The following is a 72,089-nucleotide window of genomic DNA, read 5'->3' as shown; positions in this document are numbered from 1 at the left end:
CCATACTGCGGGATCTGTTGTGCCGTCGTATGATTCAATATTTACAGGTTTGAAACCTTCTGAGAATTGATGTTCCATTACTTCGTCTGTGAAGCATAAGGGGTGTGCGGCGCCTCTGTATTGGGCTATATCGCGATGCAGCTCGAATGGGTCTTCCCCGTTGTGTTCGGCCCGGCCGGATTTGCTTGTACTGTATCCAGCGTGACGTTTGTCGTCTCGCGGAGTGGTGCGCCCTCGTGATCCGTAGATCAATCTTGAATGCTTTGCCTTGTCCTCCAATATGTCTCGCAGGTCTGGCGTATCTCCCCATGCCTTTTTATTTGAATGGCGTTGGGGTGGAGGCTGAGCTTTTGGCTGGAATGCCTCTCTATCGCAGCCACGAGGTGGCCGATCAGCCGTATCATACGCTTCTTCCTCCAGTCGGGGTAGTAACCTGCGCCTTGGGTAACTCTTGGAGGGGCGCTCGAGTTTATATTCCTCGACCGCGAGGACTTCAGTCCATTTGTCAGCTAGCAGATCTTGATCAGCTTGAAGCTGTTGCTGCTTTTTCTTCAGGCTATTTGTCGTGTCCATAAGCTGGCGCTTGAAGCGCTCTTGTTCGACGGGATCCTCTGGTACGACAAATTCATCGTCGCCGAGGCTTGCCTCGTCTTCGGAGGGGGGATGTAATTGTCATCCTCCTCCTCTCCGTCTGCCGCTCTCTCAGGGGAGCTGGCTCCTTCATCCTCCCGCTCTAAATTTTGCTGGAGGGGATTGTTGTTGTCTTCGGCACTATCCGGAGTGTTATTATCTCCTGTGCCGGTATCACCACTTTTGCTTTGGCGGGACTTAGAGCGGTGCCGCTGACGTCGGCGCTTGGGTTGCTTCTTGGAGGGGTCATCCTCTGCTATCTCGTCGCCATTGCCTTCGTTGGGTGTATCCACCATGTATATGTCATATGACGAGGTGGCTTTCCAGTGCCCTATAGGCGCTGGTTCATGTTCGTCTCCTACATCGTCATCCATACCGTCGATGTCTTCGGAGTCGAAGTCGAGCATGTTGGTTAAATCATCGACAGTGGCTACAAAGTGGGTGGTGGGTGGGCGTCGAATTTCTTCGTCATCCGCATCCCACTCATGTTGGCCATAACCCGGCGAAGGCTCTCCTGACAAAGAGAGAGACCTTAGTGAATTCAGAATGTCGCCGAAGGGCGAGTGCTGAAAGATATCTGTGGCGGTGAATTCCATGATCAGCGCCTAATCAGATTCGATTGGCAGGGGCTCGGATGGTTCGGAGTCCGGGAAAGAGTCCGGCACCTTGGAGTCACGGGCTGCGCAGAGGGTTAGGCAGGTGTTCGGCTCGATCGTCGTTGAGACTGCAGCCCCTGAGGCGGTGTCTAACCACCCGTCCTCGATTGGCGCAGTTGGCTCCGAACTAAGGGTCGGACCTGATGCGGGCGCGGCCTCTGGGGTACTGTTCGGCGGCAGAGCTAGGTCATACCCATCGTGACAGTGCGGCGCGCCCGGCTGTGGCTCGAATCCGTCGAAGATCAAGTCTCCGCGGATGTCGGTCGTGTAGTTCACACGTCCAAATCTGACCTGATGTCTAGGGGCATAGCTTTCAATCTGCTCCAGATGGCCAAGCGAATTAGCCCGCAGTGCAAAGCCGCCGAATACGAACATCTGTCCGGGGAGAAAAGTCTCACCCTGGACCGCATCGCTATCGATGATAGTAGGAGCCATCAAGCCTAACGTCGATGACACAGAGGAACTCTCAATGAAAGCACCAATGTCGGTGTCAAAACCGGCGGATCTCGGGTAGGGGGTCCCGAACTATGCGTCTAGGCCGGATGGTAACAGGAGGCAAGGGACACGATGTTTTACCCAGGTTCGGGCCCTCTTGATGGAGGTAAAACCCTACGTCCTGCTTGATTAATATTGATGACATGGGTAGTACAAGAGTAGATCTACCACGAGATCAGAGAGGCTAAACCCTAGAAGCTAGCCTATGGTATGATTGTATGTTGTGATTGTTGTCCTACGGACTAAAACCCTTCGGTTTATATAGACAGCGAAGAGGGTTAGGGTTACACAAGGTCGGTTACAAAGGAGGAGATATCCATATCCGTATTTCCTAGCTTGCCTTCCACGGCAAGTAGAGTCCCATCCGAACACGAGACGAAGTCTTCAATCTTGTATCTTCATAGTCTAACAGTCCGGCCAATGGAGATAGTCCGGCTGTCCGAAGACCCCCTAATCCAGGACTCCCTCACCGGGGCTGCAGAGAGAATAGCGGCGTTGGTCCCGAACAAGCTATATCGGCCCTCTTCCACGTCGTCGGTGAACTGGAGACAGAAGAAACCCTCCCCCGGGATGGCGTGGCCCATGGTCTGAAGCAGGAGGGGCTTCCCGTGGGAGTGGCAATGGGCAGAGGTGTGACCTTCCGGGCTGCAGACCACGCAAAGCGGCTTGAACTTGCAAGCGCTCTAGAAGTGCCCCGCACTCCCGCACTTGAAACACTACGGGCCGTCTACCTCCTCGACCGGAATGGGCTCTGCCGCCGTGTCCTTGGAGGAGGAAGGACCTGCCGGCAGCGCTGCCAGAGGCTTGGAGGCCAACGCCCCCGCGGACTTGAACTTCTTCCTCTACATGGTGAAGGGGTCGCCGACGCGGTCGCCGCAATGCGGGTGCTCCTCCTCCTTGCGCTTGAGCTCGAGCTCCCTCTTCTTGTGCTCCTCCTTCTTGCTCTTCTTGCGCTCCTGCTCCTTGATCCACCACGGCGGCGGCGGCCCCCAGCCTCCCGCTCACTACCGAGCTTCGCACCTTGCGCCTTGGCCTTCACCCGAAGCTCCCGCTCACGGAGCCACTCCGCCGGCGAATCGAGAGGTGGCAGAGGCCGCTTGTCTGCCCGTCGATCTGCCTTGGAACCCATCGCGACCACACTACAAAAAAATACACTTCCGTGATGATATGTGTTTGTCACAGTAGGTCGCGTTTTCTGTCATGCATGTACATCCATGACGATTTTATGACAGAATCAAGATAGTCATACCTGTGCTGTCGTAGAAGTGTTCCATGACATTACCAAAATTATCATCACGCAAGTGTCCACTTCCATGCCGATAAATCGCGCGTCACAGAAATGCTTTCGTCAAGGGTGACTGACACGTGGCATCCACCGTAACGGAATGCCGTTAAGCTATCGGGTCGGGTTTTGGATCCGATAACCCGTTAACAGCCCGACCAATGGGGATTTTCCACGTGTAAAATCGGCATTGGCTGGAGGAAACACGTGTCGGCTCATCGCTGGGACAGATGTGATCCACTCATTGGACAGAAGGCGCCTATGATACGTCGACACATGGCACGGCCCAACAGAGGCCCATTCTGTGAAAAGGCCGGCCCGTTTAACTTGGTCAAAAGGTGGCGGGCTGGCCCATGGAAAGCTTGTTAATGGCCTGTTCGCATATAGCCCATTTACAGCCCGCTAACCCAAGGCCCATTACGGCCTATTCGAATTAGGCCCAATAGCGTCATCTGGGCCATCCAATATGATTCCAGCTTGTTTTCACTTCTGGCCCATGTATGGCCCATGATTTCATTCGGCCCATATGAGGCCCTATGTAACTCTTGGCCTATTAATGGCCCGTGGTGAAACTGGCCTGTAATGAACAGTGTATCACTTTACACCCGTTAACGGCCCGTGGTGAAACTGGCCCGTAAAGAACATTGTATCACTTTATACCCATTAACGGCCCGTAATTCCGTTGGGCCGTTTCCAGCCCATGTTATCTTTCGGCCTTCTCAGAGCCCAGTTATTCTTGGGCTATTTTCCAGCATTCTTTTACTTACGGCCCGTTACTGTCATTTTCTGCTTGTGGGCCAAATTCAGCCTGTGCTTACAGTCGGCCCGTTTGTGGTCCGTTAATACGTTGGGCCATTTTCATAGCGTCATCAAATACGGCCTATTAACGATGCCCCGTTATGGTCGGCCCATGAACGGACGATTCCAACTCTAGCTCGTTTATGACCAGAATTCGGTCTGTTTGGCCCATGTTTGGCAAATCGATCATACGTCCCGTATAAGGCCCATTGATGATACGACCCGTAGAAGGCCCATTGTTTCTACGGCCCGTAGAAGGCCCATTTTTTCTACGGCCTGTAGAAGGCCCACTGTTTATACGGCTCGTAGAAGGCCCACTATTTCTACGGCCCATAGGAGGCCCAGTGTCATTACAGTAAATATTAGCCCATGGTTATTGTGGCCTAGTTTTAAAAAATAGGTTATTGCAGCCACTAGCAAACCGCAGAAAAAGAACTGCACTGATTACAAGCAAACAAATAAACAAGACAACAAGGAAATAAATAAGCAAGCAACTTACACTAGGCTATCACGGCTATTACACATATTACATCCACTGGGCATCAAAGTTCGGCACTAGTGAAAATATAGGGAACACAGCAGCATATAAACGCCGCAGCAAAACAAGTCCAGAACTGAAACCACTTCAGAAGAGCTCAAGAAACAATATCCTGGGTACCCATAATGCTGGAAAGATGCTTAGCAAGCTTATTAACTTTCTCTTGTTTGGCGGTTAAGTCCTCCAGCGCTTGCTATTACACCAGAAAGTATGCATCTGAATTCTACAGGGACTTCCTCAGTCCTTTGGCCTCATGTCGCATAACATCTGATCGATGTCTTTCAACTTGAAGTTGAGACTCAAGAAGCCGAACTGATTCAGGCAACGAGTTCGAAGAGCTGGTGCCAGCAGTGGTAGCTAGTAACTCGAACACTACATCAAGACAGGACTTTGGGGTTGTCTCAGTGTCTTCAATATAGTTTTTATCAGCTTTCTTGGAGACCAACGGGGATGTCTCACTATCTTGAACCTTATCTGCATTACTTCCTTTACCATTGCATAACAGGGTACTCTTCTCCAATATTTTATCCACGTTCTAAAAGAGAAACAAACAAACACATCTCAGGTTTACAATGTACTATATGAAACTCATTTTGGTAAACCAGTTCAGTAGTAAGGTGGACAGGATAATAGCATGAAACAAACATATATCTATGTAGTATGGTTACTGTATGGTCTATTCATTCTAGTTTATGTTGCCAAATCAAGATAGATACAGTTCGAATCATATCTATTTAAGACAAAGCAGCATAGACAGAATATAAGTGTGGGAAACTACATAGCAATAACAACACTTGTAATGTGCATGGCATGAGAACATAACTGTTTATTCAATTGAAACTGAAATCAACATAGAGCAAGTTACAATAGCAAACAACCAAACACATTGAAGAAACAGTTCTAAAACATACATGTTGCGCCATTGGAGTTTCAATTGCATCCTTTAAATTTGAAATTAGTTGGTATCAGTAAATACAGTGATGCAAGAGCAAAGTAGTATGAACCATAGCTACGGAACCTAACCTGAGAACAATTCTTCTTCTGCTTTAAGTGTTGACTTCGGGTTCGGAGTGGTGGTCCTCATGATTTGGGCACTTCAGTTGCCTTACTAACTGCTCGTGTTTGGGTGCTCTATGGTGGAGACGGTGTTGTGTCAACGGGAACTGGGTGTCTATCTGCTGGGGTTGGGGTTAGAAGGGGTGTAGCTGGTTCTCTGTCCAACTGGGTAGGGGTACAATCTGCATGAGTGTGGGTTATGTGTGGTGGGGCTGGTTCTTGGGCAAGTACAACTGTGGTTCTATCTGCATCGACAGGTAGCACGATCTTTTCTGAAGACCGTGTTTTTACTCCCACAGATACTGCCATCACTCCCTCCAATTGAAATGGCTGATAAACAAGAAAAGTAATTGAATGTACATACATTGTAAGATAGACAGGTGCAATGGATAGTAGGGAAGAAAATAGGGCATGAAATAATTCACATTTATGTTGTCTAAGCAAACAGAATAGCAGGACATAATTTCACATATATGATGGCTAACTAAACAGGATAGAATGACATACTTCAAAATATGATGACTATGTAAACAGGATAACATGATATAACTATACGATGTGTCTATTAAAGTGGTTGGCATGCCATAAATCACAAACATGCCGTCGATGGAAACATGATGGCATGATATCATTCACGGATAGAATGACATAATTTAAAATATGATGACTATGTAAACATGATGAGATGATATAACTATATTATGTCTTTAGAAAATGGGTTGGCATGCATAATTCAGATACATGTTGTCTATGTAAACATCATGGCATGACATAATTCAAATATATGATTTATATACTAAGGAAGTGAGCATAGGGTAATCGCATATATGATGTGTCAACTAAGGAGATGGCATTCAATATTGTGTATATGATGTAAAAACTAAGCATTGCAATACAAAATATGCATTATATGAGTAATATAACCCTGCCAAGTTTGAGCATACACCTCAGGGGGATAATAGGACTGGTCATCTGCCTCTGAATCCTCCTCTGAAGAGCTATCTGTAACAAGCAAGATATATGCTTCAGCAGGTAGCATTGTCTGCTCTGAAGAGCTTGTTTTCACTCCAGATTTCTCCATCACCAATTCAAATGGCTGATGCACAGGAAGAACAGTTGAATATACAAACATTGTCGACAAAAGCAATGAGAAATACAAAAAAAGGACGGCATGATATAATTCACATATATGACGCTTGCCTAAACAGCATGGCATTGCATAATTCACATACATAATGCCTTACAACAAGATAACATTGCATAATTCACATATATAATGTCTTGCAACAAGATGGCATTGCATAATTCACATATATGGTAATTAGACACTAAACAGGTGGCATTCACACAAAGCATGTCTAAACTAAGCAAATGACATAGCAATGCAAGATACCATACACACGATATGAGCAACATAACCCTGCCAAGTTAGGGAATGCACCTCGGGGGGGAATATGACTGGTCATCTGTCTCTAAATCCTCCTGTGAGGAGCTATCGGTAACCAGCAAGACAAGCGCTTCGTCAGATAGCATTGTCTGCTCTGAAGACCTTGTTTCCACTCCAGATTTTTCCATGACCATGCCGAATGGCTGATGCACAGGAAGAGTAATTGAATGTACTAAAATTGTTGACAAATTTAACACGTAATAAAAAATGATGGCATGGTATAATTCACATATAAGATGTCTGGCTAACCATGGCATTGACCTCATTGACCTCATATACTAAAATTGTTGACAAATATAACTTGTTGAAAAATGATGGCATTGCATGATTCACATATACTATAAAGAAACTAAACAGATGGCATTGACACAAAGCATGTCTAAACTAAGCAGATGACATCTTTAATGTATACAGTAAGTAATGCAAGGCACCATATGCATGATATTACCAACATCAGCATGCCAAGTTAGAGCGAAGACCTCATGGGGTAAATAGGAGTGGTCTTCTCCTTCTGAATCCCCCTCAGAATAGTTATCTTCCTCTTGATTACGATCCGAAATGGGTGGAGGGGGGCTGCCTTTGCACCCACCATGGAACGACGTCTGCATGAAATTTTATTGCCATGCAAGGCTCGTCTCTTTTTCTCTACATGATCAGTTCCATTGTGTACAATAACTGGCATGCATAGGAATAAAACATAGTGAGATTATGTAAGGAGTGCATGCACAAATCCAGAGTGATGGTAGCAAACTGTGGATAGACCCAAAACCAATGATAGCAGGAAGAAAATAGCTTTAGTTAAAAAATACAGATAATGGCTCCTTTAATGTTTGTTTGCACCCAACATGAAACTCATAGTAGACACCGGAGATTAACCAGATAGTAGACAGATAGTACTGATTGCTGCCCCAATATGTACCACACAACCATTTAAAAACTCAAGTTTCAGCATTAGTTTGGACCTGACTCAGAGTCTAATAGGTGAAAACGACGATAATGTAGCATGTCATCATATTAAGCGACGCATAACGTAAGCAGACATGGAAGAGTGCGACCTCTCTTGCAGACCCGTGTAGTCCTCAAGGTCATCTGCTCAGTTGATGATGGTAATGCAGTTGCCGTGGCTGCCGGTGGCGGGGAAAAAGATCTGAGGCGGCGAAATACAGTCGGGAGAGCGGATCCCTATTGTGGTGAACCCTTCCGTCATTGGAGTAGCTGAGCTGGGGTGGAACACAGCGCCGCAGGAGCAGGACAAACCACACAAGGTTTTCTTTGACACATATCTGTAACAAAAGTAATTGAGTAAGGGTTTGTTTGAATTTGAGGATTCTAACAATGCAGGGATAGGAAATAGACAGGAATAGGATAGGAATGCACGTGCAAAATAGAGAATTTAAAAACACAGGATTTCTGCCAATCTGGGTGTTTGATTCACATCAATTGGAAGATCACAAGATGCAAAAAAGCATTGTGAGATTAAATCAAACCACAAGAAAATGTATGGTTATAATGCTATTATGCTACTATCTCTTAGTCTTGTGCTTGATGAATAGGAATATGAAAAGGAGGAGAAGTGGAAATTAGAATTCCTACGATTTTTCTTTCAAGTAGACACTAAAGGAACAAATCCTACAGTTTTCCTTTGCTCCATTCCTTTGCACCAAATTCATGAAAAGTAGTACCATAGGAAACTTTCCAATTCTGATGTTTTTCATTCACTTTTCCTTTCAAGCACTGGCGATTCTAGTAGGAAGGCTTGAGAAAGGAAAATCCTACACTAAAAAATGTATTTGTGCTACTTCTATTACTTTGGACCCAGGCCACTGCCATACTAGCTCAACTCCCGGGCCCATCGACAAATGCACAGCTCAAACACGCAGAGATAAATAATGATGGCGTTCAAGAGAGTCCATCACGGATAGCTAAGTTGCCTGGTACCTCACTGCTTGTCATATAGTAGGATAAAATAATCGTATTTCCCGTTACTACGAGTGCTCAGTGGATAATATATATAACATGTAGAGTAAAAAGAGATGCAACAAGTGTACAACCTCTTTGGCGAAGCCATGTTGATCTCAGCGTGATTGGGTTGGCCGGTGAGGATGCTCCGGCTGACTTGGCTGTCGGAGGAGGGGAAGAAGATCTTAGGCTTTTGGAGATGGAGCCCGAGGTACTGCTCCACTGTGATGGAGGGTTTCGTCGTTGGAGCAACTCCGGTGAGTTGTACGACGCCGAGGCTGACGCAGGACAAGAGAGACAACGAACAACATTAACCTGCGTGGAATTCAAATAGCATCTCCAATACATGACGTAAAATACATAACCACAAAGTGCTAGATGTAAAATACATCAGCCGCTCATCTCTGAACTTAACCGTCGAAAGTGAACTTAACTGTCGAAACTGAACTTAACTGTCAAAACTGAATTTTGCTGTCGAAACTGAATTTTGCTGTCGAAACTGAACGCACTAGCAAGGTGAGGCTACACGTCGGTCGACTGACTTTTTCATCTCTGGTCAGTCGATTTTGCAGCCGTTGGATATGAAATCAAGGCCTGTGGTTCATCTTCAACCTCCACCCCCTGAGCCGCCAGCCACCACCGGCCAAACAGCAGCCCCCCGCTGCCCGAAAAGTTCAAGGAATTTCAGAGTGAGGTTGAGAATCAACGTGACAGGAAAATCAAGTTCTTGCGATCAGATCGTGGGGGAGAATACTTGAGTCACGAATTTGGCACACACTTAAGAAAATGTGGAATAGTTTCACAACTGACGCCGCCTGGAACACCTCAGCGTAATGGTGTGTCCGAATGTCGTAACCGCACTCTATTAGATATGGTGCTGAGGGAGTCCTGGATTAGGGGGTGTTCGGGTAGCCGGACTATACCTTCAGCCGGACTCCTGGACTATGAAGATACAAGATTGAAGACTTCGTCCCGTGTCCGGATGGGACTTTCCTTGGCGTGGAAGGCAAGCTTGGCGATGCGGATATTCAAGATCTCCTACCATTGTAACCGACTCTTGTGTAACCCTAACCCTATCCGGTGTTTATATAAACCGGAGGGTTCTAGTCCATAGGCAATCAACTCCATACACAACAATCATACCATAGGCTAGCTTCTAGGGTTTAGCCTCCTTGATCTCGTGGTAGATCTACTCTTGTACTACCCATATCATCAATATTAATCAAGCAGGACGTAGGGTTTTACCTCCATCAAGAGGGCCCGAACCTGGGTCAAACATCGTGTTCCCTGCCTCCTGTTACCATCCGGCCTAGACGCACAGTTCGGGACCCCCTACCCGAGATCCGCCGGTTTTGACACCGACATTGGTGCTTTCATTGAGAGTTCCTCTATGTCGTCGCCTTTAGGCCCGATGGCTCCTTTGATCATCAACAACGATGCAGTCCAGGGTGAGACTTTGCTCCCCGGACAGATCTTCGTCTTCGGCGGCTTCGCTCTGCGGGCCAATTCGCTCAGCCACCTGGAGCAGATCGAAAGCTACGCCCCTGGCCATCAGGTCAGGTTTGGAAGCCTAAACTACACGGCTGATATCCACGGGGACTTGATCTTCGACGGATTCGAGCCACAGCCAAGCGCGCCGCACTGTCTTGGTGGGCATGATATAGCTCTGCCGCCGAACAGCGCCTTGGAGGCCGCATACGCATCGGTCTTGACCATTGATTCGGAGCCTACTACGCCGATCAAGGATCAGCGGTTGGACGCTGCCTAAGGGGCTGCGATCTCAGAGGTGATCGAGCCGAATGCTAGCCCCGCACTCTGCACTACCCGTGACTCCGAGGATCCGGACTCCTCCCCGGACTCCGAACCCCCCACGCCCCTGCCAATCGAATCCGATTGGGCGCCGATAATGGAGTTCACCGCCGCAGACATCTTTCAGCATTCGCCTTTTGGCGACATCCTGAATTCTCTTAAGTCTCTCTCTTTATCAGGAGAGCCCTGGCCGGACTACGGTCAGCGAGGGTGGAATACGGACGATGAGGAAATTCAAAGCCCACCCACCACCCACTTTGTAGCCACTGTCGACGATCTAACCGACATGCTTGACTTCAGCTCCGAAGACATCGACGGCATGGACGACGATGTAGGAGACGAACAGGAACCAGCACCTGTAGGGTGCTGGTAGGCCACCTCATCATATGACATATATATGGTGGACACTCCAAAAGATGGAGATGGCGATGGAACAGTGGGGGATGACGCCCCCAAGAAACAGCCAAAGCGCCAGCGTCAGCGGCGCCACTCTAAATCCCGCCAAAACAAAAACGGTGATTCCGGCACGGGAGATAATACTACCCCCGATAGCGCCGAAGAACACCCACCTCAGCAAGATTCGGCACAGGAAGATGGAGAAGCCAGCCCTCATGAGAGAGCGGCAGACCGAGAAGTCGAGGATGATAACATTACGCCTCCCTCCGAAGACGAGGCAAGCCTCGATGACGACGAATTCGTCATACCATCAGACCCCGCCGAACAAGAGAGTTTTAAACACAGGCTTTTAGCCATGGCAAGCAGCCTCAAGAAAAAGCAGCAACAGCTTAGAGCTGCCCAAGATTTGCTAGCTGACAGATGGACTGAAGTCCTTGCGGCCGAAGAGTATAAACTCGAACGCCCCTCCAAGAGTTACCCGAAGCGCAGGCCGCTACCCCGATCAGAGGAGGAAGCACCTACATCACCAGTGCATGACATGGCAGACCGGCCACTTCACGGCCGCGACAGAGAGGCCTCTCGGCCCTCCACCCAAGCCATGCCCCGACGCCGCTCAACTAAGGCACGGGAAAATGCGCCCGACCTGCGAGACATACTGGAGGATAAGGCAAGACAAACAAGATCGATCTACGGATCGCGCAGGCGCCCTACGGCATGTGACAATGATCTTCACTCCGGATACAACAAATCCGGCCGGGCCGAACACAACAGACATAGCTCTTCCGAACTGCGTCGTGATATAGCCCAGTACAGAGGCGCCGCACACCCGCTATGCTTCACGAATGAAGTAATGGATCATAAAATCCCAGAGGGTTTCAAACCCATAAACATCGAATCATACGATGGCACAACAGACCCGGCGGTATGGCTCGAGGATTATCTCCTTCACATCCACATGGCACGCGGCGATGATCTACACGCCATCAAATACCTCCCGCTCAAACTTAAAGGACCGGCCCGGCATTGGCTTAACAGCTTGCCAGCAGACTCAATCGGTTCTTGGGAGGACCTAGAAGCCGCATTCCTCGACAACTTCCAGGGCACTTACGTGCGACCGCCGGATGCCGACGACTTAAGCCACATAATTCAGCAGCCAGAAGAATCGGCCAGACAATTCTGGACACGGTTCCTAACAAAGAAAAACCAGATAGTCGACTGTCCGGATGCAGAGGCCCTAGCAGCCTTCAAGCATAACATCCGCGACGAGTGGCTTGCCCGGCACCTGGGACAGGAAAAGCCGAAATCCATGGCAGCCCTCACGACACTCATGACCCGCTTTTCCGCGGGAGAAGACAGCTGGCTAGCTCGCAGTAACAACTTATCAAAGAACCCTGGTAATTCGGATACCAAGGACAAAAGTGGCAGCACACATCGGAATAAGCAAAAACGCCGCGTTAACAGTGACAGCAATGAAGACAGGGCAGTCAATGCCGGATTCAAAGGCTATAAATCCGGTCAGCGGAAAAAGACATTCAAAAAGAATACTCAGGGCCCATCCAGTTTGGACCGAATACTCGATCGCTTGCGCCAGATACATGGCACCCCCGAAAGGCCAGCCAATCACACTAACAGGGATTGTTGGGTGTTCAAGCAGGCAGGCAAGTTAAGGGCCGAAAACAGAGACAAGGGGCTGCACAGCGACGACGAGGAGCCCAAGCCGCCGAACAACAATGGACAGAAGGGCTTTCCCCCACAAGTGCGGACGGTGAACATGATATACGCAACCCACATTCCCAAGCGGGAGCGGAAGCATGCGCTACGGGACATATACGCGATGGAGCCAGTCACCCCAAAGTTCAACCCATGGTCCTCCTGCCCGATCACTTTTGATCGAAGGGACCATCCCACTAGCATCCGTCATGGCGGCTTCGCCGCATTGGTTCTCGACCCAATCATCGACGGATTTCATCTCACAAGAGTCCTCATGGACGGCGGCAGTAGCCTGAACCTGCTTTACCAGGATACAGTGCGGAAAATAGGCATAGATCCCTCAAGGATTAAGCCCACAAGAACGACCTTTAAAGGCGTTATACCAGGTGTAGAAGCCAACTGTACAGGCTCAGTAACACTTGACATGGTCTTCGGATCCCCGGACAATTTCCGAAGCAAAGAGTTAATCTTCGATATAGTCCCGTTTCGCAGTGGCTATCACGCCCTGCTCGGACGAACCGCATTCGCAAAATTCAATGCGGTGCCGCACTACGCATATCTCAAGCTCAAGATGCCAGGACCTCGAGGAGTAATTACGGTCAACGGAAACACCGAACGCTCCCTTCATACGGAGGAGCATACGGCGGCTCTCGCTGCGGAGGTACAAAGTAGCCTTCTCAGGCAATTCTCTAGTCCGGCCATTAAAAAGCCAGACACTGCCAAGCACGCCCGGAGTAACCCACAGCAGGACCGCCTGGCACACTCTGAGCAAGCGTAGCAATGCGGCCCCAACCCCAGCCTTCGCGACATAGCGAAACCAGTACCTTGCGTACATAACTACGCCCTTGAAATACCATGGGCACAGGGGAAGGGGCACAATAACGGCATGCCCAAAATACGGCTTAAAATGTACTAGGGGCTGTCGGATTCTTTTTTTAATTTTTTCTTACTTTCAGGACTCCATACTTCGGACGACCTGTTCGGCAATTCGACTGCCGCACAAACGATGCAAGATCCAGGGAGGCAGACAAGCCATGCCGCATTATGGAACTCCCAGGTGGTCTCTATTACGAGCGGTATACCTGTTTTAAATACAATTCCGCGGCCTGCCCCTGGTCAGGACATACTGAATAGTCCAATATCTTTTGCTTACCGCACTATTTGTATCGTTCGGCTTTGATAAATAGCCTCTCTATAAACAATGCATAGCTTTTGTCTATTTTCTGCATTACTCTCTTTTATATATGTTCATTAATGACATGTTGCACCCGTACACTGTGGTATGGCAAGTACGCTAGGGGCTTCAGTACCCTTTAATATGGTGTGAGAAGTCCGTACACTTTCACAAGTGCGGCACCCCGAACTTATAGCACTATATGCATCGGCTCCGAATCATGATTTGGGTCAATAGTTGGGTTTGCCCGGCTCCTATGTTTTGGTGCCTTACGTTCCGCTATATCGGCTAAGGTAGCACTAGGAGAACCACTGCGATTGTGCCCCGGTTAGGCTGGGTTAAGCACCTTAGTGGAGAAAGCTAAAACTGACTGTCATGATGAGGCGAGAGACCGGTCGCTGTTCGAGAGGTTTTTCGAGTCCCTAAAGACTTATGCCGCTTCGAGCGAGGAGCCGGATTTGTCCGTCCAAGGCGTGGATAGCGCCCTGAACACGGTCTTCCGAACTAGGGGCTTCGCCGAAATTTAAAATTATAAAGTTCTATGGCTAAGTGAGAGTGTTCAAGCATTATAGTCCGATTGCCTGGTTCGTTGTGCTGAGCGCCTCCCTCGAAGGACCCAACTATGGAAAGAGCGCTCAGGTTTATCCCAAACACCCCAGCACTAGTGGCATGGGGGCAGAAGCCGACGACTGGCCATCTCTCAATTTTTTGATAAACGGCCGCACAGAAAATAATATTTTAAATTCAATAAGCATTGCTTAAGCGCCTATGAACAAGTTTTCAGCGCACAGGATAAAAACGAGCGAGTTTATTCAAAAATTACATCCTTGGTACATTCATCCGCCACAAGGCGGGCACCCGCAAGAACATCCTTGTAATAGTTCTCGGTCTTGCGATGCTCCTTCCCCGGCGGCGGCCCGTCCTTCACAAGCTTCTCACCGTCCAGCTTACCCCAGTGCACCTTTGCACGGGCAAGGGCCCGACGGGCACCTTCGATGCAGATGGAGCGTTTGATGACCTCGAGCCTTGGACAGGCCTCCACCAGCCGCCGCACCAGCCCGAAGTAGCTCCCAGGCAGGGCCTCTCCAGGCCACAGCCGAACTATGAAGCCCTTCATGGCCTGTTTGGCCGCCTTGTGGAGCTCGACCAGCTGTTTCAGCTGGTCGCTCAAGGGCACAGGGTGTCCGGCCTCAGCATACTGAGACCAGAACACCTTCTCCGTCGAGCTGCCCTCTTCAGCTTGGTAGAATGTGGCGGCGGCGGATACGCTGCGGGGAAGATCTGCGAATGCCCCTGGAGAACTCCGGATTCGGGTAAGTAACAAGTAGTTTACTTTTATATTTCTGCTTTGCATAAAGAATGCCTTATCCGCTGCTATCTTCTTCATATCCTCCAACTCTTGGAGGGCCTTTCGGGCTTCGGCCTTGGCAGACTTGGCAGTCTCAAGGGCCGCCGCGAGCTCGGACGCTTGGGTCTTTGACTGAAGCTCCAAACTCTCATGCTTTTTCATGAGAGCCTGAAGCTCTTGCTGCACCTCGCCGACCTGAGCCCCAAGTTTCTCTCGCTCGGTGCGCTCCGCGGCCGTTTTCTTTTCGGCCTCGGACAGCGCCTGCTTGAGGGTCGCCACCTCAGTCGTGGCCCCTATAATAAGTAGTGCAATCCTGTTATTTTTTGCAATCACGCCTCTCTATAGGCACTTTTTCTGTAAGGTATTTCCTACCTTCTTTTTCCTCGAGCTGCCGCTTGGCAAGGCCGAGCTCTTGCTCGGTCCGCTTGAGGTCCTGTTTCAGGACACCCACCTCCGCAGTCAGTGCGGCGGTGGATAGCAGCGAAGCCTGCACACGCATATTGACTCTTTATTGTTAGACTCCTGCGAAATTTACTAGATCCTCTATTCGGCTTTTCTTTCCGAATGCCAAACAGAGCATCAGGGGCTACTGTCTATGCGGTACTATTTTTATATATGTTTACTTACCTCGAAGCCTGTTAGAAGGCTAGCGCAAGCTTCAGTTAGTCCGCTCTTGGCGGACTGAACTTTCTGGATCACCGTACTCATAATAGTACGGTGCTCCCCGTCGATGGAGGCGCCGTCAAGCACCTCAAGCAGATTGTCCGGCACCTCCGGTTGGACGGAGGCCGCCGGCTCAGAAGGCTTGCTCCACTTGGAAGGAGTTTGCCTACCGTGGTCCGGAACTATTGAAGATTCCGGCGCGGTGTCCGGCACAAAGCCGGACTTGGAGCCCTGGGGGGTCTTGTCCCCTTTACTCCTGGGGTCCGGGAGGTCGCCTTGCGGCTCCTCCAGGACCACCTCCTCCTGCCCCGGAGCTCGTTGCGACGCCACTTCGGCGTCGTCCGCGGTGCGGGGGGAGACAGCGGGCGGAACTGAGTTCTCGTCCGATGAATCCAGGGAGCCGCTCGATGACTCGTTGAGTTCGGCCCGGGGCGGGCTGCATAATTATGTTCGACATTAGGGAAAGTTGTGCGACAAAGGAACGTCATGAGTTACTCTGATATCCGAATACTTACGATTTCGCCGGACGCTTGGCCCTATCTGGCCACTCCTCTTGGTCCTCTTCGGCGTCGGGGGAGTAGTTCGGCGGAGGGGTCTTCCTCTTCCTGGACCCTTCGGCCTCCCCCGTTGGGGCGGCCTTCCTTTTCTTTCCTCCCCCCGCTGGAGGGGCAGAGTTTTTTTCTTCCTCCTCGTTCTCACGGGAGGAGAGCGTCTCGGACTCGTCGGATGACGAGTCCGACAACACCACATTACGGGCACTCTTTTGAGTCCATGTGGCCTTCTTCTTCTTGGCCTTCTTCTCCGGCACCACATAAGGTGCCGGAACCAGCAGCTTCACTAGGAGAGCAGGGGCTGGGTCTTCGGGCAAGGGAGCCGGACAGTTGATCGATCCGGACTGCGCCTGCCAAGCCTGTCAAAGGTGAGGAAGTTTAGATCCCGCATAGAGTCAGACTATGAAAAAACTTAACATCATGTAAAAGGTGAAAATAGCTTACCTCGCTAGCGTGACGCCGTGAGCTGTATCCGCGGTCCTCGGAAGCGGATGTGGGAGCCTTGGCGCCTTTGGTTAGCACCTTCCAGACGTCTTCATACGTCGTGTCGAAGAGCCTGTTAAGGGTTTGGTGCTGCGCCGGGTCGAACTCCCACAGATTAAAGTCCCGTTGTTGACACGGGAGGATCCGGCGGACAAGCATAACCTGGACTACATTGACGAGCTTGATCGGCTTGCTCACCAGGGACTGGATGCATGTCTGCAGTCCGGTCACCTCTTTTTCGTCACCCCATGACAGGCCCGTCTCTTTCCAGGACATAAGCCGCATGGGGGGTCTGGATCGGAACTCGGGGGCTGCGATCCATTTCGGATCGCGCGGCTCGGTGATGTAAAACCACCATGATTGACACCCCTTCAGGGTCTCCACGAAGGAGCCCTTGAGCCATAGGACGTTGGCCATCTTGCCCGCCATGGCGCCTCCGCACTCCGCCTGGCTACCGCACACCACCTTGGGCTTGACGTTGAAGGTCTTGAGCCAGAGGCCGAAATGGGGGCGGATGCAGAGGAAAGCCTCGCACACGACGATAAACGCCGAGATGTTGAGGACGAAGTTCGGGGCCAGATCGTGGAAATCCAGGCCATAGTAAAACATGAGCCCCCAGACAAATGGGTGGAGTGGAAAACCCAGTCCGCGGAGGAAGTGGGGAAGGAATACTACCCTCTCATGGGGCCTTGGGGTGGGGAGAAGCTGCCCCTCCTCGGGAAGTCGGTGCGCGATGTCTTTGGACAAGTATCCGGCCTTCCTTAGCTTTTTTACATGGCCCTCCATGACGTAGGAGACCATCCACTTGCCTCCCGCTCCAGACATTGCTGGAGAAGGTTGAGGTGGGAAGTGCGGGCTTGGGCGCTGGAGCTCGAGTGCGTAGGAGATGGATAGGCAAAGGAGGAAGAAGGCGTAGGTAAAAAGGTGGATCCTTATCCCCTTATATGGGCGGATGCGGTTGTGCGTCCCCACTTGCCTGGTAAAACTCGCTTGCCTCCCAAGTGCCGTGATAAGTGGCGCGATTGGATTACCCACGTCCGTATTGATGAGAATCCCGTAAAGGGGGTACACGATCTCTGCTTTGACAAGACGTGCCAAGGAAACCGCCTCGCAAAACATGCTGAGGTGGAAAAATAAAAACAGTAAAGGACTTGGCTGTAGTGTGATGACGCGCTGTGGAATACGTCATCAGAATTGATTTGTGTTAATATTATTCTCTCTATGGCAATATGTGGAAGCTTATTTTGCAGAGCCGGACACTACTCTTGGTGTTTACAATCTTCTATGAAGGACTTGGAGGAGGAACCCGCCTTGCAATGCCGAAGATAATTTGCGCGCCGGACTCGTCGTCATTGAAGCCTGGTTCAGGGGCTACTGAGGAGTCCTGGATTAGGGGGTGTTCGGGTAGCCGGATTATACCTTCAGCCGGACTCCTGGACTATGAAGATACAAGATTGAAGACTTCGTCCCGTGTCCGGATGGGACTTTCCTTGGCTTGGAAGGCAAGCTTGGCGATGCGGATATTCAAGATCTCCTACCATTGTAACTGACTCTGTGTAACCCTAACCCTATCCGGTGTCTATATAAACCGGAGGGTTGTAGTCCGTAGGCAATCAACTCCATACACAACAATCATACCATAGGCTAGCTTCTAGGGTTTAGCCTCCTTGATCTCGTGGTAGATCTACTCTTGTACTACCCATATCATCAATATTAATCAAGCAGGACGTAGGGTTTTACCTCCATCAAGAGGGCCCGAACCTGGGTAAAACATCGTGTTCCCTACCTCCTGTTACCATCCGGCCTAGACGCACAGTTCGGGACCCCCTACCCGAGATCCGCCGGTTTTGACACCGACAGGTGCGATCTATGATGTCTCTTACCGATTTACCGCTATCATTTTGGGGCTATGCTTTAGAGACTGCCGTATTCACTTTAAATAGGGCACCATCGAAATCCGTTGAGACGACACCGTATGAATTGTGGTTTGGGAAGAAACCTAAGTTGTCATTTCTAAAAGTTTGGGGATGTGATGCTTATGTTAAGAAACTTCAACCTGAAAAGCTTGAACCCAAGTCGGAAAAATGCGTCTTCATAGGATACCCTAAAGAAACTATTGGGTATACCTTCTACCTCAGATCCGAAGGCGAGATCTTTGTTGCCAAGAATGGATCCTTTCTAGAGAAGGAGTTTCTCTTGAAAGAAGTAAGTGGGAGGAAAGTAGAGCTTGATGAAGTACTGCCTCTTGAAGCAGAGAGTAGCGCAGCTCAGGAAAATGTTCCTGTGGTGCCTGCACCAATTAGAGAGGAAGTTAATGATGATGATCAAGACACTTCTGATCAAGCTCCTACTGAACTTCGAAGGTCCACAAGGACACGTTCCGCACCAGAGTGGTACGGCAACCCTATCTTGGAAATCATGTTGTTAGACAACGGTGAACCTTCGAACTATGAAGAAGCGATGGCGGGCCCGGATTCCGACAAATGGCTGGAAGCCATGAAATCCGAGATAGGATCCATGTATTAAAACGAAGTATGGAGTTTGACTGACTTGCCCGATGACCGGCGAGCCATAGAAAATAAATGGATCTTTAAGAAGAAGACAGACGCGGATGGTAATGTGACCATCTATAAAGCTCGGCTTGTCGCTAAGGGTTATCGACAAGTTCAAGGGGTTGACTATGATGAGACTTTCTCACCCGTAGCGAAGCTGAAGTCCGTCCGAATCATGTTAGCAATTGCCGCATTCTATGATTATGAGATATGGCAAATGGACATCAAAATGGCATTCCTTAATGGTTTCCTTAAGGAAGAATTGTATATGATGCAGCCGGAAGGTTTTGTCGATCCTAAGAATGCTGACAAGGTGTGCAAGCTCCAACGCTCGATTTATGGGCTGGTGCAAGCATCTCGGAGTTGGAACATTCGCTTTGATGAGATGATCAAAGTGTTTGGGTTTATGCAGACTTATGGAGAAGCCTGCGTTTACAAGAAAGTGAGTGGGAGCTCTGTAGCATTTCTCATATTATATGTAGATGACATACTTTTGATGGGAAATGATATAGAACTTTTGGACAGCATTAAGGCCTACTTGAATAAAAGTTTTTCAATGAAGGACCTTGGAGAAGTTGCTTATATATTAGGCATCAAGATCTATAGAGATAGATCAAGATGCCTCATAGGTCTTTCACAAAGCACATACCTTGATAAGATATTGAAGAAGTTCAATATGGATCAGTCTAAGAAGGGGTTCTTGCCTGTGTTGCAAGGTGTGAAATTGAGCTCAGCTCAATGTCCGACCATGGTAGAAGATATAGAAGAGATGAGTGTCATCCCCCATGCCTCAGCCATAGGGTCTATTATGTATGCCATGTTGTGTACCAGGCCTGATGTAAACCTTGCTGTAAGTTTGGTAGGAAGGTACCAAAGTAATCCCGGCAAGGAACACTGGACAGTGGTCAAGAATATCCTGAAGTACCTGAAAAGGACTAAGGACATGTTTCTCGTTTATGGAGGTGACAAAGAGCTCGTCGTAAAGGGTTACGTCGACGCTAGCTTCGACACAGATCTGGATGACTCTAAGTCACAAACCGGATATGTGTATATGTTGAATGGTGGAGCAGTAAGCTGGTGCAGCTGCAAGCAGAGCGTCGTGGCGGGATCTACATGTGAAGCGGAGTACATGGCAGCCTCGGAGGCAGCGCATGAAGCAATTTGGGTGAAGGAGTTCATCACCGACCTAGGAGTCATACCCAATGTGTCGGGGCCGATCAAACTCTTCTGTGACAACACTGGAGCTATTGCACTTGCCAAGGAGCCCAGGTTTCACAAGAAGACCAGGCATATCAAGCGTCGCTTCAACTCCATTCGTGAAAATGTTCAAAATAGAGACATAGAGATTTATAAAGTACATACGGACCTGAATGTAGCAGATCCGTTGACTAAACCTCTCCCTAGGGCAAAACATGATCAACACCAGAACTCTATGGGTGTTCGATTCATCACAATGTAACTAGATTATTGACTCTAGTGCAAGTGGGAGACTGTTGGAAATATGCCCTAGAGGCAATAATAAAAGGATTATTATTATATTTCCTTGTTCATGATAATTGTCTTTTATTCATGCTATAATTGTGTTATCCGGAAATCGTAATACATGTGTGAATGCATAGACACCAACATGTCCCTAGTAAGCCTCTAGTTGACTAGCTCGTTGATCAACGGATAGTCATGGTTTCCTGACTATGGACATTGGATGTCATTGATAACGAGATCACATCATTAGGAGAATGATGTGATGGACAAGACCCAATCCTAAACATAGCACAAGATCATATAGTTCGTTTGCTAGAGTTTTTCCAATGTCAAGTATCTTTTCCTTAGACCATGAGATCGTGTAACTCCCGGATACCGTAGGAGTGCTTTGGGTGTACCAAACGTCACAACGTAACTGGGTGACTATAAAGGTATACTACGGGTATCTCCGAAAGTGTCTGTTGGGTTGACACGGATCAAGACTGGGATTTGTCACTCCATATGATGGAGAGGTATCTCTGGGCCCACTCGGTAATGCATCATCATAATGAGCTCAAAGTGACCAAGTGTCTGGTCATGGGATCATGCATTACGGTACGAGTAAAGTGACTTGCCGGTAACGAGATTGAACGAGGTATTGGGATACCGACGATCGAATCTCGGGCAAGTAACGTACCGATTGACAAAGGGAATTGTATACGGGGTTGCTTGAATCCTCGACATCGTGGTTCATCCGATGAGATCATCGAGGAGCATGTGGGAGCCAACATGGGTATCCAGATCCCACTGTTGGTTATTGACCGGAGAGTCGTCTCGGTCATGTCTACATGTCTCCCGAACCCGTAGGGTCTACACACTTAAGGTTCGGTGACGCTAGGGTTGTAGAGATATGAGTATGCAGTAACCCGAAAGTTGTTCGGAGTCCCGGATGAGATCCCGGATGTCACGAGGAGTTCCGAAATGGTCCGGAGGTGAAGAATTATATATAGGAAGTGCAGTTTCGGCCATCAGGAGAGTTTCGGGGGTCAACGGTATTGTACCGGGATCACCGGAAGGGTCCCGGGGGTCCACCGGGTGGGGCCACCCATCCCGGAGGGCCCCATGGGCTGAAGTGGAGAGGGAACCAGCCCATAGTGGGCTGGTGCGCCCCCCTCCCTTTGGGCCCCCCATGCGCCTAGGGTTGGGAACCCTAGGCGAGGGGGCGCCTCCACTTGCCTTGGGGGGCACTCCACCCCCTTGGCCGCCGCCCCCCCTAGGAGATCCCATCTCCTAGGGCCGGCGCACCCCCCTAGGGGGCCTATATAAAGGGGGGCGGAGGGAGGGCAGCCGCACCCTGAAGCCTTGGCGCCTCCCTCTCCCCTGCTACACCTCTCCCTCTCGCAGAAGCTCGGTGAAGCCCTTCTGCGGTGACTGCTGCATCCACCACCACGCCGTCGTGCTGCTGGATCTTCATCAACCTCTCCTTCCCCTTGCTGGGTCAAGAAGGAGGAGACGTCATGCTGACCGTACGTGTGTTGAACGCGGAGGTGCCGTCCGTTCGGCGCTAGGATCTCCGGTGATTTGGATCACGACGAGTACGACTCCTTCATCCCCGTTCTTTGAACGCTTCCGCTCACGATCTACAAAGGTATGTAGATGCATCCGATCACTCGTTGCTAGATGAAATCATAGATGGATCTTGGTGAAAACGTAGGAAATTTTTTTGTTTTCTGCAACGTTCCCCAACAACACGTGCATTGCACGCATGAGATTTGGCAACCAAATTATGAATAAATACCACATTATAGCATGCAAGCTTTGAGTCATATATGCATGATGTAGATATTCGTTTAATTCTTATAGTTCATTTCATTCAAAATCATCTAGTTTTTATAAGACTTCCTCAAAAAAATCTAGTTTTTATAAGAAAGCTAATCTATTTTAAGATTCATGGAATTGTGCGTCGTAAGACATAAAGTAAAAACAAATAATGGCAAATCATGTAGAAAAACATTTGGGAAATTCTGATACGGAAGATTCTGGAACAAATAAGAAGTGCTTGTGTTTTGATGTTTGTGCATTATGCTTAAGTTCAACCATGGAGTCTTCTAGATTATACATGTGGCGAAATCTGGTGGAATCTAGATGATATCCAATGGCCAGTAGTGCTCAAATTTTCCATCTTTGGACCATTGGATTCGCCTCATCAAATGACCATCTTTCAAAGTTAAAGTTACCCGCACACAATATAAAAATATAATATATAATATATATAGGGGTATAGATATAGATATGTGATGCGAAAGCCGCCCATCATCTCCAATTAGAATAGTGTGTCCATGCACGGATGGGACGTGGCCAAATGATGTCTGCCATCGGTATCTCAAATTCAAATCAGTCTGACCTTGTTCAATGTGTATACATTACAACATGCTCATTTCCAAACCACACCGTGCAGATCTCCGTTATATTCATGCATGCATGGGTTTCAAACATCAAGATCTCTTATTCAAATATTTGAATTCAACTTTACATTGATTATGACCTCACCTATTCTTTTACACCCACACAGTAGTCTTCTCTTTATAATTGTACCACTAGCGTGCATGCATGCACACACACTACCAGTCCGCATTATCCATCGCACGCATGCAATCTTTTTCTTCAGGTCGGTCTCCCATGAAGGCACACACCCACACACATCCCCCTCTCCATCATATCGGGCATTCTTTATCTCTCACGCGTGCATGCGCAACGATCGATGTTCCTCTATGTATGTGTGTATATAGCTAGGACTTTCATAGTTTTCCACACAAACTGATCAATCGATATATCCAGTGAGGTCTCACCCTCTTTCCCACGTCCACATTGATCAATCTATACCTCTTTATATAGGATTAACATATATAGCTAATACACCCACATTAATTATATATCCGACATCCCCATCTCATCATCCATGCCTTCCGCTTCATCTCTTAGACAAGTGCACAATGGCGAAGACAGGGGGCAGTAAGGGCCCTGCCCCCTCCCCCGTAACATCACTATATATCAAGGCTAATATGAATGTGATCATTAGACAATTGCTGCTAAAACAGTTTAAGTTCATGAATTGACCCTCCTCGTAAAGGATTAGCAATGCTTGGCCCCCTAGCTCATTTATTTTTCATGGCTCCGCCACTGCGCGCAACAGCGCACGTGTTCGCCCCCTCTCTCTAAATATCAATCTCGCACTTGTGCATTCCTTCATAGTCTCCCTCCACTCGGCCCCTCGCACCATCTTCTAGCCCCCCACCGGATTTTGACACATGTACAATCTAGCAGACTCCATGGTTGAACTTAAGCATAATGCACAAACCTCAAAACAATAGTGGTTCTCTTTTGTTCTAGAATCTTCCGTATCATACCTGCCCAAACTTTTTTTCTAGTTGAATTGCCATTATTTGTTTTTACTTTATGCTTTACAACACACAATTCCATGAATCATAAAATAGATTAAGGGCTTCTTTGATTCAAAGGATTCTCAAAGGAATTTTGGAGGATTCTAATTATTAGGAATTTTTCCTATCTTGGTTGTTTGATTCGTAGGATTGTAAACCATAGGAATTTTTCCATATGATTCATTTGCACTAGATAGGAAACATCCCATCCACTCAAACCTCTTTGAAAGAATTCTGCGTTTTTCTATGCACAATCAAACACTCGTACAATCCTGTAGGATTCAAGACGACATTCCACTATAATCCCATGTTTTTCCTATTCCCGCGTTCTTAGCTTTTTTATAAAAAGTAATTGATTTTGAATGATATGAACTATAAGAATTAAACGAAGGGCTACATCAGGCATATATGACTCAGAGCTTACATGCTATAGTGTGGTATTTATTCATAATTTGGTTGCAAAATCTGATGCGTGCAATGCACGTGTACCTTACTAGTACTTCGAGTATGTGCAAAACACGTAAATTAGAATACCAATGGCATGCTACACAGTGTCTCTCTTACAGTTCATGAAGCCACGTGGCACATGTGGAGGCGTTGTCACAACCTCCTTGCGTGGATTGATCACAGTGACGTGCTGCTGGTTCCAGAAGAATGTACTCATCCTCCCTGAGCCATACTGGCGGTACATGCATGAAGCGAAGATGTGCACGCACGCCACGCACACACTCATTCCCTTGCACGCACACGCGGGTACACGGGCGGACACAATTTTGTACCAAGATCCACCCCATGTGATAATTTGACGCGTGTAAAGTCGTTCACTTCATTGATGGTCAATTAATATAGCGCATGCAAATTGAGTGGACGTGAGGGTGGAAGAAAGACATTATTACTCCACTGCGCGCATGTGAGTAGTTAAATCATGGGTTGCTAGTAGTACTTCCATTGGTCTCCTTCATATTTTGTGCCAATTTTTGACAGTAACATAATATTTACGCATTTGAGCAGTGTAGTACTTGAAATTTATGTTCCGCTAAACTCATCGGGAGCCGTTTCGGGCCTCGAAACCAAAACCATCAATTAATCTTTACCTTGTTCCCATCACATTCGAAAGCCTGCTCACACCTACTAGTACGTACCAAACCTGAATGTATTCCCACTATGCAGGTATTAGTACTAGTGCTAGTACTTAGGTTACAAAAAGGGGAACTACCTAACCGAAAATTACTCTACCTGTCCTCCTCATAAGTGCTTCTTCTTCGTCCGTCATTGCCATGGCTGGTGAGCAGAGCTCTAGGTCGAGAACTACTCATAACAAGGGAGCGGCAACCAAGGCTGTGGAAAAAAGAGAGGGCTCGCCGCCACGCAGAGACCTCGAAAGATCTCTCACGGGCAGGCGATGGCTCCCATGAGCGCCCTAGCCGCGGAGGCGAACATGCCGAGCCGTCGGAGCTGGAGTCGTTATCCCTCGACGGCATGCCCGATCAGCTCAATAAGCACCTCAATAAGCAGAAGGAGTTCATACAAGGCTTGATGGAGTTGCTGAAGGAGAGCCTCGACGACATGCCCGCTGAGCTCAATCAGTAGGGGGAGTTGACCGCCGGCTTGGTGATGCTGCTGAAGAAGAGCATTGCCTCGGAGAAGAAAGCGACCGGCAAAATCCTGTGACTTCAGGAGGACAAGGCGAAGCTCTGCCACGAGATCGACCTGTTGAAGGAGAAGAACGCCGGCCGGAAGAAGCTACATGAGAATAGTAGTTCCTCGATGAAGATGTTGCAGGCCCTCGTCATGGAACAGAAGGAGGAGTTGGCGAAGCTCCGCATCGAGCACCCGGCTACTGTCAAGGTACATAATGCGGCCGTGGAACAGAAGATAAAGGCTCGCGTCGAGAAATCCCGCGTCATGGACAGAATGAAGAAGATGGCGGAGGAGACGCGCAAGGAGATGGAGGTCGTGGAGGCGATGAAGAAGCAGTTACGACTCCGCGGCGAATTAGATCATTTGGGGTGATAATATTCCTTCTTCTTTTGCTCCTATGTTTCATCTTTTGCTTTGGGTGTTTCGCCACACGTGTCACGTTCTCTGCGAGGCATGAATAGAACAATGGTTTTTTTAGGGAATGAATAGAACAATGCTAACAATGAGATGACTAGAAAATTAGATTATTTTTTATCGCCATATGGCACTAGGCTGCCGTGTTTCGTGCTCCTCCGTCGCAGTACTACTCCAGTGGAAAACTTGAGTATACCGCACGGTTCTTTGCTCCTCCTCGATCAGGTCGTCGGCGCATTTATACGAGCAGTCAAATCACAAGGTCCCGCCTTCCAGCAGTAATGAGCCGTCAAATCACAAAGACCCTCGCCTCTCATGAAACCGGCCAAGCTAGACTGCCCTGCCCTCTAGCCTTTTAAAAATGTATACTTTTGTACAACAGTAGTATCGATGGATTGCGCCATGGAGCAAAACTTGAAATTAAAAAAAAGGTGGTACATATAGAGAGCGCTCGTCGCCAAATTATGTATATAGTACTATTAAAAAGGCTAGTCACAATAATGGTGTCCAGCACAACCCACCCCTCAAATAAAACTAAAAGGGTGCTTGGATACATTTTAGTCTCATGACTAAAAGTAGTGGGACTAAAACATGCTAGCCTCACCCATGCTTGGATCCAAATACTGAAAAGGCTAAAATCAAGTTAATGAGCATTTATTATCCTCCAAACCCTCCAATCCAGAACTCGCATGTGTTAAAGGAGAGGAGTTAAATGAGTAGAGAGGGGACTAATTCACATTTTAGTAGGGGTACCCTTGACTAAAAAAATTTAGTCTCAAGACTAGTTTTAGCCCCTCTTTAGTCAGGGGTGCTTGGAACTTTAGCCTCTTAAAGAGACTATTTTTAGTCAGACTAAAATAAGTCCCTTGGATCCAAGCACCCTCTAAGCATCCTGGAATTCTTTGAAAAAACTAAGCACCCTGAAATTCTTTGACAACTAGACTGCTGGCTATATGATGTTGGCCATATATATTGTACGTATATAATGCGAAGAAACAAGTGGTAGTACTATACCAACTAAAAGATGAAATGTAAGAAATACTAGTATGTACGTACTGAAGAATTAAAGTAACGAGAAGAAACATAACATAGTTCTGTTGGGGGCTTGGCACAACACACCCCTCAAATTAAATTAAGCACACTTGAAACTAAACTTTGCAACTATTCCGGTAGACACTGCATTAGAACCACCATGAGCAACGACACTGCCACCTTACTCGGAGTCCTCGTCCACGTCCTCGACTTCGTCCTTGTCCCTCTTCCTCTTGGCCGATACTTCTTTGCTTGAACCGCACACTTGGCTGTTGCTCTTCATCCAACCCTTGTAGATATTGAAGCAAAGGTAGCCATCCATTGCAGCGTAGTGGATGTGGTCTATATCTAGTACATTCCGCTGCCATGCATGACGATGAAATGTGTATGGAGGTTTCTCCAGTTTACCGTACAAAGGATGAACCATGGCTCCTGCCAGGGTCAGCATTGAAGGCTGGCGAGAGGACACCTGCCGATTCTTTTGGAGGTCGAAGGGGTTGCCTACAACGAGACCTATCCGACACAGGACATCCCTGTCGTTCTTAAAGTCTACAGTAACGAATTTCATTGTTTTGTCCTTGAGGAAGTTCTTAAAATCCTGGCACTCAACATCGGCATGGCATATGTGGTAGACCAAGCAAACGTTATGTACGCAAACCTGGATCACGGCGGGCTTCTTCCTCTCTTCGTCCTTTAGATCCTTCTCTGGTCCCAAGACTGTGGTGTACTCAACATCTAGCCCAGCAACCCACTCATCATCTGAATTTTTGAACATGCGTCTGAAGCGAGAAAGGCATCCTTTCACCGTCGCGGAAGAACGGGTGTAGATGACATCGAACTCATCGCCGGTGATGGTTCTAACCTTGTACTCACCGCCGATCGTGGAGATTTGGGACGCCATGGATTTGGGAGGAGGGTTAGGATTAGTGGAACTGCCGTAATGTGAATGGACGGGATGACTAGGAGCGAACCGTCATAGTATTGAAGGACGTGCGGGGACGAGTACGAGCGAACTGCCAGCGTGCGAACGGCAGGGTAGTGGCTTTCCATTCTCCCATGATACGGGCTTCCGAGAGCCCTTGGATCTGAGATCGAATGGTTGCATGGCGTGATGGGTGAATATCCTATCCTGGAGGGTTATTCTGCAAATTTTCAGCAACTTAGCATGCGACCGTTTGATCTCAGATCCAAGGGCTGCCAGCAGCCCGTATCATGGCCGCGCCTACCACGACCGTCGCGTCGCTCGCGCGGTCGCGCCGTTGGAGATTTAACACGGTGCGTTAGGCTATCTGATGTTGGCATGTCATACATAGTCATCACTTAGTCACTCATACTACAACAAAGTTGGCTATAATGTTGGCTATAAGTGTATTTTTTTACTCCTCTCTATCTCTTTCTTCGTAATGGAGGTGGTCAGGAATCGAGAGACTCACGCCAGTCGTAGCGCCGCAGTTAAAATGATAATGGCAAGTCAAATCACGAGGCCCCACCTGTCCAGCAGTAACTCGCTGTCAAATCACACAGCCCTACATTTGCAGCAGCCTACTCCCTCGTCTTCTCGCGTCTCTGTTGAACTGACTAGGCGGAACTGCCCCGCCGCCTACCGCGCAGGAAAAGCCCCGCCCTTGACTTTTAAATAGTATACAGTATACTAATTTTGTATCCATGGATTGCGCCCGCGCCATGGAGCAAAGCGTCTAGAAAATGGCGGTACACATGTACGGAGTATACAGCACACCCGTCGCATTCGCGTCGCACCCCAGACGGTCGGTCGGTCTGGCACGCTGCTCTCCGAATGGAACGCCCATCATATTGCATTTGTACACACATGTGGGACGGCAATTGAGAACCGACCATAGGCACACTCCCCGGCCCCACAAGTCGGGTGACTTAATAGAAGAGGGAGACGAGCGATAATACTAGAGAAGTGTTGTACTACGTTGGTGCCTGGACGATCCCTGCAAGACACAGAAGATCAGCTCGTCCATGCATGTGACTAGACTCCAGCAAACACGCCTGGATTGGCTATCGTCTACACATCATGCAGGCTGTGTTGTACATGGCTGTAGTTGTGGTGAGAAATCTAAAAAAAGGTTTCTTGTCATCTCGCAAAATTAGGTGTCATATGCTTCGGATCACTGCGAGGGTTAAATAGCGACAACTGAGTTGGGCTAGTCATTGGGGGCACATGCATGAACAGTGACTACTCGGCTACCATCTAGGTCAAGCCGGCTATGTTAATTAGGACATCTATCGACGGACCCCTTTTCTACGAGTTTATCTTTAATTTGAGCTTTGTTCCTCGTCTAGTTTGTCCATCGGGATTCATGTTGTCTTCTTTGGGCAGTGAGGTTATGATTTCTTCTCATGTGGCATTTTTCATGTTATATGTTATAATCCGGCGCTTCAGATCAAAATGACGACAATTGCGCCTCCGGGCCACATGCATGAGGAGGTGGTTTTGCAATGGAGAAGATCAGAAGAGGGAGAGGCGAGACGGTGGTTTTGGAATGGAGATGATGGAGAGGAGAGGAGGTGGTTTTGCAATGGAGAAGATTAGAAGAGGGAGAGGTGAGACGGTGGTTTTGGAATGGAGATGATGGAGAGGAGAGGAGGTGGTTTTACAATGGAGAAGAGGGAGAGGAGCGTGCGGCAGCGATTTAGGATTGGATGAGAGGGCCGGCGTGCTGTGACTGGATCAAAATCAAAATCAATTTACCTTTCAATTAAGAAAGCGACCCCACATTAACTAGTCTCCCTTTTATTCTGGGTCATAATTGACCATGATTTTTGCACATAAAATATATGTTATACGTTGCAAAAATAATATAATTTGAAAGTACATTCAGATATGAACTAAACGATACAATTTTTGGTGACATGCATTCACATTTTGCTTGTCAAATACAGTATGTGGTCAAACTTTGACCCAAAATACGCAAAACAACAAAAAAAATACTTCCAAGACCAGCGCCGCTCTTCCGCTCTTCTCCTCTTAAACCATCGCCGCTCCTCTCCTATTCCAATCTAAATGCAGTGCCGCTCCTCTCCTCTTCCATTTCAAAACCACCGCCCTCCTCTCCTGTTCCAGTCCAAAACCAGCGTCGCTCCTCTCCCGTTCTAATCCAAAACCAGCGCTGCTCCTCTCCTCTTCCATTCAAAAACCACCGCCGGCGAGTGAAGGTGTTGTGGAAAAGTAGATCGATGGAGGAGTACAACCGATACGTGAGGATCGCAGACGGCGACCCTGTGAAGCTAGCTAGGATGTTGGAGATACAGTCTTGGTTTGACAACAAGGACCAACTAGCGGCGACGGCGACATCCATGGCCAAATATCTGCAACAGAGCGAAAAGGCGGCGATACTCCCGGAGGGAGTCGCGCCAGAGTACATAGAGCTGCTCCTCTGGGCCATGGAGCAAACAGATTCACCAAATCCAATCGTGAGGGAGCGGTGGTGGGAGTATCGATCCTAGATGGAGCATCCACCAGAGATTGAAGGATCGAGCATCTACAGGGTGCCGTTTGTGAGGGTGTCCTGCCAGAGCGAGCCGGCGGAGTCTTCGTCGACCGAACCCAACTGCAAGAGGATAAAAGAAGTTGGCCCGACGATGCTTCCCCGCCATCGTCTCCCTCGCCGTTCACATCGTCTCACGGGGCGACTGTCTGCCGCCGAGGAATAGGAGGGGGCTGCCCCCCCCCCAGCCCAATAGTCGGGCAGGTTGTGAATTGTCAGGAGGAGCTTAGGGTTGTCAGTATTTGCAGGTTGTGAATTGTGTTTTGTGTTGTGTAGTTTGAGAGTACTTTCAGATGTGAATGTCTTTTGAATTTCAGATTTGTAGTATTGAGCATATGAAGTATTTTATGAATTCTAGAGATCTATTTTTAGCAGTTAAAAAATATAGTTTCATGGGAGTATAAAAGTGCAGACAATGTGATTCTCAAAGAAGAAACTGCAAGTTTCAGTTTCAGATAAGAAACTGCAAGTTCAGTTTCAGATAACAAACTGCAACTTTCAGAGGCAGAGCATTTATATTAACACGGCCTTCTCAAACAAGGTTAACATCATATTGGAAGTTTTATTCATGGTTGAAAATGGAACTATCAGCCAGTTAACATCATGTTGATCAACATTCACGCATAGCACATCTTCGTATGATTCACAATCAAAATGCCCACACAATGTCGAGTGTGCGAAACACAGAGAAAATGAGGGACGAAGTTTTGGCAAGTGTTGGACGTGGTTTTGGGCTGCCCCGTCTAAGCTTTTATTTTTAACATGCGCAGCCCACGACCTCGGATGGGAGGTCCATAGGCCTGTTTGTATTTTCTTAGGGCCGTCATGTATCGACCGGCCTATGGACCTCCCATCCGAGGTTTTATTATTGGCAGCCCAATTTATGTATTTTTTTAAGAAAACACAGAGGTCTGTTCTATTTTTATATATAAGAATAGGATCGCCAGGTCCAATTTATGTTTCCCCTCTAACTATATTATATATATTTAAATTATTTTATATGTTATTATATATTATTTTTATTGTCATCATATATTTAACAGATACTTACATATGTAAGAAAACAATATCCCACATCCTGGATTGTTTTGGCACGAAAATCCTAGTGATTGTGTACAAAAGCTTGCTAAGATTTAAGGACGAATGTAATAATATCACTTATCATTTAAATATATTTATAACAAAATGCTCAGCCCCTTTTTATTTTTTAATAACATTGCTGACCCAACCCAACATTATAATTAGAATCAGCCCAGCAAAATCGTGTATTTCGAGAAATTGCAAATGGCCAATAATTTTTTAGGAAATAAAATAAATGGGCCGCATGGACGCTATATTATTTGTTCACCCAACCCAGCTAATGGCTGTAATTTAAAGAAAAAGATTAAATTGACTGTAAATTCTACCCCGCAAAAAAAACTGTAAATTCTAGAAAAAAATGGGTTGAATACGTGCCACATTTTTTAGGCTGAAATGTGGGCCAATAGGTCGAAGCCAACGCAAGTCATTGTCAATTTAGTCAACAAATGATTCTGACATGTTAGCCGTTGGATTTACATCCAACGACCGGCATCCATCTTCAATCTCTCGTCTTCTTCCTCCAGCGCCGCTGAGACCACCTCCCGCCTCCTGCTGCTAGCAGCTCTGCTTAGCACGCTTCGCTATGAAGCGCTACTCCACCGTTGGCCAGGCCATCCCTCCACCGCTCCACACCTCCTATTCTTCTCCACCGACTGCCGAACCACACCGCACTAGAACTAGTTAACCCTCGTACACCTCTCCGTCTGTGACTCTACTCCCGCGTCTTCCCACCTCCGGCTCGTTGCTGTCCGGGGCCTCGCCGTCGTCCACCATCTTGGATGCGCTCGGCGCGGCGTGGTCAACATGGTTAACGAACGACACCATCGGAAGTAGACTGTGCATGGAGAGGCTGACAGCTGGGTCCACGGCCGCACACAAGGAAATGCCTCCTTATTACACGCAAAATAATGATTCCTCCACCTAACATCTGGGACCCACCGGAAGGGCCTCTGTATTTCGCGAAAGTAACGTGCTCCCCGCTGACATGTCGGACCCACTAGCTATCTTCGCACGCAAGGAAGTGCCTCCTTATTACGCACAAAAAAATGAATATACCCCCTGCCAGCTAGAACCCAGCATAGTGGGAGGCTGACTTGTGGGCCTACCAAGTTGACGGGGACGGAGGGCTTTGTCAACTTAGTCAATATGAACGATTCTAGCTCCTGTTATCGTACGATGTTCATCCAATGGCCGTAGTGCTTCTTCAACCTCCGGTCTTCTTGCTCCAGCCGCCCAAACCAGCGCCAGTCGTGCCGCGTGCTCCTGCCTCCTGTGGCCGGCTGTGATGCCGCGGAGGCCTCACCGCCCCCTACTACTCCCACCGCTGGCCAGGCCATCCCTCTACTCACCCACACCCCCTGTTATTCTGCGGCGACAGCAGCCTCACACCGCAGCTGAACCAGTGAACCCTCGTACTCCTATTCGCGTGGGCATCCACTGCTGCGTCTTCCCCGGCTCCGAGTCGTCCCCTTCCTAGTCCTCGCCATCGTCCACCGCCGTGGTGCTCTCGGCGCGGCGTGGTCAACGTGGTCAAGGAACGACTTCCATCGAACGTGGACTGTACGTGGAGAGGCTGACAGCTGGGTCCACGACCGCAGCAAGGAAGTGCCTCCTTATTACGCGCAAAATAATGATTCCTCCACCTGGCAGCGGGGACCCACCGGACGGGCCACCGTATTTCGTGAAAAAAATATTTCCCCCTGACTGCTAGGACCCACCAGCTAAATCTTCGCACGCAAGGAAGTGCGTCCGGGCAAAAAAAATGATTCGCCCCCCTGACTGCTGGGACCCACCAGCTACATCTTCGCACGCAAGGAAGTGCGTCCAGGCAAAAAAAATGATTCGCCCCCTTGACTGCTGGGGCCCACCAGCTACATCTTCGCACGCAAGTGCCTGACAGTCGGGACCCACCTGGTCGAAGCGTACATAGCGTTGTCATTCTGGTCGCGAATATGTACGTACATATATACTGGTGGATGTAGAGGCGCGCACGTGTCGTAGTAGAGGCGGGTACGTGTCGGAGTAGAGGCGCGCATGTAGCATGTACACGTACATACAGCGGCCATGGTGCAAGAAAGAAAATACGGTCACGTATGTGTACATACGGGCGGGGTCTCGAACGCCTACTCGCGCATACGTACGGCCAGGGCTCGTGTATATGGCTGGGTCGGAATGGAGAAATAGCGTCGTCGTCGTGTTCATGGGGAGGCAACGGAATGCGTTGTGTTCATGGGGAGGCAACGGTGTTCATCGGGAGATAACGGAACGCGTGGGAGCCAACTGGCTGTGTCGGAGCGGAATGCGTGGTCGTGTTTATCGGGAGGGCTTGGACAGAATAGGCGATGGAAACGAGGCCTGGCGTACCGCATAACGGAGGAAACGGACCTCCTACATTCGGAACGGGGTCCTGTTGATCGGGACGGATCTGGCGTACCGCAAAACGGAGGAAACGGATCTCCTACGGTCGAAACGGGGGTCCTGTTCATCGGGAGGGGTGTGGCGTACCGCAAAACAGATGAAACGGACCTCCTACGGTCGAAATGGGGGTCCTGTTGATCGGGAGGGGTGTGGCGTACCGCAAAACGGACGAAACAGACTTGTGTTGGAGCGCTACGGTCGAAACGGGAGTCCTGTTCATCGGGAGGGGTGTGGCGTACCGCAAAACGGGACTCCACGGATACTGTTCATCTCCACCGTCGACCTCCTCCAGCCTCCACGGGCTACCGTCGACCTCCTCCAGCCTCCACGAGCTCCTGTTCATCCAGCCTCCACCGCGCGCTACTCCACCGGCTACTGTTCAACCACCCCTCCATGGGAACCACTCCACCGTCTACTGTTCATCCAGCCCTCCACACCACGGGGTCCTGTTCAACAACCCCTCCACGGGCACCCCTCCACCGTCTACTGTTCATCCAGCCCTCCACCACACCATGGGGTCCTGTTCATCCAGAGGCAACGCCACCGCTCACTGTTCATCCAACCCCCCCCCCCCCCCGCAACGCTCACTGTTCATCCCAGAGACAGCATCGATCGGCTTTAGTTAGCAGCAGTAGCGAAGGAATCGCTCGATCGGGTTCGGTTAACAGCCATCGATCGATCGATCACTCGGATTCAGTAACGCGTAGCCTGCAGTGCAATCGCTCGGGTTCAGTTAGAGCCCAACGCCTCGCTCGGGTTCAGTTAGAGCCAACGCCTCGCACACACCCGCGTACGTGTACGAGAGAAACACGCATCGCTCGGCCCCCGACCTCCCACCGTAACCGGGAACTCCCCCAAATTTTCCTCCCCCTCGCTTCTACCACGGTTTTTTTCGTTATGGACGGCCCAAAGAATGTCATGCAACTGCGTCTCCGGCCCGCCCAGGACGAAAAGCCCATTTTTTGTCATGATTTTTTGTCATAGAAGTAGGAGCCCACCACATCTATGATGATACCGGATTTTGTCACAATTATCGTCATAGAAGTGTCATATGTATGACAGAAAAAAATTTCGTTCGGCCCAAAATGTCACGGATGTGTCTTTTTTTGTAGTGCCACCTTGGCAAAGGAGCGCTTGAGGGGCAGAGGAGGGTGAGTGGGGAAGAGTGAGAGAGAGGAACGCCCGAAGCGTCGCACCTCAGCTTTGGTGGCTGGAAACCCTAGCGATGGATCTAGGGTTCCCCGGCGGAACCAGAGCCAGTTAAATACCTCCATCTCTAGGCCCTGGATGGGTGGGCCGGGCTCTTCCTGCAACCCCTGGCCCAACGCCGGACTCGACAGCACAGGAATCACAGGGGGCACCTAGGCCTGGCCCAGCCCGGATGTGGGCTTGGGCACCGAGCCCTGTAGCTCCGCTTGGCAAACCAGCCCGCAAGGCACCAGCGTCCCAGCCCTAGGACCTGGCTCCCGCGCCGCCGCCGCCAACACCCCCGAGGCCGGCGCGGCCACCTCCCGCGGCGGCGCCGGAGGAGCCCGAAGAAGGAGGACCGCATCTGCGGCAGTGGCGGGTAGGCCAGCAGAACCCCGTCGGACTACGCCCACCGGAGCAGCACCCAGCGGCCCCCAGCGCGACGCCCCGCTCCTCCTAGAACCGCGGCTACCGGGCACGAACGCCTGCCTTCGCCCAGCCTTGAGAGAGCCCCCGAGCTCCTCTGCCCGCGCCATGAAATCACCCACCGAGCACGGGGCGCTGCCACTCCCCGCCGCCCTCGTCGGCCAGAGCCCAGAAACGGCTTCCCGACCAGCCTCCGGCGCCCGCGAAGGCGCAGGACAGCCCCAAGCGCGGCAAGGAGCACGCCGGCCCCGCGCCCGACCGGACCACCGTCCACTCCGCCTCAGCCAGCCGGCCGGGGGCCACGCAGGCAGCATCGCCCGCGCCATCGCCTCCCAGATCGCCACTCCGTACAGGAGCCGTTGGAGACATGTGTCCTCTATTGACCTAATGATCTCTTCGTCTCAAATAACCTGATTAACACATGTCTGCGGGTGAAACATGTCTAAACTCACCGAATAATCTTTCTCACTGCTTGTAGTCACTATCAGCTCGTCACATGTGCAGCCCCACCAACCATCATGAGATCTCGTCACACCCTTAAAAAAACACCCAGCTTCTTAGGGTTTCTTGTGCCTTCCGTCGGCACCGCTGCCGATCTACCTCGTCTCTTGTGGTCTTAGGGCCATGGAGGTGTGGTTGATCTCGGCCCGTGCCGCTGGGAGGGCTTCGTTTTTAGATACTTTTTTTGGTTTTGTTACGATTTGTGTTCTGCTTAGAGAGACAAGGCGACCGCAACTCTCTGAAGAAGGAGTAAGTTTGTCCGTGCCTAGTCCCCGTCCCGGTGGTGCTTCTAGCGTCATTGAAGGGCGTGTGGAGCGGGGGATCTCATGGGATCCGGTCGGCATTTGTCTTCGTTGGATCCATGTCAATCTGATTTTTGTTCGTCTTTGTTTGTGTGTCTACGGGTTGGACCTTCCAATCTACGCGTCACTTCATCGGCGGCGGTTCCTGTTCTGGTGCGCTGATCTCATGAGGCCTTAGCATGACAACTTTCTACCATGTACTATAACAAAGTTTGTCCGGCTTCGATGAGGAAGGGGCGATGACAGCGGTGCTCCTTCGACTCGCTTAATTGCTTATAGTCGTCGGACCTGGACGTATATTTTACTTTGGATGTTCTTTATACTACTTTGACAGAGCCGTATACATACACCACAAAATAAGTATACATCATAGCTAGAAGACCGTGTGACAGTGCCGAAACCCTAGTCAACGTTCAACGGGTGTGAAAATCTGAAGTTTCTTACTCCAAATCACTCATATCACTGCTGCAAGGCCACTTGCCAAGGCAAAAGCGACGACTTGAGAGTGGAGACGTCTGCAAGTCGACGGACGTTTCGGCCTGAGAAAGACAGCCCCCGAATGGTTTGACCAGAGCGCACACCACAACTAGCAGCCCCCCATCCATCTACGTCGCTTTCAGTTGCTACTCGGAACGCGCCACAAGCCCTCTAGTTTACCTGAGTTTTTCCTTACCACTTGGCCAAGAAAATTTTCCCTTGGACCGCAAGCACACAAGAAAACGGAGGATTTACACACCCGCAGGCCATTGCCAAGAACAGAGCGCCGGCCGGCGTTCCTTGGAGAGCCATGCTTCTCCACCCTCACCACCTGGTCCCTCTGCTCCTGCTCCTCGTGGCTGCGGCGAGCGGCGACGGCGTGCAGTTCAGCTATAACGGCTTCGCGGGCGTGAACCTGACGCTCGACGGCGCGGTGGTCATGCCCAACGGCCTGCTCATGCTGACCAACGGCACCATCCAGACGAAAGGCCAGGCCTTCCACCCGTCCCCCCTGCCGTTCCGCGGCGGCGGCGAGGCGAACGGCACCGGCGACGGCGCCGCGCGGTCCTTCTCGACCACTTTCGTCTTCGCCATCTTCGGGCAGTACGCGGACCTGAGCAGCCACGGCATGGCCTTCTTCGTCTCCGCGTCCAGGGAGCTGCTCTCCACGGCGATGCCGGGCCAGTTCCTGGGCCTCCTCAACGACACCGACGGCGGCAACCGGAGCGACCACATCTTCGCCGTGGAGCTCGACACGCTCTTCAACGCCGAGTTCCGTGACATCAACAGCAACCACGTCGGCGTCGACGTCGACAGCCTGGTTTCGGTCCGTTCCGCCGACGCCGGGTACTACGACGACGGCACCGGGACGTTCCGGAACCTGAGCCTGATCAGCCGGGAGGCCATGCAAGTGTGGGTGGACTACGATGGCGGGGCCACGGAGGTCGCCGTGACCGTGGCTCCCCTGGGCATGGCCAGGCCCAAGAAGCCCCTCCTCACGACCACCGTCGACCTCTCGCCTGTAGTGCAGAGCACGATGTTGGTCGGATTCTCGTCAGCAACAGGTGTCCTCGCCACACGCCACTTCGTCCTCGGCTGGAGCTTCGCGCTGGACGTGCCAGCCCCGGCACTGGACATCTCGGCGCTGCCGGCCTTGCCACGGGCCTGGCCAAAGCCACGGTCCAGGGTGCTGGTGATCGTGCTGCCCATAGCGTTGGCAGCTCTGGTACTCGTTCTGGGCATCGGAGTGTACATCTTTGTACGACGGCTTGTCAAGTTCTCGGAGCTGCGCGAGGACTGGGAGGACGCCTTCGGCCCCCACCGATTCTCATACAAGGAATTGTATCATGCGACCAAGGGGTTCAGCGACAAGAACCTGCTCGGGGCGGGAGGCTTCGGAAGTGTGTACAGGGGCAAGCTCCGCAAGCCGGACATGGAGGTCGCCGTAAAGAGGGTGTCTCATGAATCAAGGCAAGGGATGAAGGAGTTCGTCGCCGAGGTCGCAAGCATCGGACGGCTACGGCACCGGAACCTCGTGCCGTTGCTTGGCTATTGCCGGCGCAAAGGGGAACTTCTCCTGGTTTACGATTACATGCCAAACGGAAGCCTTGATAAATACTTGTATGATGCATCCTCAACAGGTACACTGGACTGGCCTCAAAGATTTCACATAATCAGAGGTGTGGCTTCTGGGTTATTGTATCTCCATGAGGATTGGGAGCAGGTTGTCATCCACCGAGATGTGAAGGCAAGCAATATTCTTCTAGACAGCGAGATGAATGGGCGGTTAGGGGATTTCGGCCTTGCAAGGCTGTACGATCATGGGACGGACGCCCATACAACGCATGTGGTTGGCACCATGGGCTACCTAGCTCCTGAGCTTGGACACACCGGCAAGGCAACCCCGTCGACCGATGTGTTCGCCTTCGGTGCATTCCTTCTGGAAATCACGTGTGGGCGGAGGCCAATCGAGCAAAACGAGCACGACAACCGCATCGTGCTCGTGGATTGGGTGATCGAGCAATGGCGCAAGGGTTTGATCATTGGCGCGGTGGATACGAGGATTCCAAGTGGGTTTAGTCCGGACATGGTCTCGCTGGTGCTGAAACTTGCGTTGTTATGCTCGCACCCATTGCCTAATGGAAGGCCAACCATGCGGCAGGTCATGCAGTACCTCGACGGCGACATGGTCCTCCCGGACTTGTCGTCCGCGTACCTCAGTTTCACCATGCTGGAGCGGATGTATGATGGGGACTTCAACCAGAAAATGTTGCCATACGAATCATCGACGAGCATGGGTGCAGTTTCTGATATCTCTGGAGGGAGGTGACAATGTTCTTGCGGTAAGTAGGATTGTGTAACTAACTATTAACTGACCTGTGGCTCCTATACACACATCTATGTTGTACATATTTTTACCTGAAATGTATGACCTGATGGTTACCTAATTTATGGTCGAATTGCCTATAAGCAGAACAATGCAATCAAACAAGTGACATGTGTTTTTCCCCGCACAAAAAAGAAGAAGTGATATGTGTTTTTGTTTTATTTTCGGAGGTATTCAAGCTCTGAAACACATCGTATCTCATCGTATCTCCATTCAGAACGCTCAGCGTAGCTTCTCTCGCCTTAATTATAGGATCCTAATAGTATAAGGGGAACGTTCCTTCCCCTGATACCCCGGGGCGAATAAACATTCCGCCAGGGTACATCAGAGCGATGATAAAAAACCACGCTGGTGATTTCTTTGGTGATTTCAAGCAATCTGAAGGGACTAATGTTCTGAGATATAAAGGGATTGAAGAAACTCCTTGGAAAGTATGAGGGAAATAGCAATAATAAAGGAGCGAAGAAGCCACTTCAGACTTAACTCTAACATGAATACACGCAGCTAGTAATAGGCGCAAGGCAACAACAACAAGAAGCTCGTAAGACATGCAAGTATGAAGGGAACAAAACACGATCAGCGAGCAGAAAAGATTAGCCAGACGAAAGGGCAAAACCTGATCCAAACATCAGCTAGTAGGAGCGGCGAATAGCACTGCCGGCCAGCAAACAAAGCAGCGCGTAGCCAGGTAACAACCCCATTGCAGGACCAATGGTAAACGTGGAAGAAACCTTCCTGTGGATCGAAGCAAGGGGTGTGCGGCGTGAAGTGTGAGGTGGCGGTCGTGAAGGAAACTAGAACACGGAGAAGAAAAGACTACGGGAAGGAGATGAGATAAAGACAACGGAGCCACACAGGCAATCGAGCTGGCAGAACCCACCACATATACTCGTACACGTGGACACAAGCCCTGGAGCAGAGAAAGAGCGGGCGATGAGGAGAGAGTAAAAGAAGCAACGCTGCCTACCCCTCCTTCCACAGTGTGAAGACACATCAGCGGGATGGGTGGGTAAAAGAGCGGCATGATGACCAGTAAGCTGCCGCAGATGAGTCACTAAGAACAACTCCAACGAGACGACTCATTTTGTCCACGGGAGTCTGTTTAGGTCGGTGTGGACAGATAAGTGACCCAACGCGTCGATCTAAAAGGACTTGTGTCCGTTTTTCGTCCGCCTGCCAACACACTCCCGCTCATTTTTGAGCCGGATTTGCGTCGGCGCAGACATGAGACGGATGCGCGCGTGCTTGCCTTCTCCTTCCTCCGGGCCCGCTTGTCGGTGGCAGCCTCCACCATTTTCCTCCATTTCTTTCCAAAAACCCTCCCGCCCGCGCGCGCTCCCGATCCCTGCCATGGACGACGACCTCGACGCCGCCGCCGGCCTCGCCTCCCTCGCCTCGTCCAGCATGACGACCGCGCCCTCCGGCAAAGGCAAAGCCTCACGCCCCCCGCAAGACCGTTGTCGTGGCCAAGCCGAAGAAGACGCTGACACTCGAACAACGGGCAAAGGAGTCGGCCAATAGGAAGGGTCGGAGGCAAGCGGCAGACGCGAGGGACGAAGCCATCGTGGCGGCCGCCACGCAGCAGCAGGTCAACAATGCCCGCGTCGCGGCGGCAACGAGGGAGGCGCTATATATGCTAGGGTTAAACCCTAGCCAGCACGGCCTCGTCAACGCTGTCGTGGCCGCGGCCAGCGCCGGCTCATCCGCATTCCCTCGGATGGTGCTGCCTGACTCGCCCCGCGTGTCGGCTTGCACCCCGATGCCCGGCTTTCACATCTACCTGCAAGCCTCCTGCCTCTCCGGAGAGTGCTCGCCTGAGGTGAGCGTGGTGGCACCTTCCACTCCCACGCCCATCGACCTCAACGCCACACCGGTGGCCGGTGGCTCGTCATTCGGAGGCGTGAGGAAACGCGCGCGACACATGCCAGCCGACGTGTTGCTGGGCGCACGCAGCCTATTCGACGGAATGCCGGCCTCTGGCGATGACGACTACATGCAGAACATCATCTTCGAAGGTGGTGCGCCGGCCGATGGCGGTGCCACCGGGGCTGGCTACAATACCGACGAGACACAAAGCCAAGACGGCCGAGGGGTGTTCACGCCATCCACCTTTGATCAAGATCAGGCGACCTTCATGCATGATCAGACCGGCCTGGACCTGGACGGCTTCCCACTTGACCACGAGTTCTCGGAGGACTACGGGCAAGAGGACGAGTGCGATATCGAAGGGGAGCCTTTGTTCGAGGACGAGCTCACCAACCAAGCCGCCGGGGTGAAGCCGAAGCAGAAGAGCAAGTGGACCAAGGCATACACGGCGGTCGAGGACAAGCTTATTTGTGAGTGTTGGAGAGACATTGGGCAAGACCCCAAGACGGGCACCGAACAAAAGCATTCAACCTTTTGGATTCGTGTCCACCGTGAATTTCATGGACGCAAGAAGTTTCCGCCGTACCAAATAGTAAGCACGCGTGGATGGGTGTCCATTTCAAAGCGATGGAGGATGATTCAACAAGAGTGCAATAAGTTTTGTGCCACTCTTGAGAGCGTCAAGGCCGCCCCGTGAACGGCATCGGCATGCAAGACATGGTATGCTATCAAGCCGCCCTCTTTTGTGTCATTTCGTTTATGCTTGCGTGTTCATTTCTTTAAAAATACAGGAGATAAAATCGTTTGCGTAGCACATAAAAATAACATCTCTTTAAAATAAACCAACAATCTCGTTGCACGAGTAAATGGGGTTGCGAGGCTATGCCTGAACCCTTAGCCTAAGGGGACTACTCGTGCATCGCAAATAGATCACAGGCAAAAGACATTGCAGATCATACTTGAAGATTAGTGGTTGAATAGTATTACAATGTCGTTGTATGTGAGGTACCCTTAGTTATAAGTTTACGCTATGCCTACGGGGATGAAGACTAAATTGGCGGAGATGAATATGGGGATGTTTGTTGTAGATGGAAATGGTGCTAGCTATGAAGGGATGACTTGTTGGATGAGTGACTCCTTTCGTCGAAGGGTTTTCTTCTTCTTTAATGGTCCTAGTGTGCGGAATAAAGTCCCACCTCACCCGGCGAGGGACGCGACCATCGGTTTATATACCCGCGTCGCCGCCCGCTTCACAAGCTCACTACACATAGCTACTATGACTCCCCTGTTGTCGCCGTTGCTGGGCCGCTCGACGGCCGAAAGGCTGTCCCTTTCGCCTTCAGGCTAGATCGGGGTGGTTCTAGTAAAGTCACCATGCGCGCCCCGCCACGGCTGGGTCTTTTTTTAATACGTTTTTTACATAGATTATTTTTTGTTATATTAAACACTCGACAAAAGTCATGACAGTAGTAGTACATTAATAAAAAAATATCATATTTGAAGCTTAATAATGAAAATAATGAATGAGATGAACCCATATAAGAAAGAATTTTAAAGTGCCATGTCTCATATCCTTTAACAAAGTAGCATAAGTCTCGTATCCTTTAACAAAGTAGCATAACGAATAAACCAAAAGTGCCATGTCGCATTACAATCCAACAAAGTGATAAGTACCCAACAACAGCAGGGAAACCTTCTACCGGCGAAGACACAACAGTGGATGCCCACGCTAAGCAGAGTATGACGGTTGACTGGTTCGGCTGCGGCGTGAGGCTGCCGTCACCGAAGAATAACATGAGGTGCGGGTGGGTAGAGGGATGGCCAGGCCAGCGGAGGGAGTAGGGTGGGCCGGTGAAGCGTGTGCGGCATCACAGCCGTCCACAAGAGAAGGGAGCATGCAGTCCCGCAAGCGCTGGTTTAGGCGGCTGGAGCAGGAAGATCAGATATTGAAGAAGCACGTCGGCCCTTGGATGGACATCCACCAGTCATTGCTGGAATTGTGTGTTGACCGACAAAGTCTTGCGTAAACAAGTCAGCCTAGGAGGAGACAATTTCACACAATTCAAAAAATTATCAATAAAAATCAATTTCACTCGCTTCCTAAAACATATTTCATTCATTTATAAAATACAATTTCACTTATCAGATAATATCACCACAAATATGGAAGTGCTTATTGTCATCGAGGAAAAACACACAAATATGATGATAGCAGCAGCAAAAAAAGTGGATGAATTATATCGGCTCGGCTCGCCCTCGACCGTCGCCGCGCCAAGCATCCTAAATCCACGCACACGCTTTAGGTGTGATGCACTTTTTTCTATGTGTGCACGCAGCAGTTTTATAGCCATGCAAGTCTTCAAATAATTACGAGTGGACATGCGACTACGCGTGGTCGGTAACCACATCACACTATGCCGCGTGATTCGTGTAACTTGAATACCTGCGGGCTGTATATGATTTCCATCTTTGATAAAACGTTGCAGAGGCCGGTCTGCAGATAGCTCGGAATCATCCCCGCCGAGCCAGCGTTGCGATCAGTGTTGTCAAACGTATTTTAATTGCCACCATCGTAAGCAATGCTGTATTTCACCGTATTCAATGGATAGGCCCCAAGTAGCTGACAGGTTTTTTTTTTGAGACAAAAGTAGCTGACAGGTGCCGAACCTGGGCGAAGCAGCTCCATCCCTCCAATCTGGGCATTTGCGCGGTTTGGACTAGTGACATGATGGGCCATCAATTTTTGCATGCAGGCCTGCAGGTTTGGACTGTCATCAAGGGAGAAGATTACTTAAAGATCCTGGGTTAATGGCATTATAATTACGGACCTACAACCAATAGTTTAGGGTTTGTATATCATTTTTTTGGAGATTAGCGATGTGAAAATAGAGAAACGCTTAGAAGGAAAGCAGATTTTTTTCTTGGGAGTGTTCAGGCTTGTTAATGTCGAATTGGAAAATGCAGTATATTTTTTGCTCACTAGTTCGTGAGTTCGATAGTATTTTAAAAAAAATCATAGGTGCACAGTTACAGAAAACAAAAGAGAAAGGACCTACACATAATTGTATCATTATCCGTTGGGAAAGAGTGGATCTAGAGCTTGGTACGTGACGTCTAATGAGCAGCACTCTTAATTGAGAAAATTCCTTATTTAACAATATTTTAAAATCTGCTTCTTTATTTGATACCGGAAAAAAAATTCTTCTCTATTTGACACAAATTCTAAATTTTATTCCCTATATGATATTTTCGTTCATTTTAAGTGTAAATGACATCTAAAAAGACTCTTTTACCCCTCATATGATATGTGTGTGGGGGCAATAGCGCACACACGCGGTACCAGTGCGAGGGCAGGAGCACACACGTAGCAACACATACACATGCACCAACACACACGCATGCACACACTCATGCAACAAACACGCACACGCACGCACGCACACACGCAGCAACACACATGCACGCGCACACACACGCAGCAACACACACGCACGCAGCACACACATATATACACACACGTAGCAGCAGCACACACGCAGGCAGCACATAGGCACGCAACAGCACGCACACACACGTGCGCATGTACACACGCAGCGGCACACATGCACACACACATGCAGCAGCAGCACATATGTGCGCGTGCACCCACACACGCAACAGCACACACGCGCGCACACACATACCGCATGAGGGGCAAAATCGTCTTTTCAGATGTCATTTAGGCTCAAAATAGACGGAAGTGTCGTATAGGGAATAAAATTTAGGACTAGTGTTAAATAAGGAATAAAAAAAATTCAGTGTCAAATAAGGAACCAGATTTTAAGACAGTGTCAAATAAGGAATTTTCTCTTCTTAATTAACTTGGTTACTTTGCTCAAAATCTAAAACGTAACAGTACACTAATTAGAGGATATAGTCATTAAAAAAAGTGCTGACTCCATAGGTCGGAAAGGTCGCCGAGGATAGCATGGTTAACAAATAGTTTACGGAGATTACTTAAAGATCCTGGGTTATTAGTACTCTAATTACGGATCTACAGACAATAGTTTGTTCACAAATAGTTTAGGGTATGAACCATTTGTTTGGAGATTAGCAATGTGAAAATAGAGAAACGCTTACAAGGAAAGCATGTTTAATTTTTCTTGAGAATAGTCGTCCGTGTTAATTTTGAACTGAAAGTGCAGTAATTTTTTTTTTCAAAATGGAAATGCAGTATATTTTTGCTCACTAATTCAACGAGTTTGATGTATCGTAGGCTGCACAGTTACAAAAAACAAAAGAGAGGGGCCCTGCTGCTAATTGTATCATTATCAAGTGGGAAAGAGAGGATCTAGAGCTTCGTGCGTGATGCCTAATGAGCAATACTTTTACTTACATTAGTTAGTTTGCTCCAAATCTAACACGTAACAATACACTAATTAGAGGATTTGTCATTGAAAAAAGAAATACGCTGACTGCACATGTCTGGAAATTGCCAGGATAGCCTTTGCTCCAACAGGCAGTAACGGGCGAGACGCCTAGTCTAATATAAAATTGATACTATTCACTGCCTGCAACAGGTCCGTGTTAAATTCATGTCATATTGACTCAGAGTAGTCAAGTCACCGCTCCACCACGCGCGTCAAACAGCATCGTTGCATTCACTCGAGCTGACAATGGGCAAAGGACATACGTTTGCACTATTCATGTACCTGTATATTGCGAGGTATACCTAGAAAAAGCATGCCAGAAGTGAATCACGAAGTATATTCCCACGAGGTGTGCCCGGGTGTTGGAAGAAAGATATTTCCCACAGACTGACTTCCTTCATGCTACGGTGCCGAGCCGGGCTTCTGCTACGTGGAAGGCGATCATGGCTGGACGGAGGGCGCTGAAAGAGGGCTTGATCCATAGGGTTGGCGACGGCACCACAATCTCAATATGGACAGACCCTTGGATACCAACCACAATATCAATGAAACCTAGTGGCCACATAGGAGATGTTGTGCTCACAAAAGTTTTAGATTTGATAGATGTTTATACAGGAAGGTGGAAGGTGGATTTAATCCGTCAAAACTTCACGCCCCCCGACGCGAGAGCAATACTGAATATTCCATTGAGGGTGGCGGGCGGAGAGGATACTTTGGCATAGGCTTTGGAAAGGTCAGGACACTATTCTGTCAAATCGGCATACCGATCTCTCATGACTCGTAACGAGCTCAGTTCTCCAGAGGAATGGACGGTAACGGAGACATCACTGAATAACAAACAGTTGTGGACTGGACTTTGGAAGCTCAATGTGCTACCAAAGATTAGAGTATTTTGGTGGAGAGTTCTTCAGGGGATTCTTTCGGATTCTGTGACTCTACACTACAGGCACATCAAAACGATGAGCCGGTGTGATCTTTGTCAGGCTGCAGACGAAGACCTAATACATGCACTGATGACCTGCACGCATGCAAGCTTGTTTTGGGCGGCAGCTCGTGATCGCTTTGATCTACACCTACCAGCGCTGCACCAAGATTCTTGGGCTCGTGACATCACGCTAGACCAACAGCTCTCTGATGATGCACGATGCAAAATCATTACTATCATGCATTCCATTTGGACCTCCAGGAACAAGTGGACACATGATCAGGAGGGGTTCGATCCTGCCATGGCCATGAAGTGGGTGCAGGAAACACTATCCATTCTCGACATACCAAATCGACGCACTCGGACATCGGGGCAGCGTTGGCACCCCCCGGACGCGGGATGAATCATCATCAACACTGATGGATCAGTGTTCGACGGCCAGCCGAATGGGAGGGCAGGGGGAGTGGCACGCTCCCATCTTGCTTTCCTAGGAGCTTGGTGCAAACCATTGCCGGGAGTCTCGGATCCTTTCATCGCCGAGCTGCTGGCTTTTCGGGAGGGGGTAATTTTTGCCCAGCTCCGAGGTTACTCACATGTGATAATGGAGGTCGATTGTCTTCATTTGGTCGAGCTCTGGAACTCGCGAGGCAATCCCAGATCGATTGCATCGCCCATCTTTCAAGAATTATTGGACATAGTGCCGCATTTTTTCTCTTTTTCGGTTCGACATGTCGGTAGGGACTTGAATATGCCGGCCCATCTTTGTGCTCAGCGTGCCTGTACGCTTGATGGGACGGACAGTTGGCTAGCTGTTAGCCCAGACTTCCTCCGAACTAGCCTACGGGCAGATTGTAACCGACTCCTTTTATTCTGAATAAAGTCCTAAATTCGATGCAAAAAAAAGTATATTCCCACAAGGTAGATAACGAGCTACCTGACGCTCGGCCTCTGCGACGCCGCACTCTTTCCATCTTCCTATATAGCATCTATATAGCTGCGATTTGCATCCGACAGATGCAGTAGATGGCTCGCAAGGCAGGCCAGGCAGTGAATATATGGAGGCTTGCCCACCAGACTGACAATAGCAGCTCATTTATTTTTAGCAGGTCACCAACAGCAACTGGCACCACCGGTTTAAAGGGAACATGCAGACCATCTCTTATCCATCGCGCAGCTTCACTCATCCTGCTGCTCTAGTTCATATGTAAGGCCAATTTTACCGTGCGACCCTATCCTGTCCGACCCCGTTCGTTTGGGGTAAAACGGACAAAGGAAGCGGCCCAGCGCGCGACGGCCCGGACCCATCTTGTCCGTTTTGTGTTCAGGCCGACCCATTTCAAGCGCAAACTTGCGCCGGGTTTGGGTCGCGACGGACACCAAACAGACGCGCGCCTCGTCCGCGTCAGGGCCGCGTGGCAGGCGGCCACCTACCTCCCACCCGCCCACATCAATGCACACGAGTGGGCGGTCCCACCTGTCATCCGCATGTCGAACGGTCGCCGTCCTTTTTTAAGTGGGAAGCGTGGACGGGTCGTCGTCCACACTGCCCCACGCCACCCCGCGGCCTCCTCGAAACCCGACAGCGCCGAATCCAAACCCTAGCCAAGAACTTGCCGGCCGGCCGCACGCAGCCATGTTCCTCTGGAACTACGGCCGCAAAGGCAAGCACGACCGCGAGGCTGGTTCCTCGTCGGGACGCCGCCGCGGCTCGGTGAAGAAAGAGGAGCCCGCGTCGCCATCGCCACCACGTCGGGCCCCCCGCGCCGCCCGCCTTCTCCATCGCGCCCACGGCCGCCGGCTCGTGTGACCGGCACTACATCGAGGCGGGCGTCTGCCGCCGTTATTGGGAGACGAGGACGCCGCTGCCCTGGAGCGACGTCCACCTCCCCAATAACTGGTATCTGTCGGCCGACCGCGTGCCGATCCCGCCCGTCCCGCAGAGCGGCCGTGCGCGCCGCCAGGAGATCGAGCGCCACCGCCGCCTTCTCCCGGACGACCTCTACCACGACGAGAGGTATGCCCCCGACTCGACATTGTGGGACACGTGGTTCCGCGATGAGCACGACGTGCAGCGGGCGTCGTTCTTCTCCGGCACGTCGACGGGGCCGCGGCGGCCACGTGAGCCCCGAGCGGCTCCCCAGGCGCGCGGGCGTACGCGGGTCCGCGGCCTGACGCCCACGCCGTCGCCGTCGCCATCTCCATCGCCACCCCCACCTCCTCGCATGACGGCGGCGGAGGAGGCCCGGCTCATGGCGTGTGTGCTGGAGGACTCCATGCACACGCACGACGAGCGCCAATGGGCGGACCTCGAGACGACGATAGCCCTCTCCGCGGCCGGCGACGTCGCCATCCCCGAGGAGCCGCCGGGGGCCGCGTTGCACCCTGACCTGGTGGGCCAGGGGTGGAGCTGGTCGTGCTCCACTGAGCAGATGGCGGCCGCCCTAGGGGCCGTGAACTGGTGCCCCACGCCGCCGCGGTCGTCGGAGCAGGAGGCCTCGCCTCGGGAGGAAGTGGTGCAGGCACCACCGGCCACCTTGCAGCCCGCCGCCCCCGTGCACCACGGACCGCCGGCCCACCTGTGGACGCTGCCGGAATACATCGACCTCGTCAGCGACAACGACGACGACACCGGCGGCCAGTGAAGACGCGACGCCCACGGCATCGACGGGCGCGGCAGGAGCGCGCGGGAGGCGTTTTTTTGTTTTATGTTAATTATGAACTGGGCCGTTTAAGTGAACTGAACTGTGCCGTTTTGTGGCCGTAACCCCTATATATATGTTTTATGTTTTTTTAACTGCGTTTATTTACTTTTTTAGTCATTTCAATTAAGTTTTTAAATTTTTTTATTCACGTCCATCCCGGACAGGTTTTGGGTGTGGCCGTGCGTTGAGCGCACCCACGATCCATCGGACAAACGCGGACATGGGCGAACCCATCGGCGCCCTAAAGGGACAAAATTCGGCCAAACCGGACGTCCGTTTGGGGTCGCGCGGTGGAGTTGGCCTAAGACTAGCTAAAACTCATCCATGGTGATATGAAGCCCCTATTGGAAAAAAAATCCCCGGCCCAGCTCATAGCTCCTCCCCTCTCATTCCTTCTCTTCCCCTTAGCCATTTTATTTGTTCTTGTGATTGAACAACTTTGTGGCGCTGTGCATAGTACAGGACATGGAAGATAGACTAGTTTGTTCTACATGAGGATCCAGCTCTTCTTGTTCAGCTAATCATCCAATTAGTATTTTCATTAAGGTATACCCTACTTGTGCTAAGTAGTAATCACCACTTAGCTGCTGACTATGTCATCAGTTCGATATAACTCGCTATGAACGAAACATCACATTTTCTTCCAATCCTGGATTACATTGTCCAGTGTGCTCACTAACATCTGGAGTGCTAGATACAAAAAATAAAACAAATACTTCCTCCGTTTCAGTTTACAAGTCCTATGCGTATATCTAGGTTGCCAATTTTATCACCCTAATATAAACTATATAACACAAAAATAATACCTTTTGAAAATAAAACATCTGAAGTTTATATTGATATATTTTTTGTAATATATGACTTGTATTAAGTTGGTCAAATTGACGACCTAAAGATACACGTACGCCTTGTAAACTGAGAGAGAGGGAGTAACTCACATCGATTAAAATAGACTATTTGACTTAGGACCAGCTACTCTGCGTCATGAATCAATTAGCATGATGCGAGGAGGCAAACGATAGATTCAAGCTTGATTCGTTCATATCTAATAGAACGGTTGAAACGAGGTGGGAGTAGGAGTAGCTGCGCATAACAAAACATGGAGCTTGATTCATTCATACCAGGCGGTTGAAACTTGTTGGCGAATAACTCCACCTATTAAATGGTGAAGTGCATGTTGTTGGTGAATTAATATTTCTGCCAGTGCATTGAAAATGCATGTAATCTCCCTAATGGTTGATACAGACCGTGGGTCAATATTATTAAGTGATAAACATTTTAAATGGACATTATAGTTAGTTTAGCATAAAAACCGGTATGAATTGGATTGCTTAAGCATTTTTCTTCAACATTGATGCACACGACAGTAATATAAATACTTAGATATAAATGATTCTTGTAGGAGATGATTAACTAGAGTGCAACATGGAGCAGCTCATGAACTTAGAGCTTCGACCATGAGATGAACTAGCAGAGTCCCTCCGGTAGAGAATGGATGGAAGTGGTAGACAACATCAAGAGGAGCTTCTTCTTCAGTGGTAACATATCTCACTGGATCCATCTTGTCAGCACCAAGGACAACACCCAACTCCTCTTCTCACCATCGCAGTGCTCCTGCTCGCTGTTCCACTTGTGTGAGAGAGAGGTGGAGACGAGAGACACATATCCTATCACATCTCACTTGATGTTGGGCAGCATTTATTGCCAATTATATGTGCTGGCCCACTCTATATATTTACATTCTGTATTTGCAACTTTATTATATATCCCCTCGTATTCAATTAATCACTATATTAAATATGCATCTCAAAGCTTCAATGGACTGCCTGGATATCATTCTCGCGTGCTATCATGTCCCAAAAATCCGCGTGGAGTCTCCCTTTATATGTTGTTCACACACTCCCACTACTAGCGATGTGGTAGTAAAATTATAAGCCTCTCTCTGTATGCCCTGCCCATCCTTATTTCTGTGCCGGCCGCCTAATTCTAGGATAGGCTGTTGTGTTTGCTAACTTCCTTTCCACGCACTATTAAATAATATACGCATGGTCATTCGTATGCATCTGTTTAACATGCACCCCAACCTACAATGAAATGCCCTCCAACACAATAAATACACTGGTTTTTCCTGCTACAGACAGACATAATCGACATACTTCATCTGTAAACTAATATATGAGAGTACTACATAACTCCTCAACCCATCCAAATGTACGACACCATTTATCTACATGCATGTGTCATCTGCGCGCTTGTTAGAAAATAGGGGAAAAACTAGGAAAATGAAAACGACTTCTATGGGGAAATTTTTAGGGGTGCAATTGGAGTTGCTCTTAGTAGCTGCAAAGCGTGGAATATATGATGGCTCAGTGTCGATCTAGATAAGCATTCAGCTAGTCTATCTAATAGAAACATTTTTAGAGGTAAATATACTTTAGTGATCTATAAACGCTCTTATATTTCTTTACAAAAGAAGTATTAAGCAGCTAATTCCATTCATAAAAGATGGATATGTAGCAATCAAGAACTAGCCAATCGAGCAAGGTGAGCTAATAGGAATCGGCGGCTTGGTGGATGATTTTTCTAGACATCTTTCCTCCCAGAAGGACATCCACGAACGTTAACAAAGAAATAGCACCGGCGAGCTCACGCCAGCTCCACCGGCCCCTTAATCTAAAGGCCGTGTTCGGCAATACTCCGCTCCTTCGTCAGAGAGCGGAGCGGGCGGAGCATCCATTTGGCTGCTTCTCAAAATTGCATTGGATGCCGCTCCACTCCGCAGCGGAGTTACGGTGCAGAGAGATTCTGAACGGGCCTTAAGACCACAAACAGGCTCTGCCGAGAAATTACCAATATCTAGAATTTCTACAAGCCTATCAGAATTTCTACAAGCCTATCAAACGATGTAGTTAATCCATGATCCAAAAGAATCTCACACACATACTCATAAATCGTAACATTGGAACAATGTGATACAACACAGCCTCAGCTACCAAACCCAACACGAACACTAGAGGGTGGTTTGTAAAGGCTACAGGATCATTGTTGCCAAAAAGACAATTAAGTTGCACAAGCAGGTGAAACAACTACAAGTGGCAGAAAACGCCACGATGCAGCCAACTTGGACAGTCGGCAATGAAGCTCTCCAAAGAGTTGCTGCGCGTTGACACTCCATTCGTGCACTAGAAACATTGACACAATCAGTACGATGCTTGATGGATTTGCAATCAAAGATCACTTCATTTCTATACAAGGTCACACAGCCCATTGCACAGCCAAAATGCCAATCCAAAATTTCCAGTATTGCTTCGATGCATGCAAGTTGCAAACAGTTTATCTTTGACAAGAAATAAATAAACTAAGCAATCAACATGATCGTATGCATTATTCTGATACAAAGAATGGGGTTTGTTCCCCTTTTTGAAAAAAAAGAAATAAATAAACTAAGCAATCAACATGAGCACAAGAACATGACAAGTACTATCCTATTTCAGAAAAAAAAAACAAGGATAAGCTCAACAGGGAGATGGTCATATGTGCTGGAATTTTGTCTATTTTGGGCCTAGCCCAATAGCAGTTACAGAAATTCCTAATAAATCTTAGAGGCCCACGCAGCTCATTCGTGCAAGGCAAAAGGTAGATCTAAAGTTTAGTCCCACACACTAGTTTAGAGGGAGTTGGACCACTTTATAAGGGAGTCTTTTTCTCCACATGCATGAGGATGAGAACAAGAGGGACATCCACGCGCCCTCCTCCTCTGCCGCCCGCCTCGCCACGCGATGCCACGCGACGCCACGGGTTGCGGGAACGAGCCGATGTCTAAATTTTTGCCACGCACGATGGGTATACGAAAAGACGTTTTTGCTGTAGTGGAGATTGAATACGAACGGCGCACCTCTTCGCCTGCTGCTTGTTCGTTTCGTCTCCCTCGTTCTCTTCAGCTCCCGGCGCAGCCTCTCGCCTCCTTCTCTTGCGCCTATAAAAAGAAGGTCGCTCCTCCCAGAGAGACGTACCAGAACAACACAACCCTCTCGCCTCCAAGTTCCCGACCACTGAGCTACTGCTACGATCTTCCCCATCCCGGCTTGCGGCGTGCACCACAGGTTGGGACAGTAGGCCTCCGAAACCGCATCTTTTTAGTCCTGTATGGGAGAAGGGTGATAAGGTTTTTGGGGAGCGCTTCGCGCGACTACTGACTTCTTTGTCACGGACGCCCTGGACTCCGATGACTACTTCCGCGACGTCGACAACCTCCTCGACGACATGGCTGGCGAGGACACCGACCCCAAGTCCAGCGCTTCTGCTGCTGTTGTCCCGTATGCGTTCTTCCTCTTTCTATTAGAGGCCCTGCTACAGTTCCTTGTTCTAGTGTTTTCCCTAGATATGTTAGACTCTGTTTCATATATGCAACTTGCTATACTGTCTGCTCTAGATGTGTTTAGTTACAGTTCATATATGAAGATCCTGTTTACCTTCTCTTTGTCAAATCACATGACTTGTTTTATCACTGCTATACTAGTCATGCTTTATCTAGTATTTCTATTAATAAAATCATTCGGTAAATTGCTCAGATTTCCAACAATATGAACAAATACAAGATCAAGCAACAGGAAGTAAAGAATACAACACTGCATCATTAGATCAACACTAGGAACACACAACATGCATGGATCAAACCAGCAAGGAAATCTATTTTTTATCCATTCCACCAAACATTTTGGATGTCAGGCCATTTTGTACTCCCTACGTTTCTAAATTTAAGTCTTTTTAGAAATTCCAATGCGGATTACATACGGAGCAAAATGAGTGAATCTACATTCTAAAATATGTCTATATACATCCGTATGTAGTTTGTATTGGAATCTCTAAAAAGACTTATATTTAGGAACTGATGGAGTACTTATAAGGATCAATACTTTACATGAAAATTGGCATTGCAGTATGTCACAAAATGTTACTCCCTCCATCCCAAAATAAATGTCTTAACCTTAGTACAACTTTGTACTAAAGTTAGTACAAAGTGGAGACACTTATTTTGGGATGGAGGGGGTACTTTGGTAATACAATACTTATGAATTTGCTAGTATGCAGCAATAACATTAGATCCCAAGTTGTAGGCTGCACCCCAAAAAAATCATTCCTATTGCTGGATGGAGATCACAGGGTGAAGAGATGAAGAAATTTGATTTGGCACAAACACTGAGCTCAAAAGGCCTTTTGATAATGACCCCTAGAAACCCTTTGATATGTGCAAGCAATCAAATCGAAGCATCCATCCATAACAAATACACAAAGGAGAGAAACCCATGAGACAAGAAAAGAAAATCCTGCCTTCAGAGTCCTCTGGTGAACTAGGTGTCACATCATGTGTTTGCTAGTTGCAACTACCAGCAGTCCTCTTGTCAAATTGTAACCATGGTAGAATTTTGAGTGAGTAGCATGTCTAAAATGTTGAATCAAGAAGGGTAAATAAGATATTTTTACTATCCATTATTGAAGTGTTGAAATGCTTCATTGTGCTTTAATGCGGTAGTGTGACTTGGCAAGAACCAGAAACCAATCTAGGGAGGTTTTTTTCCTCCTTTGATCATTACCCAACAAGCCAGAAATTTGAGTTAGTGCGATTGAGAAAGTTTTAACATTCCGGTGTTGAAAACATAGAGGTGACATGTAAAGGGCTCATCTTTGGGACTGAAAAGAAGCATATTAACTGCAAAGGTAACTGGAGAACATAGACATGCATTTTAACATTCTGGTGTTGCAAATATAGAGGTAACATGTAAAGGGTTCATCTTTGGGACGGAAAAGAAGCATACTAACTGGAGAACACACAAAAGGTGGGAGGACAGGAAACAACAGGCAAAACATAACAATCATGAGTGGAATGAAGTTAAGACTGACATGAGTGGCCTTTGGTGGTCACAAATGAACTAATGCACAAGATATCAGAATTTGATGGCTGGGAGCACACTACAACATCATCGCCACAAACATTACTTTCCGTTTGATGGTCAGCTCATAAATCGGTCATAGCTCAAAGTCTAAGTAGCATTATATATAGGAGAAATAGAGAACTTACAAGTTGTAGCCGGTGCTCAACATCAACACGGCAGCAACAGCCCACATAACAAAGTCACAGACCATGACAATGATGACCGCCGGGTCGCTCCGACGACCATGTTCATGGGAGAAATGTAGGAAAGATGAAACTGCAGTGGGATCATCATCAACTCCACACTTACACAAACGTTATATGTATACAAGGAAAACAAAAAAGATTAGAGGAGCTCACAATATAACTCTTATAGTGCAATCCAACAAAGCAAACATCATAAAAGACCCATAGGAGAAATTATTCTCTCCACTTCACACATTGCAATGCCAGACATCATGGATCAGAGCAACTAATCAAACACACCAAGTAAAAGTAACCATCACCAGCAAATGATCAAACCAGCAAGGTAATAATCATTCCAAAGCCAACACCTTCTAGCCAAGAGAAGATAACCCTACAACACTAGCTCCATAGCAGAAAAGGCCCACATGATTAATAGAAATTTTCTTTCACATGAAATCCAACTAATCTAAGATTTCCATTATGCTTCTGAGTAATCCATGTATTCCTGCAACAGGACAAGCACCATTCTACTCCCTCCATTCCTAAATATTTGTCTTTCTAGAGATTTCAACAGGGGACTACATACGGATCAAAATGAGTGAATCTACACATTAAATATGTCTAGATACATCCGTATGTGGTAGTTCATTTGAAATCTCTAAATAAAAATATTTAGGAACGGAGGGAGTATTTCATAAAAAACAAGGACAAGCTCAAGTTCTAGCTGAAGCGGAACTACTCAAGATTTCCAAGGGAAAGTGGGTTCCCTAAGAAGCCAGCAGCAATAGACGTCAAGCATCAGGGAAATGACCAAAGAAACAGCAAATGGTCATATGATCAGTACACGATCAAGCCATGGGAAGTAACCAATGCAACATTAGTTCATCAGATCAACACTAGAGGGACTACTGTTCCGGGATATAAAGTGGTAGAAGAAACCAAATTGAAGAAACTCCTTGGAAAGTATGAGGAAAATAGCAAGAATAAAGTAGCGAAGAGGCCACTTAAGACTTAACTCTAACATGAACACACGCGGCTAGTAACTGTTGGGGAACGCAGTATTTCAAAATTTCCTATGATCACGCAAGATCTATCTAGGAGATGCATAGCAACGAGAGGGGAGAGTGTGTCTACGTACCCTCGTAGACCAAAAGCGGAAGCGTTTATCAACGCGGTTGATGTAGTCGTACACCTTCACGATCCGTCCCGATCAAGTACCAAAAATACAGCACCTCCACGTTCAGCACACATTCAGCTCGATGAAGTCCCCGCCTTCTTGATCTAGCAAGACGGGCGAAGTAGTAGATGAGTTCCGGCAGTATGACAGCGTGGTGACGGTGTTGGTGAATAACAATCTCCGCAGGGCTTCGCCTAAGCACTACGAAAACTATGGCGGAGGATAAACTAGTGGGGACGGGGTTGTCGGCACATGGCTTGGTGTTTCTTGATGTGTCTTTGGTGCTAGTCCTGCCCCTCTATTTACATGTTGAGCCCTGGGGTCGAAACTTGGAGCAAAAGCCTCCTCAAAGTCGGTTTTTCCCGAAAGGCAAGAGTCCCACAGACAACAGGACCAAATGCCACAATCCTTGGCGTCTGGCCCAGACGCCATGGGCCTCGGCGTCTGGCCCAAGGCCAGACGCCAGGGTCTCCGACGTTTGCCCCCGGCCTCCGCAAAACTCCTTTTGCACCGACCTAAAGCCTCGTGGGCTTCACCCCTTGGCCGAACCATATCATCCTATATATCAATCTTTACCTTCGAACCATTCCGGAGCTCCTCATCATGTCCGTGATCTCATCCAAGACTCCGAACAACATTCGGTCATCAACATACATAACTCATATAATACTATGTCGTCAACAAACGTTAAGCGTGCGGACCCTATGGGTTCGAGAACTATGTAGACATGACTGAGACATCTCTCTGGTCAATAACTAATAGCGGAACCTGGATGCCCATATTGGCTCCTACATATTCTACGAAGATCTTTATCGGTCGAACCGCATAACAACATACGTTGTTCCCTTTGTCATCGGTATGTTACTTGCCTGAGTTTCGATCGTCGGTATCATCATACCTAGTTCAATCTCATTACTGGCAAGTATCTTTACTCGTTCCGTAATGCATCATCCCGCAACTAACTCATTAGTTACATTGCTTGCAAGGCTTATAGTGATGTGCATTACCGAGAGGGCCCAGAGATACCTCTCCAAGAATCGGAGTGACAAATCCTAATCTTGATCTATGCCAACTCAACAAACACCATCGGAGACACCTGTAGAGCATCTTTATAATCACCCAGTTAAGTTGTGATGTTTGATAGCACACTAAGTGTTCCTCCGGTATTCAGGAGTTGCGTAATCTCATAGTCATAGGAACATGTATAAGTCATGAAGAAAGCAATAGCAATAAACTAAACGATCATAGTGCTAAGCTAACGGATGGGTCATGTCAATCACATAATTCTCTAATGACGTGATCTTGTTCATCAAATGACAACTCATGTCCATGGCTAGGAAACTTAACCATCTTTGATTAATGAGCTAGTCAAGTAGAGGCATACTAGTGACACTCTGTTTGTCTATGTATTTGATACGTCTCCAACGTATCTATAATTTTTGATTGTTCCATGCTATTATATTATCCATCTAGGATGTTTTATATCCATTTATATGCTATTTTATATGGTTTTTGGGACTAACCTATTAACCTAGAGCCCAGTGCCAGTTTCTGTTTTTTCCTTGTTTTTGAGTATCGCAGAAAAGGAATATCAAACGAAGTCCAATTGACGTGCCAATTTTTGATGATTTTTTATGGACCAAAAGAAGCCCCCGAAGTAAAAGAGTTGGGCCAGAAGAGTCCCGGGCCGTCCACAAGGGTGGGGGGGCACGCCCTACCCCCCGGGCGCGTCCCCGTATCTCGTGGAAGACTCGGAGACCCCCTTGGCGTGAGGCCAACGCCAAAAATTCCTATAAATACCCAAACCTCCAGAAAATAACCTAGATTGGAAGTTCCGCCGCCGCAAGCCTCTGTAGCCACCAAAAACCAATCGGGACCCTGTTTCGGCACCCTGCCGGAGGGGGGATCCCTCATCGGTGGCCATCTTCATCATCCTGGCGCTCTCTATGATGAGGAGGGAGTAGTTCACCCTCGGGATTGAGGGTATGTACTAGTAGCTATGTGTTTGATCTCTCTCTCTCTCGTGTTCTTGATTCGGCACGATCTTGATGTATCGCGAGCTTTTCTATCATAGTTGGATCTTATGTTGTTTATCCCCCTCTACTCTCTTGTAATGGATTGAGTTTTCCCTTTGAAGTTATCTTATCGGATTGAGTCTTTAAGGATTTGAGAACACTCGATGTATGTCTTGCATGTTCTTATCTGTGGTGACAATGAGATATTCACGTGATCCACTTGATGTATGTCTTGGTGATCAACTTGCGAGTTCCATGACCATGTGAACTTATGCATAGGGGTTGGCACACGTTTTCGTATTGACTCTCCGGTAGAAACTTTGGGGCACGCTTTGAAGTTCTTTGTGTTGGTTGAATAGATGAATCTGAGATTGTGTGATGCATATCGTATAATCATACCCACGGATACTTGAGGTGACATTGGAGTATCTAGGTGACATTAGGGTTTTGGTTTATTTGTGTCTTAAGGTGTTATTCTAGTAGGAACTCTAGGATAGATTGAACGGAAAGAATAGCTTCATGTTATTTTACTACGGACTCTTGAATAGATCGATCAGAAAGGATAACTTTGAGGTGGTTTTGTACCCTACAATAATCTCTCCGTTTGTTCTCCGCTATTAGTGACTTTGGAGTGACTCTTTGTTGCATGCTGAGGGATAGTTATATGATCTAATTATGTTATTATTGTTGAGAGAACTTGCACCAGTGAAAGTATGAACCCTAGGCCTTGTTTCAACGCATTGCAATACCGTTTTCGCTCACTTTTATCATTAGTTAGCTTGCTGTTTTTATATTTTCAGATTACAAAAATGTATATCTGCCATCCATATTGCACTTGTATCACCATCTCTTCGCCGAACTAGTGCACCTATACAATTTACCATTGTACTGGGTGTGTTGGGGACACAAGAGACTCTTTGTTATTTGGTTGCAGGGTTGTTTAAGAGAGACTAATAACCCACAAGTATAGGGGATCAATTGTAGCCTCTTTCGATAAGTAAGTGTGTCGAACCCAACGAGGAGCTAAAGGTAGAACAAATATTCCTTCAAGTTTTATCGACCACCGATACAACTCTACGCACGCTTGACGTTTGCTTTACCTAGAACAAGTATAAAACTAGAAGTACTTTGTAGGTGTAACGGGATAGGTTTGCAAGAATATAAAGAGCACGTAAATAAAACTAGGGGCTGTTTTAGGTAAAGAAGCAATAAAGTTAGTATAGCAAGTGTGGAAAAGTGGTGGTAGGAGTTGCGAAATTGTCCCTAAGCAATTGACTATGTTACTAGACCAATAGCAAGTTTTATGTGGGAGAGGCCACTGCTAGCATGTCATCCCTGACTTGGAATTCTATGCACTTATGATTGGAACTATTAGCAAGCATCCGCAACTACTAACGTTCATTAAGGTAAAACCCAACCATAACATTAAGATATATTGGTCCCCCTTCAATCCCGTATGCATTAATTTCTATGCTAGGTTGAAGCTTCTGTCACTCTTGCCCTCCAATACATAGTCCTATCAACATACAACTAACCCTACGGTGTTATCCACACGCGCACTCATATGATGGGCACCAAAGGACATCAACATAACCACAAGCAAATTAAACCAATCATAGCAATTCACCAATTACCGGTAGGACAACGAAAATCTACTCAGACATCATAGGATGGCAACACATCATTGGATAATAATATGAAGTATAAAGCACCATGTTCAAGTAGAGGGTACAGCGGCTTGCCGGAGAGTGGACCGCTGTAGATAGATGGGGGAAGGTGATGAAGATGTTGGTGAAGATGACGGAGGTGTTGGTGTAGATTGCAGTGACGATGATGGCCCCGGCGGCGTTCTGACGCCACCAGAAGAGAGGGGGATAGGGCCCCCTTCTTCTTCTTCTTCCTTGACCTTCTCCCTAGATGGGAGAAGGGTTTCCCCTCTAGTCCATGGCCTCCATGGCGGCGGAGGGGCGAGAGCCCCTCCGAGATTGGATCTGTCTCTCTGTCTCTCTTTGTTTTTACGCTTTAGATTCTGGCCTTTCACCGTTTCTTATATTCCCGGAGATCCGTAACTCCGATTGGGCTGAAATTTTAACACGATTTCTATCCGGATATTGGCTTTCTTGTGGCGAAAGATGGTCACCAACCACCTTACGGGGTGGCCACAAGGGCCCAGGGCGCGCCTGACCCCCTGGGGCGCGCCCCCTGCCTCGTGCCCCCCTCGGGCATTGTCTCGCGTTGATTCTTCTTCCCAAAAATCACATATATTCCAAAAAAATCTCTGTCGGTTTTTATCCCATTTGGACTCCGTTTGATATGGATTTTCTGTGAAACAAAAAACATGCAACAAACATTAACTGGCACTCGTGTAACACCCACAATGCGGCTATATCTCCCACGTGTCGGGGCACGACTTAGAGGCATAGCCGCATGGTAGGCTTGTTGCAAGAGGGGTAATCTTCACACATCCCATGTACTGAATGAGAAAGGGATAAAGAGTTGGCTTACAATCGCCACTTCACACAAATACAAGTTAAACATACATCATCCAGAATACAAACAAGGTTCGACTACGGAACCAAAATAAAAGAAGACAACCCCAATTGCTAGATCCCCGATCGCCCCAACTGGGCTCCACTACTGATCAAAAGGAAACGAAACAAAACAACGATCAAGATCTTCCTCGAGCTCCCACTTGAGCTCGGTTGCGTCATCTGCACTGGTATCATCGGCACATGCAACCGTTTGAAGTATCTGTGAGTCACGAGGACTCAACAATCTCACACCCACGAGATCAAGACTATTTAGGATTATGGGTAGGAAAGGGTAGTGAGGTGGAGCTGCAGCAAGCACTAAGCATATATGGTGGCTAACTTACGCAAATAAGAGCGAGAAGAGAAGCAACGCAACGGTCGAGAAGCTAGAAGTGATCATGAAACTACTTACTTCAAACATAACACAAGAACCATGTTCACTTCCCGGACTCCGTCGGAAAGAGACCATCACGGCTACACACGCGGTTGATGCATTTTTATTAAGTCAAGTGTCAAGTTCTCTACAACCGGATATTAACAAATTCCCATCTGCCACATAACCATGGGCACGGCTCTCGTAAGTTTAAACCCTGCAGGGGTGTCCCAACTTAGCCCATCACAAGCTCTCATGGTCAATGAAGGATATTCCTTCTCCCGGGAAGACCCGATCAGTCTCAGAATCCCGGTTACAAGACATTTCGACAATGGTAAAACAAGACCAGCAAAGCCAACCGATGTTCCGACAAATCCCGATAGGAGTCGCACGTATCTCGTTCTCAAGGCACACCGGATGGGCAAGACGTCTGGTTGGCATAGACCCTGGTTGCCCAGGGGGCGCCGGACATCGCCCAGTTTGGACCAACACTCGGAGGAGCACTGGCCCGGGGGTTCAAAATAAAGATGACCCTTGAGTCTGCAGAACCCAAGGGAAAAAGGCTTAGGTGGCAAATGTTAAAACCAAGGTTGGGCCTTGCTGAAGGAGTTTTATTCAAAGCGAACTGTCAAGGGGTTCCCATAACACCCAACCGTGTAAGGAACACAAAATCGAACATAACACAGGTATGAAGGAAACTAGGGCGACAAGAGTGGAACAAAACACCAGGCATAAGGCCGAGCCTTCCACCCTTTACAAATTATATAGATGCATTAATTAAAATAAGAGATATTGTGATATCCCAACATAAACATGTTCCAACATGGAACAAACTTTAACTTCACCTGCAACTAGCAATGCTATAAGAGGGGGCTGAGCAAAAGCGGTAACTTAGCCGAACAACGGTTTGCTGGGAAGGTGAGTTCGAGGCTTGACATGGCAATATGGGAGGCATGATATAACAAGTGGTAGGTAGCGCGACATAACGATAGAGCGAACAACTAGCAAGCAAAGATAGAAGTGGTTTCGAGAGTGTGGTCATCTTGTCTGAGATCCCGCAAGGAAGAAGAACAAGCTCATGAAGAAGACAAACAGACGTAGTCGAACGGATCCTCACAGCTCCGGAACGAAACCAAAGCTAACGAGAGAAGCAACCCGGAAAGAAGCATGCAACATAGTAAACAACCATCACATAAACATGGCATGATGCACGATCAAGTATGATGTATGTCCGGATTAAATATGCATGGCATGCCAAAGAGCATCAAACAATACTACAAATTAAGTGGAGTTCAATATGCAACGAGTTGCATATTGAAGAAACACCACATTTGATTATTTAGTTCTCTCGTGTTTAAGTACTCGACAATATTAAATGTTGTTAAGCATGGCAAGAGGTGAAGCATAATTAATTAATGGTTTAGGCAAGTTTAAATGAGGCCGGAACAACAAACAACAATTATGGTAAATCCTGATATGCATTTAGCAATTTAATGCAAACAACAATTTTAAACATTTTAAATGTTATTATCATGATGCGGATGACATATGCAAGTATTAAACAAAATTTGTTAAAAGTTGACATGAACATGATATGAAACATTTGGTCGCCATAACGAAATGAAAGGGGTGCCACGGCGGCGATAACGAAAATGATGCCAAGGCATTATTCCGATGATCTGGTAGCTCACGAAGATACCGGTGCAAAAGGAAGTAGGTGTTAGTGTGTCATGCAAGGATGGTGGAGTGATCTCGGATGCCGGGTTCCCACGGGTCGACGGCGTGGCAACGAGGAGGAACAACTAACGTTCACGGGCGGATACAACATCCAAACATGCATCTCATACAACTCATGCATTCGTCCACGGGCGGTCGTTCTCGGCGGTTATTCCTTCGAAGCATGCGTTTCGAAGCAGATCGGTTCGTAGAGGAAGTAGTCGTTCATGAGTCGTCGAGGGAAGTAGTGGTACACGTTTTCGTAGATGTTTTGGGTCGTCGGCAGAGGTACTTGTCGCATCGCCGGGCGTATTCGTACACGTTTCAGAGAGGAACTTGGCATATCCATGTACTTGGCGTTTTGCAATCCCATGTACAGGGTCGTCATGTAGTCGTTTGGGCGTCGTGGAGGAACTTGACGTTCACGGGGTCCCGGTCTTGGGCATGGAGAGGGGCGCAACCCACGCAAGGAGGGGAGGCCGTGGTGGGTGCACTGGGCCTGCGCGTGCAGCGGTCAATGGGGTTGGGCCTTGCTGGAGGCACGCTGCGAGGGGCACGCCTCGTGGTCCACCAAATGTAGCAGGGGAGGTCGCTGCGGTCAATGGGTACGGCGACCCCTCACTGGACTTGGCGCAGTCACGGACAAGGGAGTGAGGCGGCTGGCTCCGGGATGCAGGGCACGGAGGGAGGTGTTGATCCAGCTGCTGGACGGTGTCTCCGGTGAGAACCGAGGCAAGGCAGGGGTTCAGCGGCCATGAGGTGGTCTCTTGTTACAGAGAACAAGCGAGATGAGAAGTAGAGGAGAGAAAGAGAAGGAAGAAGAGGCGCGAGGAAAGAGGTCTTGGAGGTTGCTGGCATTGAGAGCTCCGATGAGCTGGTCCGGCGGCCGGACTCCGGCAAAGCGCGCATGGATGATGACGGCGGGGACAACGCGGGATGGCAGACCGAAGAGCGAGCGTCGCTGGTGGTGGTCTTGCGCGTGGCGGGCACAGGTGCTCGAGGAGGCAAGGCGACCGGTGCTGGGGCTCCGACGAGCTCCGGCCTGAACGAAGGGGACGAGCGGCGTGGTCTTCCTGCTGGGCACGGAGGACGGTAGATGAGGGGTGACGGCGCCATGGAAGGTGGCTGGAGGAGGCGCGGTCGAGGGCTAGCGCTGCAGAGGGAGGCGCGCGACATCGAGAGGGAGATGGGGAACGAGGTGGCGGCGCTGGAGGAGGGATCGAGCAGGGGAGAGGAAGGAGCGATCGAGAGGATCGGTTGAGCTAGGGTTAGAGGTTGTGGGGGTCGGCTGGGCCTTGGAGGCCGGGCCAGTAGAGAGGGAGGGCTGTGTAGTGGATCTAAGACTGACAGTAGAATGGGGGGTAAGTATGAGGAGGCAAGATCCTAGCTATGGAGTAGTTGTACACACGAGTTTTACGAGTTCAGGCCCTTCTCGGAGGAAGTAACAGCCCTACGTCTCGGTGCCCTGAGGCGGTCGACTGGATTATGTGTGTGTGTGAGTTTACAAAAGATGCGAACCCCTGTGCCTGTGGAGGGGGATGGCTTATATAGAGTGCGCCAGGGCCCCAGCCAGCCCACGTTACAAAGGGTTTAAGGTACATTAGAGGGGGGACGTTACTGGTAACGCTAGTAAATAAAGAGACATAATGACCATTAAAGCTATGAGGTGATGTCCGACCGTTGTAGTTCGGAGTGACCTTAGACCTTTTGGTGGTCGAGTGACAGTCTCCGCGGTCGAGTGAATTCAAGTCTTCCGAGTGGAAGTCCTCATGGTCGAGTGGATGATCACTCCTCTTCGAATGCTTCTGGTTTGAGGGTGACGTCCTAGGGGAGGGTGTCTAGGTCAGGCCTATGACCCTACCCTAGGTACATATCTTCATCATTTCCCCCGAATGGTTCAGGGTTCGAGTGGGAAAGGAGTTGATAACCTCTCCGATTCAGCTTTTGCGCTTCGGAAATGTCTTGTCCAGAGGTCGAATGAACATTCGTGATGACTTCAACTGCTTGTTCAGTCACCTTGATCCATTCTTGGTTTTGTCGAGTGAACTTTCATTGTTAAGCTTCGAGTGTTCTGCTGTGAGGATTTCACGGGATTCGAATTTCGGGAAGCGCGCCGGGCGGGGGAGGCCGCAGTAATCGGGACGGATTAGGCAGGCCACCTCGATCTCTATGCCACCTTTTTCGCCACATGTCGCGTGCGCGACTATTGCGGGATTTGATCGGATCACCTGGGCCCATGAGTCAGCCACTCAGAAATGATCTCATATAAGGCGTTGGACGGGGGTTTTCGCACAATGCGTTCTCATTCTTCCCCTTCCTCCTCTGTTTTCTCCACCGCATCTGCCTCTGCCCTCGGCGTCGTCGCCCCGTTTGAACTCGATTCGCTACCATGGGGAAGGAGAAGACGGTGGCGTTGGAGCGTGCGAAGAAGGCGACAGCGAAGGCGAAAGGGAAGAGGACCAGCCAGAGCGGGTCTTCATCGAGGTCTGGCCTGCCGCCTGGCTAGATCCAGGGCGACTGGATTCGCTCGACAATCAGCCAAGACAATATCGACGACCTAGTCGAGGGGGGATTGATCCCCCACGAATCGGCGTGTCTCCCGGGGAACGAGACCGAGCCGCAGCCGCAGGAGGGTGAGTGCGTTCTCCTTGCCACTCACGTCGACCGCGGGTTTTCTTTGCCTCCCCGTCCTTTCTTTTGAGGTTTCTTGAACTTCTTTTGGGCTCAACTCCACCACTTTTCCCCAAACACCATCGTGTACCTTGACGCTTTCGTGTCCATGTGCGAGAACTTCCTGGGTTGTCGACCACACTCGGGTCTCTTCAAGCACATATTCACGTGTCGTTCTCAAACGGTCAAGAAGGCCAACCCGAGTGACGAGAGGACGCAAGTGATACAGATGTGCGGGGGTCTTGGAATTCAGATGAGGAACAAAAGCACTTTCCCAACCATGATCCTTCCCGAGTCGGTCCGGGGTTGGTAGTCGACCTGGTTCTACTGCAAGGACCAACCGACTCCGGGTCAGTCGACTGGATTTCCCTCCTTTTCCATGGCCCGAGTGGAGAAGCCCTCCACCTTGAGAGTGATCCCAGAGGAGAAGGCGTAGGTGAAGGTGTTGGTCGAGCGGGTGGTCCAACTTGTCCGCGACAGAGTGACCGGTATGGACCTGTTGGAGGTCTTCCTCAGTCGACGTATCCAACCACTCCAAGCTCGTGACCATCCGATGTGGATGTACTCGGGAATCGAGGATTCCACTCGGATCCACCCGGAGGATGTCAGTGAGAACACGGTGGAGCAGTGGCTGAGAGGCATTACTGGCAACAAGGATAACCCCCGGGGGTCCAGGAGGGTGGTTCCATTCGACCATTTGCTCGAGCGGGAACAGGTACGATTCTGCATTGTCGAGTGTTTTCTTGATTAACCATGTAACATCTTGTTGACGACCGACTGTCTTTCTTTTGTTCGTTGTCTTTCAGGCCCTTGTTGATATGTATTCAATGCCCAACGGAGAGCAGGAGCAAGATCCCGAGGGGGAGGCGAGAGTGGCGAGTGGCACTCGGATGAAGAGGAGGACGAGGAGAGCGATGACCCGAGTGATGAAGAAGAAGTCAACTCGCCTCCTCGCAGAGAAAGGAAGTCCAAGCACACTCACGACCCGGCGAGCACCCCCGACCTGGTGGCCGCACCAACTGGGCAGTCTTCAAAGCTCCCTCGGACGTCTTCTCCAGTGCTGATCGAGAAGGCACCGAAGCAGCCCAAGACTGCGCCGCCTCCAGTGACGAAACTACCAAAGGCCGCATCTTCCAAACCACCGAAGGCTTTGCCCAAAATCAAAGTGGCCATTCCCACTATCTCTGAGTAACAATTTGACATGATCCTTTGGTTGACTTGGGTAACAGAACGTAACCGACTGAATGTTGACATTTGTAGTGCTGCCACCTCTGGAACTTCCACCCGCCAGTACCAAGACGAAGAGATGGAAGATGCGGTTACCTCCAACCCAGGTACAATTCTCGTGATCTTGTTCTTGATTATTTGGTTGATTAAATTTTGGTGATTCACTTGGGGTCGACTGATTTCTTTGCAGCCCCACTCAATGTTATCGAGCTTCCGGATGACGATGAAGACGTGATACCGAGGCCCAGAAGGAGCAAGAAAGTAGCAGCTGGCAAGATATCTCAGTCGGAACTCGCAACATAACCAACAGTCCAACGGCCCGAAGATGCAGGTAGAGCCTCTGTAACTTTTGTTGTCCCAGTGTTGAGTGAACGCCTCGCACCGTCGACTGTACCAGTGTTTTCTTCAGCCATCCAACCTCATGCCTCGGAGCTCCAAGCTGCTGCATCTGGACCGTCTGTCCCCTTCTTCACCACCTATCATGTTTCGGAAAGCCAGTCGGACACCACTGCGGAGGCTATCCGTCAGGCTGGCGTAATGATGGAGCGGATGAAGGCGGTGCACGATAATAGCCAGGCTGCTTACGACGCCAGCGCGGCTCTTCGAGCCAATGTCCAGGTAAGTTGACTTCCGTCTGAACTTGTTCTATTAGGATATGCTACCTGAATATTTTCCTTCGTACAATCTCTTATTGTTTTCTTCGAATTTGTACACCCACTGGGTGTTTTGTTGTCTTTAGTATTTGCACTCTTCCACTCGGTCTGGTCGAATGGGATTTGAACCAGTGGGGGCACGCTAAGTGCACCCACTGGGTGTAGTCCCCGAGACCGCAGTCGACTGTGCGCAGTTGGCTTGGGTCTGAGCACTTCTTTCTCTTTCCTTTCTTCCACTCGGTCTGGGCGGAACATGCCGAGTGGGATCTGAACCAGTGGGGGCACACCAAGTGCACCCACTGGGTGTAGTCCCCGAGACCGCGGTTAACTGCTGGCAGTCGGCCGAGGTCCGAGGACTTCTTTTTTTACTCGACCTAGGCAGACCGGCCGAGTGGAATCTGAACCAGTGGGGGCACGCCAAGTGCACCCACTGGGTGTAGTCCCCGAGACCGCAGTCGACTGCTGGCAGTCGGTTGGGGTCTGAGTAAACTTTGAAGTTTTATTCACTCGGAAGTAAATAATCTTGGATCTTGTCGATTGATATGTCTTTTTCTCTCTGCAGAAATCTTGTACTCTCATTTCCATGTTCGCCGAATTTGAGGAGAAGCAGAGGCAACTCAACCTTGACCTGGAGCTGGCCCAACAAAACTTGAAGAAGGCTCAAGATGAAGTTGCCAGTATGGAAGGTAAATGCCTGTCGACTGCTCATGTCGATCGTCCTTTAAATTATCCCTTTGATCTTTTGTTTGATCTAAATGCTTATTTTGCAGAGAAAATGAGGTTGGCTCTGGAGAAGAAGGACTTGGACCTTGCAGCTGCGCAGAAGGAGGCTCAAGAGAAGACTACCCTTGCTGACAAGAAGCTGGCTTCAGTCGGAGTGCTGGAAGAGGAAGTAAGCAAGCTGAAGTCTTCTCTCACTGAATCCAACCGAGAGGCAACTCGTCTGAAGAAGGATAAGGTGGCTCTGAACGAGAAGCTGGAAGACATGGCTCCTAAGAGAAATGACTTAGAAGCTTATCTGGAAACCCTCGCCAAGAAGCTCTTTCTTATGCTCGAAGGTACCCCTTTTAATCCGACTCCTTTACTGTTTGCAAGTTAGTCCTGTCCAGTCGACTCATTAACTCCTTGACTGCAGAATTCTGCCAAAACTTTGAAGAGGAGACTGGACGGATCGAGACGGGTTTGGACCCTATCCTTTCTCTAGTCGGCGATGAGGCTGCCATGAATGTGCTTCGACTGGAATACCGCGTCGCCAGTGTTACAAGTTATCTTGCCCGTCTGAAGGTGGCAGTTTTACGCATCGACTCATCGCTCTGGCCAAGGGCAACGCTTCAAAATGATCTTGAGTCTCTGATGGCTCGACTCAATGAGGTCCCCAGTCGGGTGCAGGAATGGAAGAAGTCCTCTACCCGATGCGGTGCTGACGTGGCTCTATCGCTGGTAAGAGTCCACTGCAAGGAAGCCCGCGAAGATAAGCTGGCAGCGATCAAGGTCGCCAACACCAAAAGGCATGACTTCCAGTCCTTCATGGATACTTTCATCGCCGCTGCCACTCGGATGGCTGATGGAATTGACTTGGACAAATTCGTCGAGCTTGCAAGCCCTCCTCCTGCTGAGTGAACAAACTTGAGATTTAAACTTGCCTTAAATTTGCCTCGGAATACCGAGTGGTTTCTGTAACCGTTAAACTCCTTCGGGCCTGACACCCGAGTACTTTTATCTTCGTTTTGAAACTCTAGAGATTTTATCCGATCTTGGTTTATCTTCTGCATATGCTTGCGTTCATCTTCGAGTAGAACTTGTTCTTCACTTGGAATATCCTTCAAGATGCAACTCTGAAGGAGATATCCCAGTCGACATGTACCTCGTCGTCCTTGCGGATAAGGATGGAGCGCACATTGTATTTGTGGCGCAGCTCCGAGGAGAGGGTTGCGGTCGACCTGCACCTTGTCATCGTTGCAGATAGGGATGGAGCGGACATTGTACTTGTAGGGCGGCTCCGTGAGAGAATTGCAGTCGACCTGCACCTCGTCATCCTTGCAGATAGGGATGGAGCGGACATTGTACTTGTAGCGCGGCTCCGTGAGAGGATTGCAGTCGACCTGCACCTCGTCATCCTTGCGGATAGGGATGGACCAGACATTGTACTTGTAGCGCAGCTTCGTGAGAGGAGTGCAGTCGACCTGCACCTCGTCATCCTTGCGGATAAGGGTGGTTTTTCGACTTAGGCGGGTACTAGGCTGCAGCTAAGTCCCCGAGTGTGAGGTTTGCTCATCACTCGGTAGGATTTTTGAAACTTACGCGAGCACGGGGCTGCAACTAAGCCTCCGAGTGTGAGGTTTGCTCATCACTCGGTAAGATTTTTGAAACTTAGGCGAGCACGGGGCTGCAACTAAGCCCCCGAGTGTGAGGTTTGCTCATCACTCGGTGGGATTTTTGAAACTTACGCGAGCACGAGGCTGCAGGTAAGCCCCCGAGTGTGAGGTTTGCTCATCACTCGGTAGGATTTTTTCAACTTAGGCGAGTACTGGACTACAGCTAAGCCTCCGACTGAGAGGCTTGCTCATCACTCGGTAGGATTTTTGAAACTTAGGAGAGTACTGGACTGCAACTAAGCCTCCAAGTGAGAGGCTTGCTCATCACTCGGTAGGATTCTTGAAACTTAGGCGAGTACTGGACTGCAGCTAAGCCTCTGAGTATGAGGTTTGCTCATCACTCGGTAGGATTGTTGAAACTTAGGCGAGTACTGGACTGCAGCTAAGCCTCTGAGTGAGAGGCTTGCTCATCACTCGGTAGGATTCTTGAAACTTAGGCGAGTACTGGATTGCAGCTAAGCCTCCGAGTGAGAGGCTTGCTCATCACTCGGTAGGATTTTTTCAACTTAGGCGAGTACTGGACTGCAGCTAAGCCTCCGAGTGAGAGGCTTGCTCATCACTCGGTAGGATTTTTTCAACTTAGGCGAGTATTGGACTGCAGCTAAGCCTCCGAGTGGGAGGCTTGCTCATCACTTGGTAGGATTTTTTTCAACTTAGGCGAGTACTGGACTGCAGCTAAGCCTCCGAGTGAGAGGCTTGCTCATCACTCCGTAGGATTTTTTCAACTTAGGCGAGTACTGGACTACAGCTAAGCCCCCGAGTGAGAGGCTTGCTCATCACTCGGTAGGATTTTTTCAACTTGGAGAGTACTGGACTGCAGCTAAGCCCCCGAGTGAGAGGCTTGCTCATCACTCGATAGGATTTTTTAAACTTAGGCGAGTACTGGACTGCAGCTAAGCCCCCGAGTGAGAGGCTTGCTCATCACTCGGTAGGATTTTTGAAACTTAGGCGAGTACTGGACTGCAGTTAAGCCCCCGAGTGAGAGGTTTGCTCATCACTCGGTAGGATTTTTTTCAACTTAGGCGAGTGCTGGACTGCAGCTAAGCCTTCGAGTGAGAGGCTTGCTCATCACTCGGTAGGATTTTTTCAACTTAGGCGAGTACTGGACTGCAGCTAAGCCTCCGAGTGAGAGGCTTGCTCATCACTCGGTAGGATTTTTTCAACTTAGGCGAGTACTGGACTGCAGCTAAGCCCCCGAGTGAGAGGCTTGCTCATCACTCGGTAGGATTTTTTTCAACTTAGGTGAGTAGTGGACTGCAGCTAAGCCCCCGAGTGAGAGGCTTGCTCATCACTCGGTAGGATTTTTTCAACTTAGGCGAGTACTGGACTGTAGCTAAGCCCCCGAGTGAGAGGCTTGCTCATCACTCGGTAGGATTTTTTTCAACTTAGGCGAGTACTGGACTGCAGCTAAGCCCCCGAGTGAGAGGCTTGCTCATCACTCGGTAGGATTTTTGAAACTTAGGTGAGTACTGGACTGCAGCTAAGCCCCCAAGTGAGAGGTTTG

General features: G+C 49.1%; 1 protein-coding gene and 1 pseudogene across 1 annotated transcript; both read left to right on the top strand.

The window, feature by feature from the left end:
• Positions 1-37,625: 37,625 nt before the first annotated feature.
• On the top strand, positions 37,626-39,945 carry LOC125536520 (L-type lectin-domain containing receptor kinase SIT2 pseudogene; annotated as a pseudogene).
• Positions 39,946-41,587: 1,642 nt separating this feature from the next.
• Positions 41,588-42,391, top strand: LOC125535509 (uncharacterized). The gene has a single exon (XM_048698575.1). It carries the CDS (start codon positions 41,588-41,590, stop codon positions 42,389-42,391), a length of 804 nt encoding a protein of 267 aa, XP_048554532.1.
• Positions 42,392-72,089: the final 29,698 nt, after the last annotated feature.

This window comes from Triticum urartu, chromosome 2A (genome assembly GCF_056163025.1).
Source record: "Triticum urartu cultivar PI428250 chromosome 2A, HENAU_Tu73, whole genome shotgun sequence".
NCBI lineage: Eukaryota > Viridiplantae > Streptophyta > Magnoliopsida > Poales > Poaceae > Triticum > Triticum urartu.
Note: the sequence above shows the minus strand (reverse complement) of the source record. Positions and strands in the feature narration are given on the sequence as shown.

What these genes read in the sequence shown, in the direction of transcription:
- LOC125535509 (XM_048698575.1), top strand. Translation starts at nt 41,588, where the DNA reads ATGCCCGGCTTTCACATCTACCTGCAAGCCTCCTGCCTCTCCGGAGAG.